The 72,089-nt window shown below is 45.0% G+C and overlaps 1 non-coding gene across 1 annotated transcript; it reads left to right on the forward strand.

Annotated features, from left to right (window-relative positions):
• Nucleotides 1–44,432: 44,432 nt before the first annotated feature.
• Nucleotides 44,433–44,515, forward strand: trnal-cag (transfer RNA leucine (anticodon CAG)). Its single transcript has one exon. It is a non-coding gene; the product is annotated as a tRNA-Leu (tRNA).
• The last annotated feature ends 27,574 nt before the right edge of the window (nt 44,516–72,089 follow it).

The raw sequence follows: 72,089 nt of genomic DNA on the forward strand, positions 1-72,089 counted from the left end.
TGTGGAAATTATTGAAAGGGTGCAGAGAAGATTTACAAGGATGTTGCCTGGATTGGTTGGCATGCCTTATCAGGACAGGTTGAGGGAGCTCGGTCTTTTCCCCTTGGAGAGACGAAGGATGAGAGGTGACCTGATAGAGGTGGACAAGATGTTGAGATGAAAAGATCAGGGGCATTCTCGGAGGCTTTTTCTCAGGGCTGAAATGGCTGCTACGAGAGGACACAGGTTTAAGGTGCTGGGGAGTAGGTACAGAAGAGATCATGGATCATAGAACACTACAGTGCAGAAAGAGGCCATTCGGCCCATCGAGTCTGCTCCAACCACAATCCCACCTCGGCCCTGCCCCCATATCCCTACATATTTTACCCGCTGATCCCTCTAACCAACGCATCTCAGGATACTAAGGGGTACTTTTAGCATGGCCAATCAACCTAACCCGCACATCTTTGGACTGTGGGAGGAAACCGGAGCACCCGGAGGAAACCCACGCACACACGAGGAGAATGTGCAAACTCCACACAGACAGTGTCCCGAGCCAGGAATCGAACCCAGGTCCCTGGAGCTGTGAAACAGCAGTGCTAACCACTTTCCTGCCGTGCCGCACCGTCAGGATAACTGTCAGGGGTCCCGCACCGTCAGGGGTAAGTTTTTGACTCAGAAGGTGGTGGGTGAGTGGAATCGGCTGCCGTCAGTAGTGGTGGAGGCAAACTCGATAGGGTCTTTTAAGAGACTTCTGGATCAGTACATGGAACGTAATAGCATTGAGGGTTATAGGTAAGCCTATATATAAGCCTCAGTAGGGACGGACATGACCGGTGCAAATTGTGGGCGGAAGGGCCTGTTTGTGCTGTATTTTTTCTATGTTCTATACTTTCCCCTGTCCCATGTGCTTTAATCTTGCAAGATAATCTCTCGTGCAGGACTTTGTCAAACGCTTACTGAAAGTCCAAATATACCACATCAACTGGTTCCCCTTTGTCATCTCTACTAGTTACGTCTTCAAAGAATGTCAGAAGATTGTCAAGCATGATTTCCCATTCATACCTTCATGCTGACTCTGTTTGATCCTGCCGCTGCTTTCTAAATGCTCTGCAATAAAGCCCTTGATAATGGATTCGAAATTTTTTCCCACATTTCGATGTTAAGCTTCCTGTTCCATAATTCCCTGTTTTCTCTCTACCTCCCTTTTTGAATATTGGAAAGGAATTCGCTTCCCGCCAATCAGCAGGGACTGTTCCAGAATCTACAGAATCCTGGAAGATGACCACCAATGCATCCATTATTTCGAGAGCCACTTCTTTAAGTACTCTGGGATGTAGATTATGAGGCCCTGGGGATTTATCCGCTTTTAATCCCTTCAATTTTCGCAGCACCATTTATCTACTGATATTAATCTCCCTCAGTTCTTCCCTCTCACTAAATCTGGCATTCTCCAACATTCCTGGCATTTGATTTATGTCTTCTTTTGTGAAGTCAGAACCAAAGTATGCATTCAGTTGCTCGGCCATTTCTTTTCCCCCAGTTATACATTCCCCATTTCTGTCTGCAGAGGATCTACATTTGTCTTCACCAACCTCTTTCTCCTCATGCATCTATAGAAACTCTAATCGTCATTCTTTATGTTTCGTGCAAGCGTACTTTCGTACTGTATTTTCCCCTTCTTAATCAATCCCTTGGTCCTTCTTTGCTAAATTCTGAACTGCTCCCAATCCTCAGACCTATTATTTGTCTTGGCCAATCTGTATGCTTCTTCTTTGGATTGGATACTGTCTCTAATTTCCTTTGTAGGACATGGATTGGCCCTCTTCGCCATTTTGCTTTTGTGCCGGACATGAACAATCAGTTGCTGCAGTTCCCCCATGTGTTCCTTAAATGTTTGTCATTGTCTTCCTTTCAATTAACTCTCCCCATTCTATCAAGGCCAACTCAAGCCTCATATTCTCATCGTGTCCTTTATTATGATTCAACACCATAGTCTCCGAACCAACAACCTCACTCTCCATCTTGATAAAAAATGCTCTCATGTTATGGTCACTCACCCCCAAGGGTCTTGTCCAGCTAGATTGGCAATGATTCCCTCCTCATTAAACAGTACTCAGTCTGAGATGACTTGCTCTCTCGTTGGTTCCTGGACATATTTTTCAAGAAAACCATCCAGTATGCGCTCCAGGAATTCTTCATCTTTTCCACTGCGGCTCATTTGATTTGTGCAATCCGTGTGCAGATTAGAATCACCCATGATCACCGATATCCCCTTATCACATGCATCTCTAATTTCGTGTTAAATGTCATTCCCATCATCACAACTGCAGGTTGGGAGTGTATATATGACACTCACGCATGCTTTTTGCCCCTTGGTATTTCGCAACTCTATGCATACACACTCCACGTTGCCAGAGCTAATATCCTTTCTCACTATTGTGTTAATTTCCTCTTTAACCGGCAGTGACACTCCACCACTTTTTTCCTTTATGTCTGTCCTTCCTAAACGTTGAATCCGCCGCGACATTCAATTCCCACCTGCAGCCGTATGGTAGCACAGTGCGCCAGGGACCCGGGTTTGATTCCCGTGCTTAGGTCACTCTCTGTGTGGATTTCGCACTTCTCCCCGTGTCTGCTTACATTTCCTGCCACAGTCTGAAGGACGTGTTGGTTCGGTGCATTGACGCGAAAAGGCGCCGGAGTGTGGCGACTGGTGGAATTTCACAGTGAATTCATTGCAGTGATAATTTAAGTCCTTCTTATGACTAATAAATTAATATCAACTTTAAGCCATTTCTCCACAGAGAATGAGTGTGCGAGAGGTCCCAGATTCAAATCCGGGACGAGCACTGACCTGTTGCCAGTTTTGGTCCCAACTGCCGATTGTTTATTTGAAAACAAATGTTACGTTTCAGACACGGGGTTTCCCTATTTCGAGATTACGTTTTGGAACCTGCAACGCATTGCAGCAACTTTCTCAAAACTGCACACGTGGAGAAAATGTGGGAAGGTTTTAAAGAATGTTTTCGCACGTAACCGCACTGCAAACCTATCTCAATAAACCAATCGGGGGGAGGGGGCGGGGGGGTGGAGTTTGGTTTTGAATTGATTATATTCTAACTGAGGTGTTTTACTGAGCAGGAAGTGAATTTTTTGATGTTGTTCGGCATTCCAGTCCAGAAGTAATTAACACAATTAGGTTTCAGAGGGGTTTTCTGCACTGACTTAGACACTGCGACTGGGGTGATCGGCATCCAAAGATGCAGAAGGAAATAGCAATTTTGACGTTTCTGGCCTCTACTATCTTCCCAGGCAGTACAATCCAGGCTCCCACCGTCCTCTGGATGAGAAAAATATTGTTCCCTCAAATCTGCTTTATACTTTCTGACCCTCACCTTAATATTGTGTCCCCTTGTTGTCGAGCCTGCAAGTAAGACGAACAATTGGTTTCTATCCACCCTGTCGATACGCCTCATAATCTTATACACCTCTTCCCGCAGCCGTCTCTGCTCTATAGAAAACAACCCGAGCCTATCCAATGTCTCTTTGTCGCTCATATTCTCCAAACAGGAAACATTCTGGTGAATAGACTCTGCACGCTCTCCAGTGCAATCACGTCCTTATTATAGCGATGTGACCAGAAATGCGCACAGTCCTCCAGCTGTGACCTCACCAAAGTATTGTCCAGCTCCAACTGAATCTTCCTGCTCTTAGAATCATACATTAATACTCCATCCCTTACGCTCCCTGTATCTTAACAACTCATAGATCAAACGGCTTTTTCCACATCGAAAAACATTATCCCCGGGAGCTGGAGCTTATCCTTGTATTTTCGAGGATCTAGGAATAACTGGGCGATCTAAGAATAGAACTAAAAAACATATATAATCACAATATTGATTGACATTGTGCTAACATCAGGTTAGCAGTCGATGCGTTGACCAGGTGCCCTGATGGATCAGGTGTCTCACTTCGATTTTTCTCGTCATGGTTTGTAGGTTCGAGTCCAGTCGCGGTCGCTTGTGTCAGGAATCTGGTGGAACTCCCATGGAACAGAGTTCTTTCCCGTCAGCTGAAACACACCTTTTCCTCCAAGCATTGCTGGGCTCGTTCTCAGAATGTATTTCCTTGTTATTTTGTAAATTTAGTTCTCAGAGATGTCGGTATTTCTCCACCTCCCCACCCACCGCCAACAATTCCGCAATATCTGTTTGGTCGGGATACATTATTGATTTTCCTATGCAGAGCATTTTTTTAATTCAATTGGTTGATTGAAGTTCTGTGGAGGGAATTATAATCTCCTTCGGAAGAGGTGTAACAATTAGCTGAATGAACTGTTTCTGTTTTCAGGGATGAAAGGTTATGTCACTTGGCTGGTCATCCAGAGGACCGCACAAATCTACGGGGACACGAAGTAAATCCCACCACGGCAGCTGATGAATTGTAATTCACTGATTTAATACATAGAAACATGGATATAAAATAGAATCAGGAGTATCCCATTCGGCCGAAATAAGTCTGCAATTTTAAGCTAGTTTCAAAAACGGCGGCATTGAAATTCCCGTCGAATGTTTTCCCATAGAAATCATCTTCACAGAACAACAGAGAACATTTGACACAACAGAAAACATCGTTACAGAGCTGAGAAAACTTCCACTCAAGACGGATCATATTTACATAACGGGGAACACATTAACACAACAGGGAAAAATTTGACACAATCACAGTGAAGACCTCTTAACGGCAGAGTCCTAGTTGCACAACAGAGAGAACATTACACCGCAGAGAGCACAGTTACACAGCAGAAAATGCATTTCAAAACAGGGCCTGCATTTGCGTAATAGAAAACATATTTTCACAAATAATCAGTTTTTTCCATCTCAGTATCTTGATGGTTTGCTCGGCACCTTTTCTGTCTGTCATTGTGTGTGTTTGTCCTGATAGTCTCTTACTGCTTTTCTGTGTGTCTTTCCCTGTCTGTTAGAGTCGGCGTGATGTTTATTGTCCAGCCAGGGTGAGTTTCCCAACACGGAGGTCTTGCTTGAAATAAAAAGAGACAGTGAATCGTTTCCTGGCTTCCCCACAACAGTGAAAGGGAGGAACAGCTGACCCCCCGGCGCTGAGTGGCGGAGCGGAAGCGTGCTAGGTCCTTCGCACATTCCTCCAAAGATGTGCGGGTTAGGTTGATTGGCCAGGTTAAAAATTGTCCCTGAGATGTGTAGTTAGAGGGATTAGCGGGTAAAATATGTGGGGGTAGGGCCTGGGTGGGATTGTGGTCGGTGCAGACTCGATGGGCCGAATGGCCTCCTTCTGCACTGTAGGGTTTCTATGATTCTATGATTCTATGATTCGCGAAGCGGTCGATGGATCGAATCCATCTTCTTGCTATCATATTCTCACTCACATCAAATGGAAACGTTCGGCTGCAGCCCAATGGGATATCTGTATTTTCCAGACAGTTCATTTGCTTCACCATCTTGATTTCCGTTACCGTGAACGCATTTGTGCAAGTTTAGCTCAGTTGACTGGACAGCTTATGAAACCAAACTCTCGTGATCAATTCCTGTATTTTCTAAGGACGTTCATGAAGGCCCCACCTTCTCAGCCTTGCTCCTCGCCTGAGGTGCGAAACCTCCAGTGAAATCACCACCAGTCAGCTCCCCCCTTTGATGCCCCGAGAAACATCTGGGATTGTGAATCTTACTTGAAATTTACAAGCAATGGACGAATCACATCCCTGACACATCGTTCAGATATAAAACTGTGCTAAAAAAACACACTGGACATGCGAACCGGAACCATCCCTGATATATCTTTTCCGTCTTAGTTTCGAAACTTGTCATTTCAGGAACAATCGGAAACAACCAACTTGCACCAGATACAAAATCCAAAGCCCGACGCAGAAAAGCTCCGTGAGTCTCATATGATTTGAACACGCAACCTTTTGATCTTGGAGTCAGACGCGCTACCGTTCCGCAAAAAACCTCACGATGCTTACTGTCTTTTACATCTGGGTTATGTTCAGTGAATTCAAAATCAAACAGGGACCAGAGAGGGGAACTGTCTTTCTCTTTACTTTCTGTGGATTTACATCGAATGGAAGAGTAACAGCGATAAACAGAGATCAACGAGATTGCAGAAACACAGCATTATCCTATTGGAGAAATTTGTTCGTTTTTACGGGTGTTAAAATAACAAAAAATGGCGGTTGATCCATGTGACGAGGTGGCCGAGTGGTGAAAACGATGGACTGCTGACCCATTGTCTTCTGCACAATCCCAACCTCATCGGTGGTGTATTTGCTTTGCCTCCTTATTGAGGGTGAACTGTTGGTTCGTTTAGTGTTTTGACGTTCACGGGACCAAGATGAAGTATGGGCACAGAGGCTTGAGAGATGAGTCGTCCAGCACAATTCCATGTCCCCATAATTCTAATCCTATGAGAAACTCGATCTGACAATCGATTGAAATCAGGGTACCAGCGTTGGGCAGGATTTTGTCACCATGAAAATATGTGGTTTCAGAAGCGCCAAAGCAGACACCAGCTTCATTTGTGGCAATAGTGGCAGTTTCTCTTTCCAGAATCGTCAGCCATGAGAATTGGTGCTGTATTAGCTGGATTGGCCAGGCTGAATTGGCACTTGGTGTCAGGGGGAGTAGCACGGTAAATATGTGAGGTTACAGGGATACGGACTGGGTCGGATTGTTGTCGGCGCAGCCTCGATGGGCCGAATGTTCTCCTTCCACACTGTGGTGATTCGATGAAGTTCGAGGCGGCAGTTTCACTTCTCCGAGATCACTGACACAGCAGTTCCTTATTTCCTCAAATTTTACCCGAAAACGTGACTCCGATGAGGTTCAGACCCACAACCTTTGAGCATCTCGCAAGACAATGATTAGCAGTCCAACATGTCAATCTTAGCGCCACAGAGACATAGCTGCAGCATCCATTCCCCATTCGCAGACGGGAATTTCTGACGTCGTCGAACAGACAGTTCAAAAGTTCAGCAATTGGACAGTGACTGCATTTCAAAAATACTTTATCGGCTTTAAAATAGTTTGGAACGTCCTGTGGTTGTGAAAAGTGCAGCAGAAATTCCAGTCGAACTCTGACAGGGCACAGACAGGTTGGTGGAATGGGAGGTCATGTGGGAGATGAAGAAGGAATGGATTCATTTTGGAGGGAAGAACACAAAGAGAGAACAAAAAATACAGGGTATCATTCCAAAAATGTGTGCAGGAATAGCGGGACATAGGTGGACATGTGTATAAATCATTGACGGCAATAAGAGCCTTGAATAAAAAAAACGTATCCTCGACTTTACAACCAAAAGTAAGAAGTTAATACAAATTTACTGCGAAGAAAATGCAGATGGGCACATTAGATATTCTCAGCCTGAGGTGTGGCAATCCTGAGGTTAAAGCAATACCAGTATGCTCTGCCTGTTGACATGGGGAACAGCCGATTGTCAAATGGGATTATGGTGACTTTACCTTTATGTCCGTAACATGTTCAGACTGTGTTTTGCATTATCTGCTGCTTTCTGAGAATTGGGATATTTCTGATTCCATGAGTGGAACTGTGCGTGTAGAAGGGATTTGTTCTGGCAGTCAGCTCCCGGAACTGTAAATTAGTTTGGAATTCATTCTTCATTTGCAATCTCTGGAACTGTAAACGAGTTGATGGATCTCCTCATTCTGAATCTCCGATGTATTCTTTTCAGCGTCGCTGACTGGGCCAGCAATTTTTTTCTAATGATTTCATGGGACGTGAAATGCGGCTGACCAGCATTTATTGACCAACTCTAGTTGCCGGCGAGCAGTTGAGAGTCAACCAAATTGCTGTGGCTCTGGAGTCAGATGTCGACCAGACCGGGGAAAAACGGCAGATTTCGGTCCCTGGCGGACCAGATAGATTCAGATGACAATTCACAAAGGTTTCATGGTCATCAGGAGATTCTTAATTCCAGATTTTATTTTTAATTGAATTCGAATTCCACAAGCTGCCGTGGTGGGATTCGAGTCAGGGTCTCCTGAACACGAGCTGAGTTTCAGATTTCGGCGATAATACCACAAGTCCAAGGCCTCGAAATTTCTTCTGAAATACGAGGGCAGCCACATTGCTTTTGGTCGGGAGTTACACGTAACTGAGGCCAGGTAAGAATTTCTTCCCTGAAGAACATTAGTGATTCAACTGTTTTTTTTACGAAAATCGATTCAAGGTCATTAATTCCAGATATTTTTATTGATTTCGAATTTCTCCATCTGCCGTGGCAGGATATGTGTGAGTGTTGGTCTGTGAGAGGTTGCATGTGTATGTGTGTGTGCGTGTGTGTGTGTGTGTGTGTGTGTGTGTGTACTTGTGTGTGTGTGTGTGTGGGGAGGGGGGGGGGGTTGGGTGACAGAGATTCACTCATTTATAGGCTGTGAGTGTGAAATAACACCTTGTATTCATACACTGACACAATGATCCCCTTGCCCTTGTGAATTCCTAAGAAATAATTATACGACCGAGACCCTGGTGGGCGGATGGAGGGTGGGCTGAGGATTGAAGGCAATGCCACAGGGTGCTGAGAGTGAAAGCATGTGTGTAGAAAAGTGAAGAGTGAACTTGTCTGCGAGAAGATCAAAGAAAATGAGATCCTGTCATGAAAGCACAAAATCAGAAAGAGGAAATGCTGGAAATAGTCAGCAGCTCCGAAAGCAGCTGTGGAGAGATATTCCTGTCGCGTCAATGTAACTCTCCAATTGGACACTTCGCGTTGCTCAGAATCTTACACTCTCAACATCTCGTGTAAGGAACAGGTAGGGCGGGAATTGGGTATTTGTTGATTTGAGCAAACAGAACAATACAGCAATGAGAAGCTCTTCACCCACCGGCGGTTTGGGGAAGGATGGGACTCAGATACAGGCATCTGGGTGGGATTGAAAAATGCAAAAGTACGTCGAAATTCAAACGTCATGAAGATCTAGCCGCTGGATTCAGGTAGCAGTTTCCTCTGGAGATGTGGGTTCAAAACCCACTCCTGACATCGATTCTTTTTGGTGCACCAGGTGCCATTCAAACCCATGAAATCTCTCACCGAGAAGCACAAGGGCAACAGATGCAGAGAAACAACGACCACATGCAGCTCCACTCCGAGCCACACACGATCCTGACCTGAAAATATATCGCCGTTTCTGTGGCTGGTTTACAATCCTGGAACTCCCTCCCTAACAAAAATGTGTGTGGACATAAACTGCAGTGATTCAAGAATGAATTCACCGCCAAATTCTCAAACATAATTAATTTTGGACAATAAATGCTTCCTGTGTCAGCGACAGGATATAATATAATTTCTAAAAAAAAAATCATCTCGTCTCACAGTCGGAACGCATCTGATTTCAGAGCAGAAACAGTATGTGTGAATCACATCCTGAACACGGCTACTTCTACACCAGATGTGTGTTTGAATACAGTAAGTGGAACCAGCTCACTATAAATCGCTCAGTGTTTAGCTGACCATTTTCACTGAGTGATGTGTGTGTTCCCTCCGATGTGTTTGTTTCATGTCGGGAAAGGCAGATTTGAAAGGTTTACAGGGAACTCGGTGCAGTCTCGATGGGCCACTGTAGAGATTCAACAATTTGTCTTTCATGAATGTATCCGAGATCCGGATCGATTGTTAAATTGACCCTAATGCCAGGGAGATTGGCAGGGTCAATATGTGGGGTTATGGGGATAGAGCCTGTTTGGGACTGTATACGGTGCAGACTCGATGGGCGGAATGCCCTCCTTCTGCACTGGAGGGATTCTATGATTCACTGACCCTGCCCCTCCCACCTTCCCACTTCCTCCCGACAGCATTGTGCATGTGCCTACTGACTGCAGCAGCTGAGGCAAACAACGCAGCACCACCTTTCCCAGGGCAATTATGGATGGGCAATAAATTCTGCCCTAGCCAGTGATGCCCAAATTCCATTAATGAACACAACAAAAATACTGAACAAAGAGGTTTCTTCTTATATCCGTCTGAAATGGGAGATGTTTATTTCTTTTGCGCTGTTCTCCTAGTCACATTGCCGGTGTAATTCTGAGCACAATCGAGATTGTTTGGTAAGTGCAGCCTCATTGCAGAGTTACATTGTGGAGGAATGCGCTGCCTGGTGGTGTAAATGGTGCGTTTCGTCCTCATGGTTCACTGCATCCACTTAAGTATGGGCTGCCCAGGGCACAGTCACTGTGGGAAACATTTCAAAAGTTTCTGCCTCTGGTACAATTCTGTATCTGAATTTGACTGGGGGTAATTCCGAGGGTTTCAATTATATAGATTTATCGGTCAGATGCAATTTTAAGTGCCCTGCTGCTGTTTGTGGTACTCAAAGTTCATTATGTGCCTGCCAGTGGTATTATTTCTCTGTGTAAGTCTATGATGCTGTTTGAAATTATAGGTTTAATTTGATACTTTTCAGTCATGTCTCACTATCTTATCTTCCATGAGTATGCTTTTCTCGCTGTGTTTCCTGGGCTCTTTCTAAATCTCTCAGTGACACTATTGATATGTCAGATTTATTCCCTATGACTCAGACTCAGCTCCTGTGAGTGAGGGCAGCAAACAGTCTGTATCTTTCAGCTCCTGACACTGAACTTGTTTTTGAGAATTAATCTCTCATCTGTCAGTCTCTAAATCTGCTCTATTGTGAGATTGACACGATGATTAACTGATAGTGGGTGAGAATCTGGACTCGGATTTAAGAACCCCCCAGTCCATGGTACTGATTTGGGGGTGACATGGTCACAACATCTGTCTCTCCTGCTCTGTTTGATTGAGGAATTGAAAAATTGTCGTCTGTGTAACTATTTCTGCTGTCTGAGAGTGTGGAATTGATGAGCCGTCTGTATCTCTGAGTTCTGTCAGTGACAATGCACGGACTGTGTGTGAGAAGGAGCAGCCGACACTCTTCCCTGCAACTTCTGGAGGAAGCGTCACATTTATTCTGATTCCGACAAATATTTGTCTGTTGAAACAAAAGATATTTTGTAACTCAAATACAGATTCCGTCAGCTTAATCTCTATTAATAATCATTGAGAGCGGTTTGTGAGGTTGCAGCAAAAGTCACACTCGGATTGGTGACTCTCATCTCAATCCCACTTTGAACCAATCGGAGAGTCAGAGAAGGAATTGGCAGTTTGATTGGTTGAAATTTTTTTAAAAATATGTCACTCTCACCTCCCACCGCTGGTGTCGCTGTCTCTCCCTCTCTCGCTCTGTCACACTGGACTCCCAGGGCAGAAGCCGCAGTCTCTCCCTCTCGGTCTGTCACTCTCTCCTCCCATCACTGGTGTCGCTGCAGCTTTCCCCCTCGCTCTCTCACTCTCTCCTCCCACCGCTGGTGTCGCTGTCTCACACTATCGCTCCGTCACTCTCTCTTCCCACCGCTGATGTCGCTGTCTCCACTCCCTCTCGTTGTCTCTGAGAGTATGTGTGTTTCTGAGTTTGTGCAGAATCACCACAGTGCAGAAGGAGGCCTATTCAGCCAATTCAATCGATACGCAGAATCCCAACCAGACCCTATCCCCATAAGCCCATCTACTTACCACACTAATCTCCACTTTGTTCCACTGGAGCAAGCTGAGAGGGAGTGATTGGAGGCAGGAGTGCTGGTGAGAGATTGATTGAATTGTTTATTTATTGAATTTATTGAATTTTTTGGGGCCTTTACTTTTGCAGTAGTATTTTAAGTTTAAAGTGAAAACTGGAAGTGGGCTGCTAAGGAGTCTGGGAAGGGTTTTTATTTTAACTTTAAAAGTCAGTTACCTTGGAGGTTCCCCCTCATTGTTCCAATGGAGCAAGCTGAGAGGGAGTGATTGGAGGCTGGAGTGCTGGTGAGAGATTGATTGAATTGTTTATTTATTTAATTAGTTAGCTAGTGTGTGTTTTGTTTTTGCCTTTACTTTTGTGGTAGTATTTTAAGTTTAAAGTGAAAACTGGAAGTGGGCTGCTAAGGAGTCTGGGAAGGGTTTTTTAAGCGCGCAAAGTATAAAGGGGAGGCTGCAGTATACAGCGGGCAGCGTCGGGAGCGAGCAGTGGACTGCGTGGAAAGCAGAGTGTGAGCTACAAGGCTTTGGCTCACAGGGCTTAGGCAGAAAGGGCGAGCAGGGGTGAGTTTAATTCATTTTTGCTGTTTCTACCTGGTACTGGCAAGGTATCTAGAGGGGATGGGTCTGCAGGCAGTGCTGTGTTCCTCTTGCACTATGTTTGAGGTGAGGGACGACGACAGTGTCCCTGCTGATTACATCTGTGGGAAGTGCACCCATCTGCAGCTCCTCCAAAACCGTGTTAGGGAACTGGAGCTGGAGTTGGATGAACTTAGGATCATTAGGGATGCAGAGGTGGCCATAGACAGAAGCTTTAGGAATACAGCTACTCCGAGGAATGAAAACAGATGGGTGACGTTGAGAGGGGCTGGGAGGAAGCAGTCCATGCAGGGATCCCCTGTGGCCGTTCCCCTTAGCAACATGTATTCCGCTTTGGATCCGGTTGAGGGGCATGACATACCAGTGGTGAGCCGCAGTGAGAGGATCTTCAGCACTGTGTCCGTCTCTGTGGCTCGGGAGGGTAAGGGGCAGAGCGGGAGGGCAATAGTTATTGGGGACTCGTTAGTTAGAGGGATAGATAGGAGGTTCTGTGGCAGCAAAAGAGGCTCACGGATGGTATGTTGCCTACCAGATGCCATGGTCCGTGACGTCTCAGACAGTGTTTTCCGGATTCTGAAGTGGGAGGTGAAACAGTCACAAGTCGTGGTACACATTGGTACCAATGACATAGGTAAGAGGAGGGACGGGGATTTAAAACAGGAATTTCGGGAGCTGGGCTGGAAGCTGAGAGCCAAGACAAAACATGTGGTCATCTCTCGACTGTGTTAGAAATTCTCTGTGGGGGAAAAAAATGGAAAGCTGTGTTTGTAGAACTTACGCCATTGGGTTTATTGCAAAGTAAATGTCTTTTTTATTGCAGCATGATGAAAGCACTTTGATCTTGTAAATAAACAGTCGGGATATTCGTGGGGAGTCTCGAAATATGCTTTTGTTTCATCTTTGTAGATATCCACTGTGAAGGGGAGATAATATTGCCGAGGAAGAAAACGGCATTGTGACTTGCACAATTGCAAATATCACGTAAAAGAAATCCAGGCTTAACTGGGATTTGAAGGCCAGACCACCTGTGTACGAGAAACGCGCTTTCAACAACTAAACTACACAGGCTCTCTGTAAGGTCAAATGCTGGAAAAACGTTCTCGATCTTGTGGTATTTGTGAAAAAAAGTGATACTAACAGTGCATATGCACACTGATTTGAAACCAGGATATGCCTGATACTACGCAGGCGCTTTAACCAACTTTGCCACAGAGCCTGACATTGCTACCCGTGGTACAGCGGAATGCTGGAAATATGTTCCAGATCTGGTGGTATTTGTGAAAAAAGAGATACGACCAGTACTGGAAAGGATCCGGGAAAATAGAGACAGTACACATTTCAGATGCAGACCTTACACGGGAACGGCCGTTTCTCTCTCCACAGATGCGATGTGATCTCGGAAAGACTATTAAAAGAAAAATAATTGGATCCCACAGTGGCCCATCGAAACTGCACCGATTTCCCTGCAAACCTTTCAAATCCGCCTTTCCCCGACATTGAACAAGCACATCAGCGGGAATCGCACACCTGACTCAGTGAAACTCTTCCGCTAAACATTGAGCGGTTTATCGTGAGCTGGTTCTATTTACTGTTTTCAGACACACATCTGGTATAAAAGTAGCCGTGTTCGGGGTGTGATTCATGCACACAGTTTTAAGACCATAAGACCATAAGACATAGGAGCGGAAGTAAGGCCATTCGGCCCATCGAGTCCACTCCACCATTCAATCATGGTTGATTTCAACTCCATTTACCCGCTCTCTCCCCATAGCCCTTAATTCCTCGAGAAATCAAGAATTTATCAATTTCTGTCTTGAAGACGCTCAACGTCTCGGCCTCCACAGCCCTCTGTGGCAATGAATTCCACAGACCCACCACTCTCTGGCTGAAGAAATTTCTCCTCATCTCTGTTCTAAAGTGACTCCCTTTTATTCTAAGGCTGTGCCCCCGCGTCCTAGTCTCCCCTGTTAATGGAAACAACTTCCCTACGTCCATCCTATCTAAGCCGTTCATTATCTTGTAAGTTTCTATCAGATCTCCCCTCAACCTCCTAAACTCCAATGAATATAATCCCACGATCCTCAGACGTTCATCGTATGTCAGGCCTACCATTCCTGGGATCATCCGTGTGAATCTCCGCTGGACCCGCTCCAGTGCCAGTATGTCCTTCCTGAGGTGTGGGGCCCAAAATTGCTCACAGTACTCCAAATGGGGCCTAACCAGTGCTTTATAAAGCCTCAGAAGTACATCCCTGCTTTTGTATTCCAAGCCTCTTGAGATAAATGACAACATTACATTTGCTTTCTTAATTACGGACTCAACCTGCAAGTTTACCTTTAGAGAATCCTGGACTAGGACTCCCAAGTCCCTTTGCACTTTAGCATTATGAATTTTGTCACCGTTTAGAAAATAGTCCATGCCTCTATTCTTTTTTCCAAAGTGTACGACCTCGCACTTGCCCACGTTGAATTTCATCAGCCACTTCTTGGACCACTCTCCTAAACTGTCTAAATCTTTCTGCAGCCTCCCCACCTCCTCAATACTACCTGCCCCTCCAGAGCAGTTTTCTGCTCTGAAGGCAGACAGGCCTCTTCTGTGGCGCGAGATGACTTTCATTCAATACTTCATTCATACGAGATATGTTTGTCGCCGACCCGGGAAGAATATATTCTCCAAATTAATTACCTTTGAGTAATTGGCGATGAATTCATTCTGGAGCCACTGCAGTTCATGTTGTGCGTGTGCGCACACACTGCTGTTCGGGAGGGATTTCTCGGATTGTGAACCATCGGAACGGCAATATGTTTCCAAGTCAGGATGATGTGCGTTTCGGAGTGGAACTTCGGGGTTGTCGTTGTTTCTCTGCATCTGCTGGCCTTGTGTTGCAAGGTGAGAGATTTCCCTGGGTTCGGATGGTGCCTCGCGAAGAAACAAATCGTGAACGCAGCGCCTTAGACCGCTCGGCCACCCAGACTCTCGGCCAAAGTGTAAAATCTCTGCACAAATCGATTTGAATTTCATCTTTATTGTTATGACATTTAAAACTCTGTCTCCCCATTGACTGATTGAGGGTAAACTGATCACTTATTTTAAGGTTCACGGACCAAGGTGAAGGTAAGACTCAGAGTTCTACAGGTTTAAGGGCTGAATAGTCCAGCACCATTCCATATTCTTCATACAAATGAGAAACTCGAGCTGGCAATCGATTCAAATCAGGACACTAGCTTTGGGTAGAGGTTTGCCACCATGAAAACATGTGGTTTCAGAGGCTCCAAAACAAACGTCAGCTTCATTTGCGGCATTAGTGGCAGATTTTGTCTTTCCAGAATCGGTCGTTCCCCCATGAAAATTAGTGCCGGGCTAGGTGGAATGGTCATGTTAAATTGTCCATTAGTATCAAGAGTATTAGTGTGTTAAATACGTGGGGTTACTAGGATAGGGCCTGCATGGGATTGTTGTTGGCACAGGCTCGATGGGTCGAATGGCCTTCTGTCCTGTAGATTTTCTGTGAAGTTCGGGGCCGCAGTTTCACTTCTCTGAGAATATTGATGACTGTTCTCTGATTGCATTACAAATTCTAACCAGTTAATGACTGTTTGAGAACTGGCCTTGAATAGGGCTGACATTGAAACGGTTCATATTGAATTAGTTACAGCAAATTGATTATTTAAAAGGTGTTAATACAATGCTTTTAGAGACTGTCATAGATTTGTTCAGTAATTTTATGAATCTATTTGGAGCGGGTGCAGTTGGTCAGTATATTGCTTGGCCAGCTCCGCGGCAACAGTAGCTCCATTCCTGTCCAGATGTCTTGACGCAAACAGTAAATCCAATTTATTATTCACTGCTGCCATCTGTGGCTGAACGCGAGTTGTGCAACAAGGGAGCGATTCATTCAGAACCCTTTTGGATTGGAGTGAAATCACATCAACATGGTTCTTACCGACTAAAACGACTGCAAAACACGATATTAATCAAATTCCATGTTCCAGAGATCTGCTTTCTGATTGGGCGATCCTGCTCACCCCGATCTATGGAAAATGTAAGACTCCCAGAAATGCAATGTCGGCTATTGGATTCCATAATCTCTGATTTCTATGCCACTTCGTTGCTTGTTTGTTCATTCCGTAAATACAGAGGGAGTGGCAGAGTCAGGTGAGCGATGGTGGTGCAGTGGTGACTGTGCGAGCATTTGACCGAGTGCCAGTTCCTGACCATCACAGTGGTGACTTATTTAATTCGCAATCGCATTCAGAACAGAAGCGGGTCACTCCTAAAACTAAATTCACTGAATATTCTTAGTATCAATGAGTTACGAAGGGAAAATCCAGCTTCAATTTGCTTCGATGTTTCAATGCAACAACAGGCCTCAATCCATGAGTTCTCAGTCAGAAACAACAGTAAAAAAGGTAAATTAAACAGTCCGGAAATACGATGCAAGCCAAGTTCAGTTTCCAAACTGTGCTATGGACACGCCTGGTGTGTGATGAAATCAGCAACTCAGGTAGTTCTGTAATTATATCTAATGAAAATGACGGGCCCTGAAGTAGAGCAAGTGATAGTGATATAGTGGTCAGCATAGCTCCCTTCCAAACAGTTGACCCGTGTTCGATCCCCGGCTTTTGCATTGATCATTTATTTAGAACTTTATCCACTGTCTCTTGCGTTTCAAAGCATGTGGGCACAAACAGTTCGAACGCAATATTTGCCGCTCATGAAATAAAATTGATTTAAATGTTTCAATTTTATTTTTTTTCGGACGTTAAATTCGGCTTCAATTTCTTTGCACTGAAAAAAAATATTGAAATAAACTAAAAGTCTCTCAACTAGTAAATGAATTCTCAATCAAAGAAATAGATACCAAAAAGAGGGAGACGAACAGATTTCAGCTCACACACTGCTCTGCATAATCTAGCTGCCTATTGAAGTTACTACAAATATTTCTGAGGTGGGTAAATCATTCTAACAGACAAACCTCTGTGGTGGCCGAGCAGTTAAGGTGTTGATCTCGAAACCCAGTACGGATTCCACGCGCAGGGCGGAAACGTGTTCGCAGCGGTTCTCTTTGAAATGTTTAATTAGCTCTTCCAGGGCAGCCCATGAGAATGAATCGTAATTTTCAGTGGTCTGTTTTCTATAAAGATCTGGCTGTGCTGTGGGCCGGGAGCAGGAAGTTGGTATTGCAATGGGCACCAGTGTGTTCTCACCTAGCATCTACAAGATGGGCCGAATGGCTTCTGTGCTGTAAATTCCATGAGAAAAATCATGGCGTTAGAGGAAAGAAATATAGCAGCAAAAGAGCAAAACATGGTCTCATGTCAGAGTAAGATTCTTATGTAATGGCACATAAAACATAAGAAAATAGAATACGTTGAATGAATGAGAATTTCAAAATGCTGCTTCGATTATATGACATCGTGTTCATTCAAACAAATTGCAACAAGCTGGGCGTCCGGTTTCCTGGTGAGAACAGTTTGGGAATGGAAGGAGCAGGTGAAACGTAGGGAGGAATAGTCATTGGAACGTTAGTGAAAGAGGTTTTTGGGAACAATAAGACATCAGTGGAAATTCCAAGTTAGAAATGATTTCAAAATTTCTGGATTAAGTGGCCACCTTGCCAAGGATTCTAAACACGAGCGATAAATTGGTGGAATATATTCAGAGATTAGAGAATTTTGCAAACAAATCGATTGTTCTTTAAAAAATCGTCCAATAATTGGGGCCAGCACTAATATTTGCGGACGTGGAGTGAATTCTACCATGGCAGTTGGTGAAATTTAAATTCACTGATTTGATCAATCTGGAATTGAAAAACTGGTCTCAGTAATGGCCGCCTTGAAACTACCGTCGATTGTTATAAAACCTCATCTGGTTCACCAGTGCACTTTGGCTAAAGAAGTCTGCCCGCCTTGCCTGGTCTGGCGTACATGTGTCTCCAGACACAGAGCAATGTGGGTGACTCTTACTTGCCCTCTGAAATGGCCGAGTAAGCCACTTTCAGTTGAAGGGCAATTAGGGAACGGCAACAAATGTTGGTCCTGCAGGTGACACCCATAGCCCATAAAAAGTAGTGTCATTGAGAACAAAGGAAAGACCTGGTAAAGTTTTGACTGCTTGCATCTTTCTTTTCTTGTAATGACAAGGCTGAGGGGTGGCCTGATGCTGGGCTTTAAATTAGTGGAAGATTTTGAAAAAAATCATTTCGATAAAATGGACCAGAGAAGGGCAGAGAATAATGTATCTTACCCTCTCATACGTGTCGTTGATAGTTGGTATATACCTGGACTGCGTGAGGACGGATAATGGAACACATCACACCAACAATTCTGATCTATTTCCCTATTTGCTCAACAGATGATCTGCTCGCACTCGTGTTGATGTGGAAGTGCCGGCATTGAAAAGGTGGACACAATAATAATTCTCACAACACCAGGTTAAAGCTGGAATCACGAGCTTTAGGAGAGCTGCTCTTTCATCAGATGAGTTGAGGGAGGTTGACAAACACGACATCGATAGACACAAACACAATAGTACGATAATTACAGATTGGAGTGTGAACAATGGTAAGAATGCGAGACTTTTCAGGTAATCAATTCGTTAAAGACATAGAGAGCAAGGGTGGAGAGAGGGATAATCACCGGTTAAAGGCGTGTGAATTCTCTCAGATGAGGAGAGTATGAAGGACTTTTCAAATTCAGAGATTATGGTGAGGGTTGTGTGTCCTGTGGCTTGAACCCAAGATCCCAGTTGAGGCTTTCCTCATGCATGTGGCACTTGCCTGTCGGTTTCTGCTCGGCGATTCTGCTTTGTCGTGTGTCCTGAAGACAACCGAAGATCGGAGGCTGAGTGCCCTTGACTGCGGAAGTGGTGCCCGATTGGAAGGCAATACTGCAGCTTGGTGAGGCCGTACGCACTTTCCGATTGTGTAGTGATAAGGATTCGGTACTTTCACCGCCGTGGCCTGTGTTCGATTCCCAGTCAGGCAAGCTACTTTCCATTCCCAAAACAAAGGAACTTCATTCCCAAAAGAAATTTGGCATGTCAGCTATGGCTCTCACCAACGTTCACAGATGCAACAATGAAGCATTCTTTCTGATTCTATCACAGTTTGGTACGGATCCTGCTCTGCCGAATGCCGCAAGGAACTACAACATGTAATAAATGTAGCCCAATCCATCACGCAAAACAGCCTCCCATCAATTGACTCTGTCGACACTTATCGCTGCCTCGGCAAAACAGCCAGCATAAGTGAGGACCCCCGCACCTCGGACATTCTTTCTTCCACCTTCTGCAGTCGCCAGAGGTCACGTACCAACCGGCTCAAGAACAGCTTCTTCCCTGCTGCTGTCAGAGTTCTGAGTGGACTTGCCTTGCATTAAGTTGATCTTTCTCCACACCCTATCTATGACTGTAACACTACATTCTGCACTCTCTCGTTTCCTTCCCTATGAACGGAATGTTTTGTCTGTAGAGCGCACAAGAAGCAATAATTTTCACTGTATGGCTGATACATGTGACAAAAATAAATCAAATCAAATCAATTCAAATGAAACAACTGATCAGATCACATCAGACGCTGGCGAAAGGCTTGCGTTTGCGCTGCAGGGATTACGTGGTTCTGGGTTGCAGACACTGCTTGGAAATCTGTTTTGTTTTCGAAGCCGTGGCCGAACCATGGACAGTAGAGCTTTATTTGAGCTTCTTAAAATTATCATCGGAGACACAGAATAATTAATTACAACTTCATGAGTTCAGAAACGGGTTGGAAACTTGATTCATTTTCCAGTGGCTCACAGAGATATGCCCTGATAAGATTTTAACTGAGGCAGCTTTGAACAAATGAATCTATATCAAACAACTGATGAGATGGTAAAAGCCACAGAAATAATCTGTCCACGATTATGTGAGATTGGGGATGATAATTTCCGTTTTTGCTCAATCCGCACCAACCTCGGGCAATACAAAAGACAATAGAATTAAAGAAAAGCATCTGGGCTGCAAAGCACTTTGGAACTTCCAGCGGGTTGGAGAAAAAAACGTTTTTATAGACAAGATAAAAGCAAAATACTTCCGATGCTGGAATCTGAAACAACAAATGAAAATGTTCGAACATCCCAGCATGTCTGACAGCATCTGTGGAGAGAAACCAGCTGAGATTTTCCAGCATGTTCCGATTTCAATACTAAAAACATGCAGTTTGAAATGAACGGCAAACGCGCCTTTCTGTCTCCACCTGATTCTTGTTTTTTTCATGCATCCATCTCATTCTCTTTCCTGGTAATCCAAAAGTCGGTTGGTTAAAACCGCTGTTTGCTGCATTAAATGGTCCTCCGAATTGCGGAAAAGAACTGATCTCGTCAGAACTCAGTTGTCGCTCTGAAAGTGTAAGTGGCAAGTGTACAATACGCAAATCATCATTTCCTCGTTAGTACAGTCGTTAGTATTCTCGCGGGCGACCGGGGTTCAATTCCCCGACGGCGAGCTGATCGCATTTTTGTTCTGTCAAGTTGTTGTTGAACACCCTGTGTTGCTCTCTGGCTTTGAAAATAGAAAATAATGACTGTCAAGGAAAGACGCACTCAAAAATGCAAATCCTTACATTTTTCACGGACACGTTTCGTGACCTGAGATCAACGTTCGTTCAATTCATCGGCATTTTGGCTCACATTTGATGTGGCGATGCCAATGTTTGGGTGGGGTCCTTGAAGGTGGCAGATCATCTTCAGGGAGCAGTTAATGAAGCAAATATTTTCCTAAGTTTTCTGAATAGTCGATTGGATACATGAGTATGGAGGTCATGTTCGATGTTGAGCTTTTAAATACCCCAGATAGGCCTCATCTTGAGTACTGCAACCGCTTCTGGGCACCACATTTGAAGAAGGCTGTGAAGGCATTGGAGAAGGTATTTGGACACAGCGTTTGATAACCTTGAGGGGTGAATAGTCCAGCACCATTCAATATACCCACCTTTCTAATCCCATGAGAAACTCGAGCTCGCAATTTCAGCAGTTGTTTGAAAAAAAGTTCCATCAACGAATGTAGACAGGCAGGAGGAGATACCTGTACCTCAATGGTCAGAAAACGTGGGAAAGGACTTTTGTGTTCCGATGGTCAGTGTGAAGCTGGGAGGGATTTGACTTTTCCAATTAATTTGTAACCCTTCAGTCAGTTCTTTATGGAGCTGTTTCAAGGGCCGTTTCCGAGTCAGGAATGTTGGAAATGATCTTTAGTTTTCTGAATGTTACAAACCAAAGTCTCATCTGCTTCTCAGGAGGAATGCTCAGTGAGCTGGGGCAGGTCGAACAATTTCCTGTCCTTTCTTTGATTATCTCCAGGCTTGTGGGTAAGGTGCTTGTTGACAGGTGCAGTATTGCAGTGAGGAAAATGAAAAAGAGAATGGGACAAGGTCACAAACTTGTTTGGCTGCAGGTTTTACTGAATGGAGTTTGTGTTTTTCACTTGGTGAAGGTCACTGACTGCATGTGATTGTGGAGTAGGCAGAGGATGGTGACACATGTCAGTGAACTGCCAAGTCTGAGGATAATAGCGAGAGTCATACAATACAGAAGAGGCGCCTCAACTCATCAAGTCTGTACCGAGAAACTTACATTAAATCTACACCAATCCTACCTTCCAATACGTGGCCCATAGTCCTGAAAATTATGACATTTCAAGTGTTCATCCACATACTTTGTAAACTTAGTGACATTTTCCTGCCTCTCCTACCTTCCCAGGCATTGCAATCCAGACTCTCACCAAGCTTTGGATTGAAAAAATGTGTCCCTCAAATCCCCTCTAAACCTCCTGTCCCTCAAGTTAAAATTCTACCCCTTGTTATCAAACCCTGAAATTGAGAGGAACAGCTGCTTCCTATCCACCTTGTCCATAACCCTCATAATCTGATACACCTCAATCAAGTCTCCCCTCAGCCTTCCCTGCTCTAAAGATAACAACCCGAGCCTAAATAGTTTCCCTTCCAGTCAACATCCAGGTGAATGGCCTCTTCACCCTCTCCAGTGCAATCATATCCTTCCTATAGTGATTTGACCAGAACTGCAATCAGTACTTCAATTGTGGCCTCACCAAATTTTTGTCCAGCTCCAACATTGCCTTGCTGCTCTTGTAATCATACACTCATGCTCCATTTCTCACGCTCCATGTATCTTCACGACTCACAGAGTAAAAGGCTACTTCGATGTCGAAAAATATTACGTACGTTGCTGGAGCATTCTCTTGTATTTTCGGGGACCTGGGAATCTGTGGATCATCTTCGAATCGAATGAAAAATAACATTGTCACTGTACTTACTCACATGATGCTAACGTCAGCGGCGGTACACGTCAGTTGACCGCGTAGTCTAATGTATAAGGTGTCTGACTTCGGTATTTCTCATGGTGGCATCAGAAGATTGCAGGTTCGAATCCTGTCGCGGTTGCTTTATATTGAAGTCTGGTGCACCTTCCTGGGAACCTCGTTCTTTCGTGTCAGATGAAGTCCACTTTTGCTTCCAAACATTGCAGCGCTCTTTCGCAGAATACATTCCCTTGTTATCTTGTCAATTAAATTCAGACTCATGCTAATAGTTTTACCTCCGAACAATTCCACAGTATCTGTTTGAATTGGATAAATTATTGATTTTCTCAACGAGAAGCAAATGCTTTGTTTCAATCGGTTTAATGAAATTCTGTGGAGGGAATTCTAATCTGCTCGGAAGAGGTTTAATAATGAGCTGAATGAACTGATTTTGTTTACAGGGATGAAAGATCATGCCACTGGGCTGGTAATCCAGAGGCCCGTACTAATCTTTGGGGACACGGAGTAAATCCCAACAAATTTAAATTCCCTGATTTAATACATAGAAACATGGATAGAAAACAGAAACAGGAGTCGGCCATTCAGCCAATCTAAGTCTGGAACTGAAAGCAAGTCTCTGTAATGGCGGCCTTGAAAGTCCCGACGGCTGTTTTCCCACAGAGAACATCTTCACAGAACAACAGAGAACATTTCACACAACAGGAAACCTTTACAGAAGAGAGAAAACTTATGCTCAATACGGATCGCATTTACACAACCGGGAACACGCCTACACAACAGGGAAGAATGTGATACAACCACAGTGAAGATCTGTCAACGGCAGATCCCAGTTCCACAACAGAGAGAACAGCTACACAGCAGAGAGCACAGTCACGCAAAAGGAAATGCATTTCAAAACAGGGCCTATCTTTGTGGAACAAAAAAACCCGTTTCATACATAATCAGTTTTTCCATCTCAGTAGCTTGCTGGTTTGCTCGGAATATTTTCTGTCTGTCATTGTGTGTGTGTCCTGACAGTCTCTTACTGAGTTTCTGTGTGTCTTTCTCTGTCTGCAACAGTCGGCGTGATGTTACGTCTTATTGTCCAGCCAGGGTGATCCTCCCAACACGTGAATCTTATTTGAAATAAAAATACAATGAATAGTTTCCTCTCTCCCACGCAGCAGGAATAGGCAGGACGCGGGTGACATTCCGGAGCAGACTGGCAAAGCGGAAGGGCGCTGGACCGATAACGCAGCGGTCGCTGGATTGAAACCATCCTCTTGCTGTCATATTCTCGCTCACATCAAATAAAAACATTCGGCTGCTGCCCAATTTCCTCAACCGCTTGGTCGAAAACAGATTGTGATAAATGAAATTCAGTCTCATTATCCTTACTCTTTGCCTCATGTGGGCGGTACGGTAGCACAGTGGTTAGCACTGCTGCTTCCCAGCTCCTGGGATCTGGGTTCAATTCGCGGCTTGGGTCACTGTCTGCGTGGAGTTTGCACATTCTTCTCGTGTCTGCGTGCGTTTCCTCCCACAGTCCAAAGATGTGCGGGTTAGGTTGATTGGCCATGCTAAAATTGCCCCTCAATGTCGCTTAGAGGGGTTTGCGGGTAAATAATTAGGGATATGGGGGTAGGGCCTGGGTGGGATTGTGGTCGGTGCAGACTCGATGGCCTCGAATGGCTTCTTTCTGCACTGTAGGGTTTCTTTCTTTCTATGTGGCTGGACAGCTTATTCAGCCAAAAGCTCGCTGCAATTCTTGTATCGATTGGGATTTTTCATGAAGGCCACGGCTTCTCAGCCTTGCTCCTCGCCTGAGGTGTGACTCCTTCGTTTAAATCACCACCAGTTAGCTATCCCCTTTCATGACACCGAGAAACATTTGGAACTGTGTACCTTGCCTTAACTTTACAAGCAATGTACGAATCAAATCCCTGACACGTTTTTCAAATGTAAAAGTGTGCAAACAAGTACTGAGCATGCGAACCGGAAGTATCCCTAAAATTTCATTCCTATCACAGTTTTGAGATTTTTCATTTCTGGAACAATCAACAAATGCAAAATCCAGAGACTGATGCAGAAAAGCTCCACGAGCCTGACGTGATTTGAACCCACAACCATTCTAATACCGAGTTAGTCGCGTTACCGTTGCACCACAAGCTCACAGCATTTGGCGGCATTTTACATCTGGTGAGTTCGGTGAGGGACAGGGACCAGAGAAGGGAACTGCCTCCCTCTATACTTTCTCGGGATTTACATCGAATGAAAGAGTAAGAGCGAACCAAAATTAACGGGAAAGTACAGAAACAACATTATCCTGCAGGAGAAATGTGTTCTTTGTCCCATGTGTTAAAATCACAAGAGATGATCAGAAAGGTTAGCATTGTATGATGAGATGGCCGAGTGGTTAAGGCGATGGACTGTTAATCTATTGTGCTCTGCACGCGTGGGTTCGAGTTCCTTCCTCGTTGATGATCCATTTTCTCTGCCCCTTTATTGAGGGTAAACTGATGTTTCGTTGTTATTTTGAGATTCACAGAACCAAGATGAAGTTTGGACACAAGATGAAGTTTGGACAGGCTTGAGGGGTGAATATTCGAACACAAATCCATATTCCAGATCCTAATCCATGATCTGGAGGTTGACTCCTCTCTTGGCTGAACCCACTCCCTGATTGCCGAGTAAAATGCTCGGCCCAGAATTCAAATAAACATTCTTACGCGTTCCCTTAAAGGTCACTGTCTAAACAGACTAAATGTGGAGATGCCGGCGTTGGACTGGGGTAAGCACAGTAAGAAGCCTCACAACACCAGGTTAAAGTCCAACAGGTTTATTTGGTAGCAAATACCATAAGCTTTCGGAGCGCTGCCCCTTCGTCAGATGTAGTGGTTATCTGTTCTCAAACAGTGCAAATAGACACAGAAATCAAATTACAGAATACGGATTAGAATGCAAATCTCTACAGCCAGCCAGGTCTTAAATGTATAGACAATGTGGGTGGAGGGAGCATTCAACACAGGTTAAAGAGAGGTGTATTGTCTCCAGACAGAACAGCCAGTGAAATTATGCATGCCAAGGAAGCAAGCTGTGGGGGTTACTGATAATGTGACATAAATCCAACATCCCGGTTTAGGCCGTCCTCATGTGTGCGGAACTTGGCTATCAGTTTCTGCTCAGCGACTCTGCGCTGTCGTGTGTCGTGAAGGCCGCCTTGGAGAACGCTTACCTGAAGATCCAAGGCTGAATGCCCGTGACTGCTGAAGTGCTCCCCCGCAGGAAGAGAACAGTCTTGCCTGGTGATTGTCGAGCGGAGTTCATTCATCCGTTGTCGTAGCGTCTGCATGGTTTCCCCAATGTACCATGCCTCAGGACATCCTTTCTTGCAGCGTATCAGGTAGACAACGTTGGCCGAGTTGCAAGAGTAGGTACCGTGTACCTGGTAGATGGTGTTCTCACGTGAGATGATGACATCCGTGTCGATGATCCGGCACGTCTTGCAGAGGTTGCTGTGGCAGGGTTGTGTGGTGTCGTGGTCACTGTTCTCCTGAAGGCTGGGTAGTTTGCTGCGGACAATGGTCTGTTTGAGGTTGCGCGGTTGTTTAAAGGCAAGAAGTGGGGGTGTGGGGATGGCCTTGGCGAGATGTTCGTCTTCATCAATGACATGTTGAAGGCTCCGGAGGAGATGCCGTAGCTTCTCCGCTCCGGGGAAGTACTGGACGACGAAGGGTGCTCTGTCCACCGTGTCCCGTGTTTGTTTCTGAGGAGGTCGGTGCGGTTTTTCGCTGTGGCGCGTCGGAACTGTTGATCGATGAGTCGAGCGCCATATCCTGTTCTTATGAGGGCATATCTCAGCGTCTGGAGGTGTCTGTACCGGTACCACAGTAGAAAACAGTACCACTGCGGGGAAGTCCATTGTCAACTTATCGGACTACACACTTCAGCCAGATGAAATCGAAGTTCTCAGCCGAGGGCTCAACTTTTGCCCCACTACCAAAATAGACCCCATCAGTCTCGCAGCGGACACAGAGGAATTCATCAGGCGAATGAGGCTGCGGGAGTTCTTCCACAAACCCCAAGAGGCCAACAGCGAACACAATGAGACAGCTAATGAACCGGAACAGCAGACAGAGAGATCCGCAGTGCAACCGAAGAGGAAAGAGTCGAATTGGACTCCTCCGGAAGGCCGCTGCCCTCGCCTTGACATGTATGCCCAAGCCATCAGGACGTGCGTCAACACCAAATTCATTAGCCGCACTCACAAGACAGCACCGAACATCACCCAAGCACAACGCAACGCCATCCACGCTCTCAAGACCAACCGCAACATTGTCATCAAACCAGCAGACAAAGGAGGGGCCATCGTCATCCTGAACAGAACGGATTATTGCAAAGAAGTGTACCGACAACTGAACAACGAGGAACACTACAGACAGTTACCCACAGATCCGACCAAAGAACACACCCGTCAACTCAACACTCTGATCAGAACCTTTGATCTGGACCTTCAGAGCACCCTCCGTGCTCTCATCCCACGTACTCCACGCGTTGGAGATCTCTACTGCCTCCCAAAAATACACAAGGCAAACACACCCGGCCGTCCCATCGTATCGGGCAATGGGACCCTGTGCGAGAACCTCTCCGGCTATGTCGAGGGCATCTTGAAACCCATTGTACAAAGAACCCCCAGCTTTTGTCGCGACACTACGGACTTCCTACAGAAACTCAACACACATGGAGCAGTTGAACCAGGAGCACTCCTCGTCACAAAGGATGTCTCGGCACTCTACACCAGCATCCCCCACGATGATGGCAGTGCTGCAACGGCCTCAGTACTCAATGCCGTCAACTGCCAGTTTCCAGATGCAATTTTACAACTCATCCGCTTCATCCTGGACCACAATATCTTCACCTTCAACAACCAGTTCTTCATCCAGACACACGGAACAGCCATGGGGACAAAATTCGCACCACAATATGCCAACATCTTCATGCACAGGTTCGAACAAGACTTCTTCACCGCACAGGACCTTCAACCGATGCTATACACTGGACACATCGATGACATTTTCTTCATTTGGAGTCATGGTGAGCAATCACTGAAACAACTATATGATGACATCAACAAGTTCCATCCCACCATCAGACTCACCATGGACTACTGTCTGGAATCGGTTGCATTCTTGGACACACGCATCTCCATTAAGGACGGTCACCTCAGCACCTCACTGTACCGCAAGCCAACGGATAACCTCATGATGCTCCACTTCTCCAGCTTCCACCCTAAACACGTAAAAGAAGCCATCCCCTACGGACAAGCCCTCCGAATACACTGGATCTGCTCGGATGAGGAGGATTGCAACAGACACCTCCAGACGCTGAAAGATGCCCTCATAAGAACAGGATATGGCGCTCGACTCATCGATCAACAGTTCCGACGCGCCACAGCGAAAAACCGCACCGACCTCCTCAGAAGACAAACACAGGACACGGTGGACAGAGTACCCTTCGTCGTCCAGTACTTCCCCGGAGCGGAGAAGCTACGGCATCTCCTCCGGAGCCTTCAACATGTCATTGATGAAGACGAACATCTCGCCAAGGCCATCCCCACACCCCCACTTCTTGCCTTTAAACAACCGCGCAACCTCAAACAGACCATTGTCCGCAGCAAACTACCCAGCCTTCAGGAGAACAGTGACCACGACACCACACAACCCTGCCACAGCAACCTCTGCAAGACGTGCCGGATCATCGACACGGATGTCATCATCTCACGTGAGAACACCATCTACCAGGTACACGGTACCTACTCTTGCAACTCGGCCAACGTTGTCTACCTGATACGCTGCAAGAAAGGATGTCCTGAGGCATGGTACATTGGGGAAACCATGCAGACGCTACGACAACGGATGAATGAACACCGCTCGACAATCACCAGGCAAGACTGTTCTCTTCCTGCGGGGGAGCACTTCAGCAGTCACGGGCATTCAGCCTTGGATCTTCAGGTAAGCGTTCTCCAAGGCGGCCTTCACGACACACGACAGCGCAGAGTCGTTGAGCAGAAACTGATAGCCAAGTTCCGCACACATGAGGACGGCCTAAACCGGGAGTTTGGATTTATGTCACATGATCAGTAACCCCCACAGCTTGCTTCCTTGGCTTGCAGAATTTCACTGGCTGTTCTGTCTGGAGACAATACACATCTCTTTAACCTGTGTTGAATGCTCCCTCCACCCACATTGTCTATACATTTAAGACCTGGCTGGCTGGAGAGATTTGCATTCTAATCAGTATTCTGTAATTTGATTTCTGTGTCTGTTTGCACTGTTTGAGAACAGATAACCACTCCATCTGACGAAGGGGCAGCGCTCCGAAAGCTTATGGTATTTGCTACCAAATAAACCTGTTGGACTTTAACCTGGTGTTTTGAGACTTCTTACGAAACAGACTAACTCATGGCACCATGGCTGGGCACCAGAACATCTCGTGGGGACAGCGAATTAGCCAGTCAAACCTGAAATATGATTAAGTGTTCGAAACGTTCCTTTCACCCGAAGCTTTAACTGATCACAAGGTTCAATTATTCCCTCGAAATATGGCTTCATCATTAGTCAGAGATAATAGTCTTTTGACCTTGGTGCCTCGCAGTAAACTGCTTTCAGCCAAAGTGAACGATAGTCCTTAAAAGCAATAATAATCCGTTCAAAATATCAGCATATGGGTTGAACAATCATAATCACTCGTTTGAATCAATTACTGAATCTCATATGTGTAACTTGCTCCTTGTTAGCTCATAAACGTAGTTTTTAAAACGTCATTTAACTGAATGCTGCTAGTTCTACCAGTGCCTTGATGTTGACGCTGATTCAATTCCGGCCTCGGATCACTGACTGTGTGGAGTTTGCACTTTCTCCCCATGCTTTGGTATCCTCCCACAGTGCAAAGGTCTGCGGGTTAGGTTGATTGGCCATGCTAAATTGACCCGAATGTCAGTGGGTTAATCGGGAGAATCTGTGGGTTACGGGATTAGGGCCTGGGTGGGATTGCGGTCGGTGCAGAGTCGATGGATCAAATGGCCTCCTCTGTATTCTAGGAATTCTTTGATTCAGAGGCCGCTGGCTGGACATTTGCTGCCGCTCAGCCCGGTGTCTTAGCGGTGCACGGTAATCCCCGCCTTCTCTATCGGCCTATTCTCTGATCAAAGTCACGTCCCTGTTATTCAAAGGACACTCGGCGCTGACTGAGTGACATCTGCTTTGTCCAATCAGGATTCCCGTTTGAAATGTGAGGGAACAATGAAAATGACGCTACATATTCTGACAAATAGCAGAGCGATTTGCTCAGCTCAACACACGCCCACCTTACAATTGACATCAACTTCAGCCAATTGAACAACATTGCTGCAAGGCTTATCCTTGATCCTTCATCATGCGGCGCTGTTCGACGACTCCCTCCGTGTCATCCCCAGCCGAGCGTCATTGCGTCATATAATTCGAACCGGGGCTGAAACCAATGAGAAATCAGAGAGCTGACGGCGGGTAAACAAATCTTAAAGCTCATTCGCGGTGCGAATTACAGGTGTACAACTATAACTCTTGATTGCACTTGATTTCACAGTAATTTCACAGTAACTTCATTGAAGTGTTCATCTCAGCTTCACTTGTGACTTATAAATAAACGTTCAACTTTAAAACGGAAACAGGACTGGAGAAAGTCAGAGTGTGAAAAAGATAAATCCCACGGGAAAAGGAGGAAGTCAATGAAGGGAAGGCAATAAAAGTGGAGGATGAAGGAAAAGAAGAAAGAGGCAGAGAGGGCATTCCAGACCCGAGGCCCTCAAGGCAGGCCCAACACTGGGGGAGCGAATCGAATCAGTGATGCTCAAAAGGTCTGAATTAGAGTAACTCAGATGTTTCGGAGGGTTGATGGGCTTGAGGTGATTACAGAAAGCGAGAGCTGAGGACATGGAGGGACTTGAAGACTCGGATGAGAATTTTAAGATTGAGACATTGCTTAACCACGAGTCAGTGTTTGTCAGTGAGTATTCAGTTGATGGTTCACGGTTTGTGGAGTGAATTCTGATATGTGAAATAGATTATTGGATGCGTTTTACTTTCTGGACACAGCAGCACAATGTATCAGATCAGGAGTAGACTTCCTCAGGTTCCTATTAAAGGTTTAAAGGAGTTGCACGAGGCAAGTGTTTTACACAGGGGTGGTGGGTGCCTGGAACTCGCTGCCGGGGAGGTCGTGGAAGCAGGTACGAAAGTGAGTTTTAAGGGGTGTCTGCACAAATACATGACGAGGATGGGAAAAGAGGGATATGTTCCCTGGAAGGGTAGGGGGTTTTAGATCAGTCGGTGCAGGCTTAGAGGGCCGAAGGGACTGTTCCTTTGTTCTTTGCTCTTTAGACCGTATTGCCCCTCAAGCCTGCTCCGCCATTCAATGAAACAATGTTTTAAATTCCCAAACCACTGAGTTTTTACGGTGTAGTAGGACTCCATTTGGCCCATCGAATCCATATTGGCTCATTTAAAGAGCATTTTACTTCATCCCACTCCCATGGTTTAGAGGGTGACGCAGTGGTTAGCATAGCTGTCTCACGGCACGAGGGACGTGGGTTCGATTTTGCCCTTGGGTGGGAGTCTGTGTGGAGTTCGAATTTCCCCCCCTTGTCTGTGTGGGTTTTCTCTGGATGCTCCAGTTTCCTCCCACAGGAGAGATTAAATGCAATTTTGGTGAAAGGCTACATAGAACATTCAAAGAACAACTGATGATACCAATGGCTCGAGGAGTGGTGCACTGAGCTTCTTTGGAACATGAGAAAAGAACATAAGAACATAAGAAATAGGAGCAGGAGTAGGCCATCTAGCCCCTCGAGCCTGCCCCACCATTCAATAAGATCATGGCTGATCTGACGTGGATCAGTACCACTTACCCGCCTGATCCCCATAACCCTTAATTCCCTTACCGATCAGGAATCCATCCATCCGCGCTTTAAACATATTCAGCGAGGTAGCCTCCACCACCTCAGTGGGCAGAGAATTCCAGAGATTCACCACCCTCTGGGAGAAGAAGTTCCTCCTCAACTCTGTCTTAAACCGACCCCCCTTTATTTTGAGGCTGTGTCCTCTAGTTTTATCTTCCTTACTAAGTGGAAAGAATCTCTCCGCCTCCACCCTATCCAGCCCCCGCATTATCTTATAAGTCTCCATAAGATCCCCCCTCATCCTTCTAAACTCCAACGAGTACAAACCCAATCTCCTCAGCCTCTCCTCATAATCCAAACCCCTCATCTCCGGTATCAACCTGGTGAACCTTCTCTGCACTCCCTCCAATGCCAATATATCCTTCCTCATATAAGGGGACCAATACTGCACACAGTATTCCAGCTGCGGCCTCACCAATGCCCTGTACAGATGCATCAAGACATCCCTGCTTTTATATTCTATCCCCTTCGCAATATAGGCCAACATCCCATTTGCCTTCTTGATCACCTGTTGTACCTGCAGACTGGGCTTTTGCGTCTCATGCACAAGGACCCCTAGGTCCCTTTGCACGGTAGCATGTTTTAATTTGTTTCCATTGAGATAATAATCCCATTTGTTATTATTTCCTCCAAAGTGTATAACCTCGCATTTCTCAACGTTATACTCCATTTGCCATATCCTCGCCCACTCACTCAGCCTGTCCAAATCTCTCTGCAGATCTTCTCCGTCCTCCACACGATTCACTTTTCCACTTATCTTTGTGTCGTCTGCAAACCTCGTTACCCTCCACTCCGTCCCCTCCTCCAGAACATCTATATAAATGGTAAACAGTTGCGGCCCGAGTACCGATCCCTGCGGCACGCCACTAGTTACCTTCCTCCAACCGGAAAAACACCCATTTATTCCGACTCTTTGCTTCCTGTCGGATAGCCAGTCCCCAATCCACTTTAACACACGACCCCCAACTCCGTGTGCCCTAATCTTCTTCAGCAGCCTTTTATGGGGCACCTTATCAAACGCCTTTTGGAAATCCAAAAACACCGCATCCACCGGTTCTCCTCCATCAACCGCCCTGAGACAGAGACAGAGACAGATAAACCATTGTGAAAACAAGCGGAGAATGAAAAAGGTAGCCGCCCAGAACTCAAATGTGGAGCAGCACTTTTGAAATGAATGGAGGGATCGCACACGGTGAGTATTCAATTTTTGTTTTGTCTTCACAATTCAGAACAGATAACGTTGTGAGCAGCAAAACCAGTTGCATAATTTGGAAGAGGAAAGGGACCCGGGATTAATTCCCCGCTTGGGTCACTGTATGTGTGGAGTCTGCACGTTCTTCCCGTGTCTGCGTGGGTTTCCTCTGGGTACTCTGGTTTCGTCCCACAGTCCAAAGCTGTGCGGGTTTGGTGGATTAGCAATGCTAAATTGTCTCTCATGTGTCAGACAGGCTAGTAGGGTAAATACATGGGGTTACAATTCTGGGGTGGGATTATGGTCAGCGAAGACTCGATGGACTGAATGGCCACTTTCGGCACTGTAGGGATTCTATGATTGTAATCGGCCTTTCATCTGGAAGGGATGTTAGAGGCCTTGGAACTCTTGAGGAGAGACAGGTAAATTTGTTTTCGTTGATGGGAAATGGGAAAAGCTGTACAGAGGGAAAGCTCAATTCAGAGTAAAGAAAGCACAGCGAAAGGGAAAGGGAGTGTGTTTGTGGTAGGAGCAAGCCAGAGTTGGCAGAAATGACAAAGGATTATGCATTGAATGAGAAGAATTGTGGGGAAGAAGATGAGAACAAGGGGAAACATTCACAGTACTGTAGGGGAAGGGACGAGATCAAACTGTAAGAAGTGGGACATAAATGTTTGAAATCCCTGTCAACACTATTGGGAGCCGATCGTTTGATGAGGAAACAAGAAAATGGGTTAGAATTGTTGGAGTAATAAATTGCATTATCCCTCCTCACTGTTCAGAGCACGAAACACAAATTCCAGGTGGAAGCTTGATTTCTATCAATATATTTATTTCAAACAGTTATTTTGCTTGTAAAGCTGTCTCTAAAATAGGCCAGATTAAGTGACATCTCTGTTGAGATGACAAACATCACTCGGATTTCACACTCTCCTGTCATTTTAATTCTTCACCTTGCTTTATGCCCATCTTTCCATCTCAGCCTCCTGCAATGTTCCAATGAAGCTCAATGTAATTTCCAGAAACAGAACCTCATATCTCATTGAAACATTGTACAGCCTTCCAGACTCAGCACCGAGTAAAATAAATGCAGGCGTTGAACTCAGCTCCATTTTGCCTCAAGTTTTCTTTGCAGGTTTTGATTTTACTCTTGTTTTTTTTTCATTTGGGCAGCAGCTGTTTATCCTTCTGCCAAACTCGCCACCTTTTTAGATACATATTTAGATTATTGGCTTGTTCCTTTATATTTATACCACCAACTCTTCTGTCGTTTAACCATTGCTGCGCTTCTCGTTGTTTAGAACCGACAAGAGAACAGTGCAAACTCGATTCAGTGATGAGTGACGAATGAGAATGTATTAATGTTCTGACAGAAAATGAACATCTCCGCCTTCTCCCTGTAATTCTGCACACTGTCCCTTTTTAACTAACAGTCAAATTCCTTATGGAATGCTTCGATTGAACCAGCCTCCATCACAATCTCCGGCAATGCATTCCACACATTAAGCATTTGCTGTGCGAAAAATGTTTTCCTCATGTTTCTATTCCTTCCTTTGTTAATGATGTTAAATCTGGTCTCTCTCATTCTTCATCATTCCACGAGTGGGAACAGTTTGTCCCTATCGACTTTGTCCAGACGTGTCAGGAAAATTAATACCTCTATCATATCCCCTTTCAACATTCAATTCCCCATGGAAAACAGTTCCAAAGTCTATAAACCTTTCTCATTAGTGAAGTTCCTCAGTTCTGCAAAATTTTCGTGAACCTTTCCTGTGCTCTCTCCAATGTCTTCACATCCTTCCTAAATCGTGGCTCCAGAACTGGACATACTCCAGCTGTGCTTGTTTTTGTGTTCTACACCATTTGAACATAACCTCCTTACTCTTGTACTCTGTGCCCCTACCAATAAAGGATAGAATTCAATATGCTTTATTAAACCATCTCTCCACCTGTCCTGACCCTGTCCAATAACATAAGCACAAACACAACCAGCTACGTCTGCTCCTGCGCCTCATTTGCAGCTGTTTCGTTTACTTTTTATTGCTTCGCTATTACCTTCCAACGAGAATGAATCACTTCACAATTCTCTGCTTTGAATTTAATCGGCAACACGTCCACTCATTCCGACAACTTGTCAAGCTCCTCTTTGAAGTTCACACTGTCCTTCTAACAGTTCACAAGGCTTCGAAGATTCACATTGTCCACAAATTCTGCCCTGCACCAAGGTCACGAATATGGACTGGTGGATGTTCACAGCCTTGGCAGCTTGTGTGCTTGTCAAAGTGATCTGCTGCAGTTTGAAGCATTGAACAGAAAAGGGAACTGACGCATGTCCCTGTCAGTAATCTCCACTCAAACACTGGAAAAGTTTCGCGATTGTCGTCAAGTGGTTTTGTTATCGTTGTGAATAGAAATAGCAGAGGATGGCTTCGATCCATCGACCTCTGGGTTATGGGCCCAGCACGCTTCCGCTGCACCACTCTGCTACGGCATGCCACCATTCTACTGCCTAGCAAAGTAGCCAGTCAAATATTCACTTCTACATTGTTTAACATCAGCCCCAGTGTCAGGAGGTTCAGTCTGGCGACGCAGTTCCACGACGTCACGTAAAGAACGCAATGAACAGAGAATGGCGCTGACAGAATCAGCAAGAGAGACTGTCTGGACATATGTAACGATAGACAAATCTGCTGGGAACCGGCAAGACACGGAACTGGAGAATTGGCCACTGATGTAAAGGAATTTTGTGTTGCATGAATATATTTGCAAATATATTTCGAACTGTGTAACTGTGCTCTTTGATGTTCAAAGATGTTCACTGTTGTTGTGTACAGTGTTTCACTGTTGTAAATATATTTTCCGCTGTGTAACTGCTCTCTCTGTTGTTGCGAGTTGCTTTCTGTTGTATAAGATGCTTCCCTGTTGCTGTAAATGTGTTTCCGGCTGTGTACATAGGATCCATTGCGTGTCAATATATTTTTCAGTTCTGTTGATATGTCACCAGTTCTGTGAACTTTTTTCCTGTTGTGTAAAAATATTCTACTTAAAGATGTTCTCTGTTCGGCAAAATAAAATCTTTCTGGTCTCTGATGTTAAGTGTTTGGTTAACATGTTGCATGTTGTGTTAAGATGTTCCCTGTTCTTGTGTAAAACTCTGGTTAAACTGAAAATGGTTAACTGAAGCCCAATATAGACTGCATGCTATCCTTTGTTCGTGAGAGTGATTGGCGAATTCATTTTGTATCCAACAGATGTATGTGACTGAGATTTGGTCTGTATCTGTTAGTCTCCGGTTGGGGTTGCGAGATTTTATTTGTTTTGTTTATTTACGTTATGTGTGGGCTCACTCGGTCGGCCAGCATTCATTCCCCATTTCTAATTGACCTTGACAATAAGCTGCTTTCTTGAACCACAACAGTCCCTGAGGTGCAGATACACCCACAGCACTGCTAGCCTAACGGTGTTAGGGAGAGAGTTCCAATATTTTGCCCCAGTGACAGGGAAGGAATGGCGATATATTTCCAAATCAGGAAGGGGAGTGGCTTAGAGTGAATCTTCGAGAAACTGGGGTCCCCATGTATGCGCTGCCGCTGTCCTTCTAGATGGTAGCGGTGGTGGGTTTTTGGGTGCTGTCTAAGGAGAGTAGATGAAGAAAAAACAGTCCCCATTGGCACAGCAGAGTAGGATATGTTTTGATGTGCTGAGAGTTTAGCGCTTGAAATGCACTGCCTGAGAGTGTGGCAGCGCCAGCATCAAATCAGGGTTGTCAAAGGGGAATGGGACGAGCGCCTGAGGAGAACTGCAGGGTTTAGAGGCAATGACTGGGAAAGGGACGAGATGAGTTATTCTTGTATAGAACAGCACAGAAAGGGCCGAATGGCCTCTCTCTTTCTTATATCCATTCTAAGATTCTATATGTATGAGTATTGGACTCATTCAATATTGCTCTGTCTCTGGGACGACATATGAGTGTGATATTCATTATAAATCTAGCTGTGTCTGAGACACTTTTCAAATCTGTACTCATTCTACCTGGAATATACCTAATTGAAACCGGGCCTTTTGGTCTGATTAGTACATGATTCCACACGATCCTCTATTCAAAATCTTCAATGCAACATTATCTGTTTATCTCTGAAATTCATTCTCCATCTTCTGATTATCTAGATTTCCTGTAAATACAGCAGTGCTAATCGGCTCAACTGCTCCAGACAATAACAAGTTCCAAATTATGCCGACTGCATGGGAAAGTACATTAATATTGAATTCTCTTTGGGATTTACTGCTGACATCCAATCATTAGTTCCAGTTGGATCTGCCTCTGCAACACCGACTGTTCATGTGAATTTCTTCCGTTCTGTCACTGGCCTGGGTTGCGGATGGTAGATGACAGCATACTCTGTTAGACTGAAGATTAGACATCAACAGAGGGACACAGCAGACCAGAATTGTTCACATTATATTGAACCTGGGACAGAGGAATTTCGAAACAGTAAATGTGTTGGCCATTTAATTTCGAAATCTACCAGTACGCTGCATTCCTCTGCAATCATAATTTGAATCCCCATAAATCAGCAAAACTGCTTTTTAAGTGAATGTATTAGTATTGGTGGGCATTTTATTTTGAACCATGTGGCATTTTGAGTCATTGTTGTTTAGCATAGTTAGAATTTCATTATGCCACAGTTTGATTATTAGTACAAACTTGTTAAAGCACATATTACAAAAAACTTTACTTATTTCTGATTGTGAATGGTATTGAGAGAGAAACTTGCTTTTCTTGATTTATGTTACTGACTTATATGTGGGCGTACAGATTGCAATCTCAAAATTTTCCAATGATGCAAAACTTGAAAATATTACGAAACTTCGTGAGGAAGATATTGATAGTTGTCATGAGGGTATCGAAAGGTTGGTGGAATCGGCAGACACGTGACAGATTCAATTTAATCAATGTAAGGACGTGTGAAGTAACACATTTTGGTCAGAAGATCGAGGAGCGGTGATATAAAATAGGGGTATGCCTTTACCCTTTCTAATCCCTATTGCACCTTTATCATGCCAGGATTCCAGTCTATTCACCCATCTCAGAACCCATTGAATATCCAGCCTTCTGTCTGCATTACACATTCGTTTTGTACAGTACTCATTAAACATTTAGCATTCCCACTTTCGCATGTACCTTCTCCCTGCCATGTATCCCTGCTCCGTTACACAACCCAGTCAACATTGCACATCTAATTTGTACTTCGTCTTATCCTGCCCAGTCCCATTGTGTTTTTCCATGCTCAGTTATGTTGCCCAAGTTGCCTACTGTTGTAGTTTTTCTATCCTCCGCGAATAGCAAATGAATAAATAGGCCCATCCTTTGATTTAACGCTGTCACTTTTCAATGTTTTGCGGGTGAGTTTCATGAAGTGCTGTGCGTGATTCCATCCTTTATGCTTCTGTTCAAATTTGGACTAAGGAAAATTATCCAAATATATCTCCAATTCTCCGTCTCATTCGCAAAGAACTGAGCGGATGGTAGATACAATTTTAATAATCCCTTTAAAAATAGAAAATTGATTTACAAATTTACAAATGCAACGGTGACAGCAATGCCGAGAGTGGTTTTCAGGCTGTGGCGACTAGAATAACAATTCATCTAAAAAAAATTAATTGTTCAAAATGATATATTGTACCATCCATTGTGCATGAAAAGAACGTTAAACTGTATAGCTGGGCTGTGCTTCGGGAACTTGTTTAGCATTAAGAAAGATGTTGCTTCACCTGCTGAGCATTTCCAACGTTGTCTGTTTGTGTTTCCTATTTCCAGCATCCAAAATATTTCGCTTTCTGTTCTGTGCAGAAGTTTAACTGGACAGGAAACATGTTCTGCTCAGCTCCGTGACACACAGATTGGAATGTCCATCCCGAAAATCATGCCTGCGAGATCAGACCCCAAGCTGTATAGGGGAATGAGGAAAAGAGAGAGTGGATTATTCTGACGTCAATGAATCTGTGATGGACAGATTTACTTTAAAAATGATCCAAAATGTTTATTTCCAGAGCTGTTTAAAAAAAAACATGAGACGGCCCTCCGCGCCTTGCATTCAATTAGGTTTCTCTCAAGCGCTTTCGGCGTGTGAACTCGAAGATTATTGAATTACCAACATTTTGTACATTGAAAAAAATCCATATGTGTACCTGTAAATGCAATTACATGCGTGTGGCTCTGTGGCACAATGGGTAGCGCGTTGAAGTTCTAATCAATGGCAAGTTCGCCATTGAAAGTTTGTGGGTTGGAGTCCCACCAGAGTCCAACTTTGGATCAGGTTAATAACAAACCAATTGCTGCTTCATTGATGTTACTCAGCTGCGGCACCGACATTTCCTGCTCTACCATCTCTCCATGCTGTTTCTCTTCACTCGGCTCCCAGGGAAACCACTGACTCGAGAATAAAACGCAAATCCCGGGGTTATTCCTAAAGTTTGACAAAGTATTCGCTGCCTCGCTTGGAAAGAGTAGCATCGTGTTGAATTAGACATTTAGCTTTCTTTAAAACTAAGCAAAGCACAAAGAAGATTAAGAAACACGCACACACACAGACACACGTCAACAATTGATAAATAAATATAAACAATAAATAAGTAATAGTGCCCGCATCTTGGCAGTGTTATTCCTATGTTTCTACTGCCTTCGGCCTTCGAGGCTGCAGTGATCTTGGGTTTAAAAGGTATTGACAAAGGAGCCTTGGTGAGTACATGCAGTGCATCTTGTAGATTGTGCACACTGCTGCCACTGTTCTTCGGCGTTGGAGGGAGTGAATGCTTCTGGATGGGAAGCGAATTAAGTGGGATGCATTGTCGTGGATGGTGTAACACTTCTGTTGTTCCAGCTGTATTCACCAAGGCAAGTTATCTCAGGAAATCAGGTGCTCCGGTTCCCTCCCACAATACGAAGATGTGCAGGGTGGTTGGATTAGCCTTGCTAGATTGCCCCTCGGTGTCCCAAGGTGAGTGGTTTATGTCAATTAGCGGGGTGGATGCGTGACGCTATGCGGATAGGGCATGGGTGGAATGTACTGTGGGAGATTTCGTACAAAATCGACTGACAAAATGGTCTCATTCAGTACTATCGGGATTCTATGTTTCTCAGACAGTTAGAAATTTCCTGAGAAAAGGGGGAAAACTGTTTTTGTCGCATTTACAGCAGTGAGTTTGTTGCAGATTAAATTCGTTACAGCAAGCTGACAAAAAAACATTGTATCCTGCAAATAAATAGCTGAGATATTTGTGGGGGCTCTCGAAATGTTTTTTTTTCTGTCGATCATCTACCATAAAGGGAAAGATAACAAAAACTTGCAATAAAGGAACCTTTCGCATTGTGCAACTGCATCGATCACTGGAAAGGGAGTAATGATCTGCTGGGATTGGAACCCAGGCTTTAAGCAACAAAACCGCAGAGAAGTTCTCAGAGAAGTGAAACTGCCGTCTCGAACTTCATAGAATCCACATAGTGCAGAAGGAGGACATTAGGCCCATCGACCCTGCACCGACAACAATTCCAACCAGGGCGTGTGCACGTAACCTCCCATATTTACCGTGCTAATCGCCCTGACACGAAGGGGCAATTTAGCACGGCCAAACCAGCCAACACGGCACTTATTTCCAAGGCTGACCTGCCGATTCTGGAAAGTTAAAAACGTGCAAATGAAGCTGACGTCTCCTTTGGAGCTTCTGAAACCACATATTTTCATGGAGGCAATCTCCTGTCCAAAGCTGGTGTCCTGATTTGAATCGATTGTCAGCTCGAATTTCTCATTGGATTAGGAAGATAGGAACATGGCATGGTGCTGGACTATTCGCCCCTCAAGCCTGTCGAAGTCTGTTTCGTTACTTTATCTTGGTTCCGTGAACCGCAAAACACGAAACGAATCATCGGTTCAACTTCCATAAATGGTTCAAAATGGAGACATAGAAAACGCATCAACGATGAGAATGGGATTTGAACCCAAGCGTGCAAAACACAACGCATTAATAGTCCACCGCCTTAACCATGCGGCAACCTTCTCAAACATAGGCTTTTGCCCACTCTATCTCGTGTGTTGTTAACACCCGTAATAAAAAACATTTTCCTCCCGCAGAATAATGCGGTGTTTCTGCTCTCTCGTTTATCTTGGTTCGTTGTTGCTCCTCGATTCAATGTTTATCCACAGAAAATGAAGAGGGGGGCAATTAGCCTCTCAGTATCCGAGATGCTTTAGAATTCACCGAACATAAAACAGATGTAAAAATCATGGAAGTATATGTGCCGGTGGCGCAACGGTTGCGCGTCTGATTCCAGATCAGAGGGATGCGTGTTCAAATCCCGTCAGGCTCACAGTTTCTGTTTGTATTTTGGTGAAGTTGATTGTTTGCGAATGTCCCCGATATGATGAATTTCAAAACTGCGGTCGACAGAAATGAAGTTGTTGGCGATTCCTCTGGTTCACATGCTCAGTTTGTGTATTTTTTTTTGCGCAGGTTTATATCTGAACAAATGGCCGCATAAATGCGATGCTGCCATTGCTTATAAAATTACAGTAACGGTCACAGTCCCAGATGTTTCATCAAAGGGGGAACTTTTTGCTGGTGATTTAACCGAATAATTCATACCTCAGGCGAGGAGCAAAGCGAAGAGGGCAGGGCCTACATGAATAATCTCAATCGAAATAGGAATTGAACCAGAGATATTGGCTGCATAAATTGTCCAGGCAACTCAGCGAAACTGGGACAAATGAACTGTGCCAAGGTGATATTCTCACGAACGTCGAGCAAGATAATGAAGCAAACTTGCTGCAGGGAAAACCCAGATATCCCTTTCTTCTGAACGTGAGCGAAAACACAACAGCAGAGAATGGTTGAGATCCATAAACCACTGGGTTTTGGGGCCAGCACGCTTCCGCTGCGCCACTCTGCTTCGTAAGCCCATTGTTTCCTGAAAATTACCGTTGCGCGGAAGCCAGGAATCTATTCACTGTCTCTTTTTATTTCAAACAAGAAATGCTGCCCAGCAAACCAGAAAGAGACTGATGTGGAAAAATTGATTATTCATGATAAGTTATTTTTTGTTAAACAAAGAAATCCCTGTTTTGAATTGTATTCCCTGCTGTGTAACTGTTCCTTGTTGTGGAACTGGGACTCTGCCTTTGACAGATCTTCACTGCGGTTGTGTCAATTTCTTCCCTGTTGTGCAAATATGTTCCCGGTTGTGTAACAAAGAATAAAGAACAAAGAACAATACAGCGCAGGAACAGGCCCTTTGGCCCTCCAAGCCCACGCCGCTCCCTGGACCAAACTAGATCATTCTTTTGTATCCCTCCATTCCCACTCCGTTCATGTGGTTATCTAGATAAGTCTTAAACGTTCCCAGTGTGTCCGCCTCCACCATCCTCTGTGTAAAATACGTCCTTCTGATATCCGTGTTAAACCTCCCCACCGCCCACCACCCCCCCCCCCCCGCCCTCACCTTGAACCTATGGCCCCTCGTGATCGTCACTTCCGACCTGGGAAAAAGCTTCCCACCGTTCACCCTATCTATGCCTTTCATAATTTTATACACCTCTATGAGGTCACCCCTCATCCTCCGTCTTTCCAGTGAGAACAACCCCAGTTTACCCAATCTCTCCTCATAACTAAGCCCTTCCATACCAGACAACATCCTGGTAAACCTCCTCTGCACTCGCTCTAATGCCTCCACGTACTTCTGGTCGTGTGCGAATGCTTTTTCTGCTGCAGAACGAATGCTTTTTCTGCTGCATCTGTCTGTATTCAGATTGTGCTTTGCCTTATCTGGTGCTCAATGAGGGATCTTTCTGATTCTGAAGACGGGAATGGGTTAATGAGCTTTGTCACACTTCAGCATTAAGACCCGAACTCTGTGATTTTGTTGAGAACACTGCAGAGTTCATGTTTTCGTCAGAGTTCGGTGTTTTTCATGTCTGTGCCAGATAAGAGGAACAGCTATTCTTGCTGTCTCCACTTGTTATTAAGAAATGCGATTAACGCAGCTCGAAATAAGCTAAACAATCTCCATTTTTATGTAACTTTGTTTAACACGATGGAGTTGACATGTATGCCTTCTGTGATCGTATAACCATAGATTCATATAGATATATTCATCATACTTTATTCCTCTTATCCTGATATAAAGTATGATACAAACCTGTATGTATATTAGTTAACTTGTTTGTGCAAAACCTGTGATGTTGTTTCAAGGATATAAATGACGAACAATCGTGGCCTTGGAGATCGAACAAACTACGCAGAGGAAGATACTGCTGATGCAACAAGAATCTCACCACGAACAATGACAGACATCTCAGAGAATTGCAATGTAATGAGGGCAGGGCCCGGGACATATATAAACTCTGTTCTTACTTGTGTTCGAAGAGAAGGCTGGAGGTCCACTGTTAGGAACCTCACTTCTCCCATAATTGTGAAAATAAACCTGCACTTTGATCCACTAATAGTGTCAGATTTTTTTTTACCTACAACAGATTCTATCTGTTGAACTGTGCCTGTACAAGTGACTTGTTCTGACTGTCAGCTTCCAGAACTGAAAGATAGTTTCTAAATTAATTCAGTATCTGTCAATCTTTGATACTGCAACTGACTTTATGTATCGCTTCAGTTTGAATCAGCTATTTATTTTGTTTATTCATTCCTTGGATATGGGCATCGTTGACTGGGCCCGCAATTGTTGCCCATCCCAAATTGCCCTTGACCTGAGCGGCTTGGTAGGTCGCCTCAGAGGACAGCTTCAAGTCACCAAAGTTGCTGAGCGTCGGGGGCCACATGGAGGTGCAGACCAGGAAAAAAATGCATTCCTTCAAGGACATGAATGAACCAGTTGTGTTATTTTAAGGCAATCGATTGATTGTCGTTAGACTTTTAATACCAGATGTTTTTATTGATGTCAAATTTCACCATCTGCTGTGGCTGTGTGTGTGTGTGAGTGTGGATTAATCCTTTATATTCCCTCACAAACACTGCGATCACCTTGCTTTTGTGAATTCCTAAGACGCACGAGTGTGAAAAGAGTCGACTTTAAAGCATGTATGCAGGAAAGTGAAGAGTGAACTTAGAAATCATAGAAACCCTACAGTGCAGAAGGAGGCCATTCGGCCCATCGAGTCTGCACCGATCACCATCCCACCCAGGCCCTACCCCCACATATTTACCCGCTAATCCCTCTAACTACGCATCTCAGGGACAATTTTTAACCTGGCCAATCAACCTAACCCGCACATCTTTGGACTGTGGGAGGAAACCGGAGCACCCGGAGGAAACCCACGCAGACACGAGGAGAATGTGCAAACTCCACACAGACAGTGCGAAGATCACAGAAAAGCTGTGTCTGGAGCTGCGCCCAAGAGTCAGGATTGTGTTGTCAGTGAATGAACTGAAGGAACAACCGACATGCTGGAAATATTCAGCAGCTCCGAAAGTAGCTGTGGAGAGATATTCCTGTCGCCAGGATGTGACTCTCCAATTGGATACTTCACGTTGCTCAGATCTGACACTCTCAACACCTTCGTGCAAGGAACAGATAGGGCGGGAATTGGGTTTTGGTTGATTTGAGAAAACAGCGCAATGCAGCAATGAGAAACTCCTCACCTCCCGGCAGCTTGGGGAAGGATGGGACGCAGATACAGGCCTCTGTCTGGGGTTCGAAAATGGAAAAACGCATCGCGTTTTAAAAGTAATAACAATAAAGGTGGAATTCAATTCGATTTGTGCAGAGATTTTACACTTGGGCAGATGTCGTCAGGATGGCCGAGCGGTCTAAGGCGCTGCGTTCAGGTCGCAGTCTTTTCTGGAGGCGTGGGTTCAAATCCCACTCCTGACAGCTAATTTTACTTCGCGAGGCACCATCCAAAACCAAGAAATCTCTCACCGGGCAGCAGATGCGGAGAAACAACGACCACTCAGAGACCCACACCACACTGACTTGGAAACATATCGCCGTTCCTCTGGCTGGTTCACAATCCAGGAACTCCCTCCCGAACAGCAGTGTTTGTGCACACGCACTGCAGTGGCTCCAGAGGAAATTCGTCACCAATTACACAAAGATAATTAATTTGGAGAATAACTGATTCCCGTGCCAGCGACACACATAGCCCTCATGAATGAAGTATGTTTTTAAAAAATCACCTTGCGCCACAGAAGGAGAACGTCTGCCGTCAGAGCAGAAAGCTGTGTTTGTGAATGACATCCTGAACACGGCTACTTTTATACTAGATGTGTGTCTGAAAACAATAAATCGAACCAGCTCACGATAAATCACTCAATATTTAGCGGAAGATTTGCACTGAGTGATGTGTGTGATTCCCTCTGATGTGATTGTTCAATGTCGGGAAAGGTGGGTTTCAAAGGCTTTCAGGCAGTCTCGATGGGCCACTGTGGGATTCAATTATTTTTCTTTCATGAATCTATCCGAGATCCCATTGCATCTGTGGAGGGAGAAGCGGCCGTTCCCGTGAAAGGTCTGCATCTGAAATGTGAACTATCTCTATTTGCAGAGATATGTTCCAGATCTGGTAGTGTCCCTTTTTGCACAAATACCGCCAGATCAGGAACGCATTTCCAGTTTCCGCTGTACAAGCCGAAGCATCAAGCTCGTTTAGTTGGTTAAGGCGCTTGTATGATAAGATCCTGAGTTCAAATGCCAGCAGAGCTTTGACTTCTTTTAGGCGGTATTTGTAAGTCATAGCACGCATTTCTTGCTCGCCAATGTTGTCCTTCCCTTTACAGTGGATGATCTACAAAGATGAAACAAAAACATATTTCGAGATCCCCACAAATATCTCTAATATTTATTTACACGACCCAGGTATTTTCATAATATTGCAGTAAAACACTTTTAATCTACAATAAACCCAATGCTGTCAGTTCTTCAAACACAGCTTTCCATTTTTTTTTTCTCAGGGAATTTCTAACACAGTCCAATGACCTTAGAATCATACAATCCTAACAGTGCTGAAGGAGACCATTCTGCCCATCGAGTCTGTACCGACTCCCCGACAGAGAATCGCACACAGGATCTATCCCCACGGCGCCACACATCCACCCCACTAATCTGCCTATACAAACACCTTGGGAACCAAGGGAAAACTATCATGGCCAAACAACCCAAGCTGCTCATCTTTAGGCTGGGGAAGGTAACCGGAGCACCTGGTTTCCTGAGAAACTTGCCTGGATAAATGCAGCTTGAACAACACTACAGAGGTTTGGCACCATCCAGGACAAAGCAGCCCACTTCATTTGCTTCGCATGAATAAAAAATCACTCCCTCCACTACCGACACACAAGACAGCAGTATGCACCATCTGTGCTCAAGGTGCATTGCAGCAACACAGCAAGGCTCCTTTGCCAGCACCTTCCAAACCCACGACAACTACAGCCTGGAAGGATAAGCGCAGCAGACACATCAGGATAACACCACCACGTTGCAGGGCATTGATATCTATTCATTGATTGTAGCTATTTATAAGTTGTTGTTGTTGTTGTTGTTGCCTGTATGCGTTCTTTAACATCGTTCTCTTCCAAAAGAAGCGAAATATCTAACTGAAAATGTATGTTACTATTTTTAACGCAATCAGCGAACGTTGTGTCAAATCTTATGAAAGCCACTGGGGTTTGCATTTTCTTCCCAAGTCAGTGGTTTCCCTGAAAGCCGAGTAAACAGAAACAGCATGGAGAGATGGCAGAGCAGGAAATGTCGGTGCCAAAGCTGAATCACATCAATGAAGCAGCAAACCGTTTGCGAACAATCTGGTCCAAAATTCGACTCTGATGGGATTTAAACCCACAACCTCTGAGTAGTTAACTTACCATTATTTAGAAGTCTTACGCGCTATCCATTGCGCCACAGAGCCACAGGGCGCATGTTGGAAGTTTATTTTACAGGTCCATATATGGATTCTTGACAATGCAGAAACTCTGGTAAGTTCAACAATCTCATCGTTAAAACATCGGGAACAGTTAAGAGGAACTTCATTGATTGCAAGTCATGTTGGGACATCTTATGTCTGTTAAAACATCTGTGGAAATACAGATCTTTGTGCCCTTTATACAGGAAATCTGTCCATCACAGAATGATCCTCCCTATCTCTCTTCCTCATTCTCTTGTACAGCTTGGAGTCGGATCTCGCAGGCTTGATAGTCACGATACACATTCTACTCCATCTGTCACAGGGCGGATCAGAACATGTTCCCAATTGCAGTAAAACACCTGCACAGAACACAACGCAAAGCTGGAAGCTAGAAATCTGAAACAAACACAGAAAATGCTGAAAATGCTCAGCAGGCGAGGCAACACTTTTGATTCATGGAGATTTCTGTAAAACCAGCTCCTGAAGCACAGCACGGCTGCACAGTTTAAAGTTTCCTTTCATCCACAATGGATGTACCATTCTATTGTTTTCAACAACTCAAATTGATAATGTGCATTGTAATTCTAATCGCCACATCCTGAAAATCTCTTCAGGCAGTGTTGTCACCCTTTGATTTTAAATTTGTATATCCATTCTCTATCTTTTAAAGCGACTATTGAAACTGTATCCATCACCCGCTCAGTTCTTTGTCAATGAGAATGAAAATTGCAGATATGTTTGGATAACTTTCAGCGCTTCATTAAACTCACCCGCTAAACACTGAAAGGTGACAGTGTTTAATCAAAGGATGGTTGTATTCATTCAGTTCTTATTAATGGAGAATAGGAAAGTTGGAACATAATGCAATCTGGGCAATATAACTGAGCAGAGTGAAACACAATTGGGACTGGGCAGGATAAGCCGACCATGGGCAGTTCTCAAAGTGAAGGTGCGACGTTGACTGAGCTGTCAGACGGAGCAGGGGTCGTTGCAGTGTAAAGGTGCGGAGGAAAGTGGGAGTGCTAAATGTTTAACCATTGCTGCACAAGTGGACGGTGAAATGCAGACTTCAGGCTGGATATTCAATGTGTTCTGAGATGGGTGAATAGACTGTGGAATCTTGGCATGGTAAAAGTGCCATAGGGATTAGGAAGGCTAAAGGTGTACCCTTTATTTCATATCACCTCTCCTCGATCTTCGGACCCAAATGCATCACTTCACACTTCCTTACATTAATTAAATTGCATCTGTCACGTCTGTGCCCATTCCACCAGCCTCCCTATATCTTCTTGAAGATTATCAATATCCTTCTCACTTAAGGTCATAATATTTTCAAGTTTTGTACCACTGGCCAATTTTGAGATTGAAACCTGTGCAGCCAGATATAGGTCAGTAATATATCTCAAGAAAAGCAAGTTTCTCTCGATATACCATCCCCAATCGGAAATAGAGAACAGTTTGTGTAATACATGCTTTACTAGGTTTGTACTAATAAGTAGACGGTTGCATAATGAAATTCTAACTATGCTAAGTAACAATGATTCAAAATGCCACTTTGTTCAAAAGAAAATACATACCAGTGCGAATACTTTCACTTAAAAACCATAACCTTGCTGATTTATCGGTATTGAAATGATGAATGCCGAGGAAAGCAGCGTACTGGTAGATTTCGAATTGATATGGCCAACACATTCAGTATTTCGAAATTCCTCCGTCCCAATTCAATATAATGTGAACAATTCTTGTATGTTGTGTCCCTCTCTGATGCAGCACATTTCCACTCCATCTGACGAAGGAGCAGCGCTCCGAAAGCTCATGATATTTGCTACCAAATAAACCTATTGGACTTTGACCTGGTGTTGTTAAAACTGTTACAAAAATCAGTCTACCAGAGTATGCTGACATCTACTGGCCGCAATACAGAACTGCAGCAGAGCGGAAAAAAAATCACATCAACTGTCGATGTTGCAGAGACAGATCAAACAGGAATTAATGATTGGATGTCAGCATTTCCCATGCAGTCAGGATAACTTGGAATGTGCTAATACCTGGAGCAGTTGAGCCGACTAGCATCGATGTACTAAAGAGAAATCTCGGGAATGGAGAATGAATTTTAGAGATAAGCAGATGATATTACATTGAAGATTTTGAGTAGAGGATCGTGTGTAATCATGTACTAATTAGAACAAATTTCCCGGTTTCAATTAGGGATCTTCCGGGTCGAATGTGTACAGATTTGCAAAGTCTATCAGATAGATTCATTATGAATGTCACACACATATGTCGCACCAGAGACAGAGCGGTACAGAATGAGTCCAACACTCATACAGCAAGAATCTCTGAGTGGATACTAACAAAGAAAGGGAGACCATTCGGTTTTTTGTCTGTGCGCTGGTCTACACAAGAACAACTAGGCACATCCCTTTCTCAGCCCTTGTCTCATAACCCTGCAAATACTTTCATTTCAGATGCTGATCCCATTCCCCTTTGACAGCCCTGATTTGATGCTGCCTCTGCCACCCTCTCAGGCAGTGCATTCCAGGTCCTAAACATTCAGCACATTAAAATCTACCCTTCTCTCCTCTGGCAATGGGAACAATATTTTTTCATCTATTCTTCTTAGAATGCACCGACAAACCCACCACCTCCACCATCTCGAAAGATAGCGGCAGCAGATCCATGAGAGCACCAGCGCTGCAAGCTCCCCACCAAGCCACTCACCGACCTGACTTGGAAATACGTCACGGCTCCTTCATTTTCTCACCAGCAAATCCTGAAAGACTGTTAAGCTAACAGCACTGTGGCTAAACCGATATCTCAGCGACTGCAACAGTTCAGGAAAGCAGCAAACCATCACCTTCTTAAGGTCAGTTACGGATTGGCAACAACTGCTGACCTCGTCAGTGATACCCACCTCTCGAAATGAATAAAACAAATAAAAACTCGCAATTACAACCGGAAACGGACAGATACAGATCAAATCTCACTCACATGCATGTGTTGGATACATTTTGAATCCCCCAATCACATTCACTTACAGAGGGTAAAATACAGTCAAAATATGGCGATCGTTATCCAGTTGCAGTGGAACCAGAGTTTTTCAACAACAGAGAACATCTAAACACAACATGCAACATTTTAACATAATATGGAACATCATGTGACCAGATAATTAACTTTCTGCCGATCAGAAAACATCTTCACGGAGAATATTTTGACACAACAGGGAACACGTTTACAGAGCAGGGCACATATTAACAGAACATTAAAAACATACACAAGGTGGATCATATTTACACAGCCGGAAAGACATTTACACCATCAGGGAAGCATTTTTCACAACAGCAGAAAACACCTCTCAACAACAGAGCACAGTTGCACAGCACGAAATACATTCACAAATATGTATTTGCAACAGAAAATTCCTTTAAATATCAGTGATCGATTCTCCAATTCCGTGTCTTGCCAGTTTCCCAGCACCTTTGTCTGTCGTTAGATATGTCCAGACAATCTCTATTACTGCTATTGTTTGCTTTTCTCTGTCTGTTGTTTTCTCGGTGTGACGCAGTGGCTGAGCCTCCTGACACTGGTGCTCGTGTGAAAGGATACAGGGGCGAAAATCTGCCTGGCGACATTGATAGTCAGCAGAGATCATTTTTACCGTAGCAGAGTGGCGCAGCGGAAGCGTGCTGGGCCCTTAACCCAGAGATTGATGGATCGAAACCATTCTCTGCTACTCCTACTTGCACTGAAAATGAAACAACTTGACAACAACCGCAAAACATTTATGACTTCTCCGTGGAATATGCAGACAGGTATTTACATCGATTTTCCTTTCCCCCAAAACCCTCGATCTGCAGTAAATCACTTTTATCTGCAACCAGAGTTCTAAACAAGTACAAGGAACATGTAAACACAATATGCAACAATTTACTGACAGAAACATCTTCACGGAGAATCGTCTTACACAACAGGGAACACGTTTGCAGAGCAGGATATATATTAATAGAACAGAAGAAAAAAAAACATTTACAAAGCCGGAAACACATTTACAACAACTGGGAAGCATTTCACACAACAGCAGAAAACAACTCTGAACAAAAATTGAGACAGTTACATGGGTACGATTGGTCTGGAGGAATATGAGACAAACACGGGCAATGAGCAACAGCCCGTTGGTAAAAAACTGGGCGGCATGGACAAGTTGGGCCGATTGGCCTGTTTCCATGCTGGAAACCTCCATATCACAGAGCACAACAGGAAGTATATTTACAAACAGTGAAACACTTTGCACAACAACAGTGAATATCTTTGAAGAGCAAAGAGCACCGTTACACAGCAGGGAATATATTTACAAATATATTTACACTAGAAAACTTCGTTAAAACATCAGTGATCAATTCCGTAACTTGCCGGTTTCCCGGCACCTTTGTCTGTCGTTACACGTGTACAAACAGTTTATTTTGCTGTTCTTGTGCGTGTCTTTCTCTGTCCATTTTATTCTTGGTGTTCTGCAGTGGAATTGTCTGGCCAGACTGAGCATCTTGATACTGGTGCTGGTGTTAAACAACAATGTAGAAGTCAATATCTGATCAGCGACATTGATAGGCAGCAGTTGGGGCTGCGTTTACTGGAGCAGAGTGCCGCAGGGGAAGTGTGCCATTAACTGAGAAATCGCTGGGTCGAAACCACTCTCTGCTATTTCCTATGAACAACGGTAACAAAACCAGTTGACTGCAATTCTGCAACATTTACGTGTAATATGTAGAGATTTGCATTGATTCCTCTTTTCTGTTATAAGCCTCAAACTGCAGTACATCAATTTGATGTGCACACAAACTGTAGAGACTGTGAACATACACCAGGATATACTAGTGTCCGAGGTAATGTTGCACGGGGCACAATTTCAGAATTTGTCGATAACGTGAAACGTGGAAGAATTGTGAACTGTGAGGAGGATGGTGTAAAACTTCAAAAATGAAATGGACAAGTTACAGATTAAATTCAAAGCTGAGAATGGTGAAGTGATTCATTCTGGTCGGACGATTATAGAGAGACAATGAAAAATAAAAGGAAAACAGTTCCAAAGTATATAATCCATTTCGTTAGTGAAGTTTCACAGTCCTACAAATCTAAATGAGGTGCAACATTGCAACTCTTAAAGAAAAGCAAATAATTACTGCGGATGCAGTCATCTGAAACGAAAAGAGAAAATGCTGGAAAATCTCTGCATGTCTGGCAGCATCTATAAGGAGCGAAATGAGCTGATGTTTCGAGGGGTCATCTGGACTGGTTTACTGCTAACTGGTAACTTCTTTAAAGTCAATAATAATCCATTCAAAATATCAGCATATGTATTTTACAATCATAATTACTCATTTGAATCAATTACTGCATCTCATATTGGTTCTTGTTAGCTCAAAAACGCATTTCGAAGTCATTTCACTGAATGCTGCTAATTTTATGAGTGCCTTAATGTCGACTGGTTTAAAAATCTTACCACCGCATCAGGGGTTCCACTTAGAGGCATTAAATGTTATGAGACGCCTGGACAGAATGGATAGGGACAAACTGCTCCCACTCGTGGAATGAAGAAGAATGAGAGAGAACAGTTTGAACATCATGAGCAAAGGAAGGGATAAGAACAAGAGGAAAACATTTTTCACACAACGAATGCTTAATGTGTGGAATGCATTGCCGGGGAGTGTGGTGGATACAGATTCAATTAAAACGTTCTGAAGGGATTCGACTGTTGTCTGAAAAGGAAGAATGTGCAGGATTACAGGGAGAAGGCGGAAATAAAAACAGAAAATAATAGAAACCCCAGCAGGTCTGGCAGCATCTATGGAGAGAGAAACAAAGTGAATGCTTCGAGTCTGTATGACTCTTCTTCAGAGCTAAAGAGAGGTTGAAATGTGACGGATTTTAAAATGTTGAAGAGAATTCGGAGCACAATCGAGATTGTACATTCAAGCAATTAGAAAAGGAAATTGCACGTTTGTTTTTATTGTAAGTGGTTTGGAGAAGATGAAGAAAGGTGTCCTGCTGCGATTGTACAGGAATTTATTGAGACCACATCTGCAAGACTGTTTACAGCTGTTGTCTCCACATTTGAGAAATGATAGAGTTGCATTGGAGGCGGTTCACTAGATTGCCACGGGGAATGAGGAGGTTATTCTGTGAGGAGACGCTGAGTGAATTCGGCTGAGAGACACAGGAGCTCAGAACAATCTGTAGATGCTGACTGAACGCTTCCATGACTGTCCTCTGGGCAGACGAGTCGCAGATAAAGTTCAAGTAAAGTAAAGCAAAGTAAAGTTTATTTATTAGTCACAAGTAAGGCTTGCACTGCCACTGCAATGAAGTTACTATGAAATTCTCCGAGTCACCACACTCTGTCACACTCTCTCTGTGTGATGCTCTCTGTGTGACTCTCTCTGACTCTCTCTCACACACACAATCTCTCTCTCTCTGACTCGCAGCTTTTCACTCTCTCTCTCGTTGACAACTGCAGACGTTTTGGTTTTGTTTGACAGAGGCTGTGCAGGAGGCTCACCAGTTGCAGTGACTCCTGGGCCGGGCTAATGGGGCCCTACTGCTGGAGCAGCCCATCAGGATTGACACCCATCTGGGCATCGTCTCCTCACTCACTCACAGCTCGGCTGTGCCAAACCACGCGGCAACTTCGGCCTCTAGGCCAAGAGAGGTTCCAGCAGCCGGCCTCACCCTCTGAACTGTCCCTGTCCCCAACTGAGACACAACACATCCCACAATAAACTCACCCAGCATTAACAACATGGCTCTGCTATTTACTGTCTGAGAGAGAGAGAGGGGCTGCAGAGAGAGAGAGGGGGGGGAGCAGAGAGAGGGGCATGCCGAGCGAGAGGGGGGAATGCAGAAAAAGGAGGCATAGAGAGAAATAGGGGGCATAGAGAGAGACAGGGGGACATGCAGAGAGAGGCCGGCAGAGAGGGAGGCAAAAGGGGGCAGAGAGAGAGGGGGGGCTGCGAGAGAGAGGGGGCAGAGAGAGAGGGGGACAGAGAGAGCGATGGGGCAGAAAGAGAAAGAGGGAAACAGAGATAAGGACGCAGAAAGTGAGAGGGAGCAGAGAGAGAGAGAGCGGGGGCTGAGAGACAGAAAGGGGCAGAGAGTTAGAGAGTGAGGCAGGGAGAGAGACAGGGACTGTGAGGTTCTTCAGCAAATTGACAAAGGAAGGGATAAGGTTTAGGAGATGTTGGAAGGCTTGCGTAGACAAGTCTCCAGGTCTGGATGATTGTGTCCCAAGATGCTGTGGGAGGCAAGGGTGTAGATTGCAGAGTCTCTGACGCAAAGTTTTAATTCCTGTCTGACCACGGGGGAGCTGCCAAAGAACTGGAGAACAGGAAATGCACACACATACTCTCTCTCACACTCACACACATGCTCTCACACACATACTGTGGCACAATGGTTAACACTGCTGCCCCACAGCATCAGAGGGCCTGGTTCAATTCCAACCTTGGGTCACTATCTGTGTGGAGTTTGGACGTTCTCCCCGGGTGCTCCAGTTTCCTCCCACACTCAAAATCTGTGCAGGTGAGTTGGATTGACCATGCTAAATTGTCCCGAACTGTCCATAGGCGTGTAGGTTAAGGAGATTAGAGTGGTAAGTAGATGGGTTTATGGGGATAGGGCCGGGGTGGGATTCTGGGTGCAGACTGAATTGGTTGCATGGCCTCCTTCTGCACTGTGGTGATTCTGCACACACTCAGAAACACACGTACTCTCCGAGACAGCGAGAGGGAGTGGAGCAGCGACATCGGCGGTGGGAAGGGAGACTGACGGAGCGAGAGGGTGAGACAGCGACACCGGCGGTGGGAGGAGAGAGCGAGAGAGCAAGAGGGAAAGCTGCAGCGACACCAGCGGTGGGAGGAGAGAGTAACGGAGCGAGAGGCAGAGAGGCAGCGACACCAGCGGCGGGAGGAGAGAGTGAGGGAGCGAGAGGGAAAGCTGCAGCTACCCCAGCGGCGGGAGGAGAGAGTGACAGATCGAGAGGGAGAGACTGCGGCTTCTGCCCTGGGAGGCGAGAGTGACGGAGCGAGAGAGGGAGAGACAGCGACACTAGTGGTGGGAGGTGAGAGTGACATCTTGCTTTAAAGGTATAAGCCAATCAAACATCCAATTCCTTCTCTCTGGCTCTCCGATTGCTTCAAAGTGGGATTGACATGAGAGGTGACTAATCCGAGCCTGACTTTAGCTGTAGCCTCACAAACCGCTCACAATGATTATTAACAGAGATTAAGCTGACGGAATCTGTATTTGACTTACAAAATTTATTTTGTTTCAACAGACAAATATTTGTCGGAATCAGAATAAATGTGACGCTTCCTCCAGAAGGTGCAGGGAAGAGTGTCGCCTGCTCTTTCTTAAACACAGTCCGTGCATTGTCACTGACAGAGTTCAGACAGTAAGAGGTTTAACAACACCAGGTTAAAGTCCAACAGGTTTATTTGGTAGCCAAAGCCACACAAGCTTTCGAGGCTCGAAGCCCCTTCTTCAGGTGAGTGGGAATTCTGTTCACAAACAGAATTTATAAAGACACAGACTCAATTTACATGAATAATGGTTGGAATGCGAATACTTACAACTAATCCAGTCTTTAAGAAACAAAACAATGGGAGTGGAGAGAGCATCAAGACAGGCTAAAAAGATGTGTATTGTCTCCAGACAAGACAGCCAGTGAAACTCTGCAGGTCCACGCAACTGTGGGAGTTACAAATATTGTGACATGAACCCAATATCCCGGTTGAGGCCGTCCTTGTGTGTGCGGAACTTGGCTATCAGTTTCTGCTCAGCGACTCTGCGCTGTCGTGTGTCGCGAAGGCCGCCTTGGAGAACGCTTACCCGAATATCAGAGGCCGAATGCCCGTGACCGCTGAAGTGCTCCCCAACAGGAAGAGAACAGTCTTGCCTGGTGATTGTCGAGCGGTGTTCATTCATCCGTTGTCGCAGCGTCTGTTCAGACACACAGACGGCTCATCAGTTCCACAGTCTCAGACAGCCGAAATAGTTCCAAAGTCGACAATTTTCAATCCATCAATCAAACAGAGCAGGAGAGACAGATGTTGGGGCCATGTCACCCCCAAATCAGTGCCATTGACAGGGGCATTCATAAATCCCACTCCAGATTCTCACCCACTATCAGATAATCACAGTGTCAATCCCACAATAGAACAGACTGAGAGACTGAAAGATGAGAGAATAATTCTCAAAAACAAGTTCAGTGTCAGGAGCTGAAAAATACAGACTGTCTGCTGCACTCACACACAGGAGCTGAGTCTGAGTGATAGAGAATAAATCTGTCGCATCAGTTGTCACTGAGGGATTTAGAGAGAGCTCAAAGACACACACAGAGGGAAGCATACTAATCGAAGTTAAGAGTGTGAGACTTGACTGACAAGTATCAAATGAAACCGATAATTTCAAACAGCATCATAGACTTACACAGAGAATTAATTCCACTGACAGGTACAGAATGAACTTTGAGTTCCGCAAACAGCAGAAGGGCACTTAAAATTGCATCTGACCGATAAATTTATATCATTGCCACACTCGGAATTACCCCCAGTCAAATTGAGACACAGAATTGTACCAGAGACAGAAACATTTGAAATGATTCCCACAATGACTGCGTCCTGGGCAGCCCCTACATAAAGGGATGCAGTGCACCATGAGGACAAAACCCACCATGTACACTAGCAGGCAGCTCATTCCTCCACAATGTAATTCTGCAACGAGGCTGCACTGACCAAACAATCTCGATTGTGCTCAGAATTACACCGGCAATGTGACGAGAAGAACAGAGCATAAAAAATAAACATGTCCCATTTCAGACGGAGATGAGAAGGAATCTCTGCTCAGTACTTTTGTTGTGTTCATTCATGGGATTTGGGCATCACTGGCTCGGGCAGAATTTATTGCCCATCCATAATTGCCCTGGGAAAGGTGGTGCTGTGCTGTTTGCCTCAGCTGCTGCAGTCAGTAGGTACATGCACAGTGCTGTCGGGAGGGAGGGGGAAAGTGTGAGGGGCAGGGTCAGAGAATAATAGAATCCCAATAGTGCAGAAGGAGGGCCTTCGGCCCATCGAGTCTGCACCGACTACAGTCCCATCCAGGCTCTATCCCCACAACCCCACATACTTACCCTGCCAATCCCCCTGACATTAGGGTCAATTTAGCACTCCATCCGGATCTCGGATATATTCATGAAAGAGAAATAATTGAATCCCTACAGTGGCCAATCGACACTGCACCGAGTTCCCTGTAAACCTTTCAAATCTGCCTTTACCGACATTGAACAAACAGATCAGCGGGAATCGCACACAACACTCAGTGAACATCGTCAGCTTAACATTGAGCGGTTTATAGTGAGCTGGTTCCACTTACTGTATTCAAACACATACATCTGGTATAAGAAGTAGCCGTGTTCAGGATGTGATTCACAAACACTGTTTCTGCTCTGATATCAGATGCGTTCCTACTGGGACACGAGGTGTTTTTCTTTAGAATTAAAATTACAAGGGACGTGCCTGTCACTGACCCAGGAAGCATTTATTCTCCAAAATTAATTATCTTTGAGAAATTGACGGTGAATTCATTCTTGAGTCACTGCAGTTTATGTACACACACAGTTTTGTTCTGGAGGGAGCTCTAGGATTGTAAACCAGCCACAGAAACGGCGCGAGATTATCAGGTCTGGATAGTGTGTGTCTCGGAGTGGAGTTTGCAGGATGTCGTTATTTCTCTGCATCTGTTGCCCTTATGCTTCCAGGTGAGTGATTTCATGGGTTTGAATGGTGCCTGGTGCACCAAAAAGAATCGATGTCAGGAGTGGGATTTGAACCCACATCTCCAGAGAAGACTGCGACCTGAACCCAGCGGCTTGATCTTCATGACATTTGAATCGCGATGTCCTTTTGCATTTTTCAACCCCAGCCAGATGCCTGTCTCTGAGTCCCATCCTTCCCCAAACCGCCGGTGAGTGAAGCGCTTCTCAGTGCTGCATTGTTCTGTTTGCTCAAATCAACAAAGACCCAATTCCAGCCCGACCTGTTCCTTACACGAAGATGTTGAGTTTGTAAGATCTGAGCAACGTGAAGTATCCAATTGGAGAGTTACATTGACACGACAGCAATATCTCTCCACAGCTGCTTTCGGAGCTGCTGACTATTTCCACAATTTCCTCTTTCTGATTTTGTGCTTTCAGGATAGGATCTCATTTACTGACAACACAAAATTGTCTCTCGTGCACAGCACCAGACACAGCTTTTCTGTGATCTTCTCGCAGAAAAGTTCACTCTTCACTTTCCTACACACATGCTTTAACTCTCAGCACCTTATAGCATTGCCTTCAACTCTTAGCCCACCCTCCATCCGCCCACCAGGCTCTCAGTGGTATAATTATTTCTTAGGAATTCACAAGGGCAAGGGGATCATAGTGTCAGTGTATGAACACAGGGGGTTTATTCACAGTCACAGGATAAAATTGAGTGAATCTTTATCACACACACACATCCCACAAACGCAGACACACACACACATACACACACACACACATGCACATGCAACCGCTCACAGACCAACACTCACACATCTCCTGCCACGGCAGATGGCGAAATTCGAAATCAATAAATATATCTGGAATTAATGACCTCGAATCGATTTTCGTCAAAAAAACAGTTGCAACACTAATGTTCTTCAGGGAAGAAATTCTTACCTGGCCTGAGTTACATGTAACTCCCGAACAACAGCAACGTGGCTCCCCCGGTTGGTAGCCTACCAAGCCACTCAATTCGGAAGAAATTTGGAGGCCTTGTGGTATTATTGCTGAAATCTGGGGGCCCTGATTCGAATCCCACCACGGCAGCTTGTGGAATTCGAATTCAATTTAAAAAAAAATCTGGAATTAAGAATCGCCTGATGACCATGAAACCTTTGTCGATTGCTGTCCGAATCTATCTGGTCCGCCAGGAACCGAAATCTGCCGTTTTTCCCGGACTGGTCTACATCTGACTCCAGAGCCACAGCAATTTGGTTGACTCTCAATTTCCCGCGGACAACTAGAGTTGGTCAATAAATGCTGGTCAGCCGCATTTCACGTCCCATGAAATAATGAGAAAAAAATTGCTGGCCCAGTCAGCGACGCTGAAAAAAATACATCGGAGATTCAGAATGAGGAGATCCATCAACTCGTTTACAATCCCAGAGATTGCAAATGCAGAATGAATTTCAAACTAATTTACAGTTCCGGGAGCTGACTGCCAGAACAAATCATTTGTACACGCCCAGTTCCTCCGATAGAATCGGAAATATCCCAATTCTCAGACAGCAGCAGAAAATGCAAAACACAGCCTGAACCTGATACGGACATAAAGATAAAGTCACCATAATCCCATCTGACAATCGGCTGTTCCCCATGTCAACAGGCAGATCTTACTGGTGTTGATTTAGCCTCAGGATTGCCACACCTCAGGCTGAGATTATCTGATGTGCTATCTAATAGCCCATCTGTATTTTCTTTGCAGTAAATTTGTATTAACTTCTTGCTTTCGGTTATAAAGCCGAGGATACTGTGTCTTTTATTAAAGGCTCTTATTATCGTCAATGATTTATACACATGTTCACCCATTTCCCGCTGTTGCTGCACACATGTTTGCAATGATATCCTTGATTTTATATTGTCCCTTTGTGTTCTTCCCTCCAAAATGAATCAATTCATTCTTCATCTGCCACATGACCTCCCATTCCACCAACCTGCCTGTGTCCTGTCAGAGTTCTACTGGAATTTCTGTATCTCTTTTCACAACGACAGGTCGTTCCAAACTATTTTAATGCCGATAAAGTATTTTTGAAATGCAGTCACTGTCCAATTGCTGAACTTTTGACCTACCTGTTCGACGAAGTCAGAAATTCCCATTTGGGAATGGGGAATGAATGCTGCAGCTATGTCTCTGCGGCGCTAAGATTGACATGTTGGACTGCTAGTCATTGTCTTGTGAGATGTTCAAAGGTTATGGGTCCGTACCTTATCGCAGTCAAGTTTTCGGGTAAAATTTGAAGAAATAAGGAACTGCTGTGTCAGTGTTCTCAGAGAAGTGAAACTGCCGCCTCGAACTTCATAGAATCCCCACAGTGTGGAAGGAGAACACTCGGCCCCACGTGCCGGCACCGAGAACAATCCCACCCAGGCCGTATCCCGGTAACCTCACATATTTACCGTGCTAATCCACCTGACACTACGTGCCAATTTAGCATGGCCAATCCAGCTAATATAGCAGTAATTTGCATGGCTGACGATTCTGGAAAGAGAACGTCTGCCACTATTGCCGGAAATGAAGCTGGTGTCTACTTTGGAGCTTCTGAAACCACATGTGTTCATGGTGGCAAAATCCTGCCCAAAGCTGGTACCCTGATCTCAATTGATTGCCAGATCGAGTTTCTCATAGGATTAGAATTATGGGAATATGGAATTGTGCTGGACGACTCATCTCTCAAGCCTCTGTGTCCATATTTCATCTTGGTACCGTGAACTTCAAAACACTAAACGAACCAACAGTTCACCCTCAATAAGGAGGCAAAGCAAATACACCACCGATGAGGTTGGGATTGTGCAGAAGACAATGGGTTAGCAGTCCATCGTTTTAACCACTCGGCCACCTCGTCACATTCACCAACCGCCATCTTTTGTGATTTTAACACCCGTAAAAAAGAACAAATTTCTCCAATAGGATAATGCTGTGTTTCTGCAATCTCGTTAATCTCTGTTGATCGCTGTTACTCTTCCATTCGATGTAAATCCACAGAAAGTAAAGAGAAAGACAGTTCCCCTCTCTGGTCCCTGTTTGATTTTGAATTCACTGAATATAACCCAGATGTAAAAGACAGTAAGTATCGTGAGGTTTTGGCGGAACGGTAGAGCGTCTGACTCCAAGATCAAAAGGTTGCGTGTTCAAGCCATATTAGACTCACGGAGCTTTTCTGTGTCGGGCTTTGGATTTTGTATCTGGTGAAAGTTGGTTGTTTCCGATTGTTCCTGAAATGACAAGTTTCGAAACTAAGTCGGAAAATATATATCAGGGATGGTTCCGGTTCGCGTGCCCAGTGTTTTCTTTTAGCTTTTTTTATATCTGAACGATGTGTCAGGGATGTGATTCGTCCATTGTTTGTAAATTTCAAGCAAGATCCACAGGCCCAGATGTTTCTCGGGGCATCAAAGGGGGGAGCTGACTGGTGGTGATTTCACTGGAGGATTCACACCTCAGGCGAGGAGCAAGCCTGAGAAGGTGGGGCCTTCATGAACGTCCTTAAAAAATACAGGAGTTGATCCCTAGCGTTTGGTTTCATAAGCTGTCCAGTCAACTGAGCTAAACTTGCACAAATACGTTCACGGTAATGGAGATCAAGATGATGAAGCAAATGAACTGTCTGTAAAATACAGATATTCCATTGGGCAGCAGCCGAACGTTTCCATTTGATGTGAGTGAGAATATGATAGCAAGAGGATGGTTTCGATCCATCGACCGCTTCGCTAAGGACCTAGCACGCTTCCGCTGCGCTACCCAGCGCCGGGGGTCAGCTTTTCCTCCCTTTTACTGTTGTGGGGAAGCCAGGAAACTATTCACTGTCTCTTTTTATTTCAAGCAAGACCTCCGTGTTGGGAAACTCACCCTGGCTGGACAATAACAGGTAACATCACGCCGACTCTAACAGACAGAGAAAGACACACAGAAAAGCAGTAAGAGACTATCAGGACACACACACAATGACAGACAGAAAAGGTGCCGAGCAAACCATCAAGATACTAAGGTGGAAAAAACTGATTATTTGTGAAAAGATGTTTTCTATTACGCAAATACAGGCCCTGTTTTGAAATGTATTTACTGCTGTGTAACTGTGCTCTCTGCGGTGTAATGTTCTCTCTGTTGTGGAACTGGGACTCTGCCGTTAAGAGATCTTCACTGTGATTGTGTCAAATTCTTCCCTGTTGTGTTAATGTGTTCCCCGTTTTGTAAATATGATCCGTCTTGAGTGGAAGTTTTCTCTGCTCTGTAACGATGTTTTCTGTTGTGTCAAATGTTCTCTGTTGTTCTGTGAAGATGATTTCTGTGGGAAAACGTTCGACGGGAATTTCAATGGCGCCGTTTTAGAAACTAGCTTAAAATTGCAGACTTATTTCGGTCGAATGGGATACTCCTGTTTCTATTTTATATCCATGTTTCTATGTATTAAATCAGTGAATTTAAATTCATCAGCTGCCGTGGTGGGATTTACTTCGTGTCCCCGTAGATTTGTGCGGTCCTCTGGATTACCAGCCCAGTGACATAACCTTTCATCCCTGAAAACAGAAACAGTTCATTCAGCTAATTGTTACACCACTTCCGAAGGAGATTATAATTCCCTCCACAGAATTTCAATCAACCAATTGAATAAAAAAATGTGCTACATAGGAACACCAATAATGTATCCCGATCAAACAGATATTGCGGAATTGTTGGCGGGGGGGTGGTGGGGGGCGGGGGGTGGTGTTTGGGGAGGAGGAGAAATACCGACATCTCTGAGAACTAAATTTACAAAATAACAAGGAAATGCATTCTGAGAACGAGCCCAGCAATGCTTGGAGGAAAAGGTGTGTTTCAGCTGACGGGAAAGAACTCTGTTCCCTGGGAGTTCCACCAGATTCCGAACACAAGCGACCGCGATTGGACTCGAACCTGCAAACCATCACGAGAAAAATCGAAGTGAGACGCCTGATCCATCAGGGCACGTGGTCAACGCATCGATTGCTAACCTGATGTTAGCACAATGTCAATCAATATTGTGGTTATATATGTTTTTTAGTTCTATTCTTAGATCGTCCAGTTATTCCTAGATCCTCGAAAATACAAGGATAAGCTCCAGCTCCCGGGGATAATGTTTTTCGATGTATAAAAAGCCGTTTGATCTGTGAGTTGTTAAGATACAGGGAGCGTAAGGGATGGAGCATTAATGTATGATTCTAAGAGCAGGAAGATTCAGTTGAAGCTGGACAATACTTTGGTGAGGTCACAGCTGGAGGACTGTGTGCATTTCTGGTCACATCGCTATAATAAGGACGTGATTGCACTGGAGAGCGTGCAGAGTCTATTCACCAGGATGTTTCCTGTTTGGAGAATCTGAGCTACAAAGAGACATTGGATAGGCTCGGGTTGTTTTCTTTAGAGCAGATACGGCTGCGGGAAGACCTGACTGACGTGTATGAGATTATGAGGCGTATCGACAGGGTGGATAGGAACCAATTATTCATCTTACTTGCAGGCTCGACAACAAGGGAACAGAATATTAAGGTGAGGGTCAGAAAATATGAAGCAGATTTGAGGGAACAATATTTTTTCATCCAGAGGACGGTGGGAGCCTGGATTGTACTGCCTGGGAAGATGGTAGAGGCCAGAAACATCAAAACTGCCATTTCCTTCTGTATCTTTGAATGCCGATCACCCCAGTCGCAGTGTCTAATTCAGTGCAGAAAACCTCTCTGAAACCTAATTGTGTGAATTACTTCTGGACTGGAATGCCGAACAACATCAAAAAGATTCACTTCCTGCTCAGTAAAACACCTCAGTTAGAATATAATCAATTCAAAACCAAACTCCAACCCCCGCCCCTCCTGCGCCCCCCCCCCCCCCCGCCCCCGCCGATTGGTTTATTGAGAAGGGTTTGCAGTCCGTTACGTGGGAAAACATTCTTTAAAACTTTTCCACATTTTCTCCACGTGTGCAGTTTTGAGAAAGTTGCTGCAATGCGTTGCAGGTTCCAAAACCGAATCTCGAAATAGAGAAACCCCGTGTCTGAAACGTAACATTTGTTCTCAAATAAACAATCGGCAGTTGGGACCAAAACTGGCAACAGGTCAGTGCTCGTCCCGGATTTGAATCCGGGACCTCTCGCACACTCATTCTCTGTGGAGAAATGGCTTAAAGTTGATTTTAATTTATTAGTCATAAGAAGGACTTAAATTATCACTGCAATGAAGTTACGTTGAAATTCCACCAGTCGCCACACTCCGGCGCCTTTCCGGGTCAATGCACCTAACCAACACGTCCTTCAGACTGTGGCAGGAAATGTAAGCAGACACGGGAAGAACGTGCGAAATCCACACAGATAGTGACCTAAGCACGGGAATCAAACCCGAGTCCCTGGCGTTGTGAGGCAGCAGTGCGAACCACTGTGTTACCATACGGCTGCAGGTGGGAATTGAATGTCCCGGCGGATTCAAGGTTTAGGAAGGACAGATATAAAGGAAAAAAGTGGTGGAGTGTCACTGCTGGTTAAAGAGGAAATTAACACAATAGTGAGAAAGGATATTAGCTCTGGCAACGTGGAGTGTGTATGCATAGAGTTGAGAAATACCAAGGAGCAAAAAGCATGAGTGAGTGTCATATATACACTCCCAAACTGCAGTGGTGATGATGGGAATGACATTTAACACGAAATTAGAGATGCATGTGATAAGGGGATATCGGTGATCATGGGTGATTCTAATCTGCAACTGGATTGCACAAGTCAAATGAGCCGCAGTGAAAAAGATGAAGAATTCCTGGAGCACATACTGGATGGTTTTCTTGAAACCTATGTCGAGGAACCAACGAGAGAGCAAGTCATCTCAGACTGAGTACTGTTTAATGAGAAGGGAATCATTGCCAATCTAGCTGGACAAGACCCTTGGGGATGAGTAACCCCGTGACTTCTTACTGTGCTTACCCCAGTCCAACGCCGGCATCTCCACATGATGAGTGACCATAACAGGATAGCATTTTTTATTAAGATGGAGAGTCAAGTTGTTGGTTCGGAGACTATGGTGTTGAATCATAATAACGGGCACTATGAGGATATGAGGCTTGAGTTGGCCTTGATAGATTGGGGAGAGTTAAATGAAAGGAAGACAATGACAAACATTCAAGGAACACATGTGGGAACTGCAGCAACTGATTGATCATGACCGGCACAGAAGCAAAATGGCGAAGAGGGCCATTCCATGTCCTACAAAGGAAATTAGAGAGAGTATCCAATCCAAAAAAGAAGCATACAGATTGGCCAAGAAAAAAAGTAGGTCTGAGGATTGGGAGCAGTTTAGAATTCAGCAAAGAAGGACCAAGGGATTGATTAAAAAGGGGAAAATACAGTACGAAAGTAAGCTTGCAGGAAACATAAAGACTGACGCTTAGAGTTTCTATAGATGCGTGAGGAGAAAGAGGTTGGTGAAGACAAATGTAGATCCTCTGCAGACAGAAATTGGGAATGTATAATTGGGGGAAAAGAAATGGCCGAGCAACTGAATGCATACTTTGGTTCTGACTTCACAAAAGAAGACAGAAATCAAATGCCAGGAATGTTGGAGAATGCCAGATTTAGTGAGAGGGAAGAACTGAGGGAGATTAATATCAATAGATAAATGGTGCTGGGAAAATTGGAGGGATTAAAAGCGGATAAATCCCCAGGGCCTCATAATCTACATCCCAGAGTACTTAAAGAAGTGGCTCTCGAAATAATGGATGCATTGGTGGTCATCTTCCAGGATTCTATAGATTCTGGAACAGTCCCTCCTGATTGGAGGGAAGCGAATGCCATTCCAATATTCAAAAAGGGAGGTAGAGAGAAAACAGGGAATTATGGAACAGGAAGCTTAACATCGAAATGTCGGAAAAATTTTCGAATCCATTATCAAGGGCTTTATAGCAGAGCATTTAGAAAGCAGCGGCAGGATCAGACAGAGTCAGCATGAAGTTATGAATGGGAAATCATGCTTGACAAATCTGCTGACATTCTTTGAAGACGTAACTAATAGAGTTGACAAAGGGGAACCAGTTGATGTGGGATATTTGGACTTTCAGTAAGCATTTGACAAAGTCCTGCACGAGAGATTATCGTGCAAGATTAAAGCACATGGGACTGGGGGAAGTATAGAACATAGAAAAAATACAGCACAAACAGGCCCTTCGGCCCACAAGTTGCGCCGGTCATGTCCCTACCGACCTCGGCTTGTATATAGGCTTACCTATAACCCTCAATGCTATTAAGTTCCATGTACTGATCCAGAAGTCTGTTAAAAGACCCAATCGAGTGTGCCTCCACCACTACTGACGGCAGCGGATTCCACTCACCCACCACCCTCTGAGTCAAAAACTTACCCCTGATAGTGCGGGACCACTGGCAGTAATCCTGACGGAGCGGCACGGCAGGAAATTGGTTAGCACTGCTGTCTCACAGCTCCAGGGACCTGGATTCGATTCTTGGCTCGGGACACTGTCTGTGTGGAGTTTGCACATTCTCCTCGTGTGTGCGTGGGTTTCCTCCGGGTGTTCCGGTTTCCTCCCACAGTCCAAAGATGTGCGGGTTTGGCTGATTGGCCATGCTAAAAGTGCCCCTTAGTATCCTGAGATGCGTTGGTGAGAGGGATCAGCGGGTAAAATATGTAGGGGTATGGGGGCAGGGCCGAGGTGGGATTGTGGTTGGTGCAGACTCGATGGGCCGAATGGCCTCTTTCTGCACTGTCGGGTTCGATGATCTATGATCTCTTCTGTACCTCCTCCCCAGCATCTTAAACCTGTGTCCTCTCGTAGCAGCCATTTCGGCCCTGGGAAAAAGCCTCCGAGAATCCCCCTGATCAAAACATCGAATAGAATCCCTACAGTGCAGAAGGAGGCCATTCGGCCCATCGAGTCCGCACCGACCACAATCCCACCCAGGCCCTACCTCCACACACATTTTACCCGCTAATCCCTCTCACCTACGCATCTCAGGACTCTAAGGGGCAATTTTTTTTTTAACCTGGCCAATCAACCTAACCCGCACATCTTTGGACTGTGGGAGGAAACCGGAGCACCCGGAGGAAACCCACGCAGACACGAGGAGAATGTACAAACTCCACACAGACAGCGATCCGAGCCGGGAATCGAACCCAGGACCCTGGAGCTGTGAAGCAGCAGTGCTAACCACTGTGCTACCGTGCCGCCCTGCTAACCACTGTGCTACCGTACCGCCCTTCATCCCATTTGACCAGCCAACATCTCAACATCTTGTCCACCTCTATCAGGTTACCTCTCATCCTTCGTCTCTCCAAGGGGAAAAGACCGAGCTCCCTAAACCTGTACTCATAAGGCATGCCAACCAATCCAGGCAACATCCTTGTAAATCTTCTCTGCACCCTTTCAATAATTTCCACATCCCTCCTGTAATGAGGCGACCAGAACTGAGCACGGTACTCTTAGTGGCGTCTGACGAGTGTCTCATAAAGCTGGATCATTATCTCCCGACTGCTAAACTCAATCCCTCGATTGATGAAGGCCAGCACACCATACGCCTTCTTAACCACCTCCTCTACCTGCGAGGCCGATTTAAGAGTCCTATGGACACGGACCCCAAGGTCCTTCTGATCCTCTACACTGCTAAGAATCTTACCCTTAATATCATACTCCTTCATCCCATTTGACCAGCCAAAATGGACCACTACATATTTATCCGGGTTGACGTCCATCGGCCACTTCTCTGCCCAGTCTTGCATCCTATCTATGTCACGCTGCAGCTTCTGACATCCCTCCAAACCATCCACAACATCACCACCCTTCGTGTCGTCGGCAAACTTACCAATCCATCCCTCCACTTCCTCATCCAGGTCATTTATGAAAATGACAAACATCAAGGGTCCCAGAACAGAGCCCTGGGGCACTCCATTCAGAAAAAGACCCATCTACAATCACTCTCTGCCTTCTGCAGGCAAGCCAGTTCTGGATCCACAAGGCATCAGCCCCTTGGATCGCATGCCCTCTCACTTTCTCGAGAAAACTTGCATGGGGGACCTTATCGAACGCTTTGCTGAAGTCCATGTAAACCACTTCTACTGCTTTTCCTTCGTCAATGTGTTTAGTCACATTTTCAAAGTACTCCACCAGGCTCGTAAGGCACGATTTGCCTTTGACAAAGCCGTGCTGACTACTTTTGAGCATACTAAACTTCTCTAAATGTTCATTAATCCTGTCTCTCAGGATCTTCTCCATCAACTTACCAACCACTGAGGTTAGACTCACCGGTCAGTAATTTCCTGGGCTATCCCTATTCCCTTTCTTGAATGGAGGAACCACATCCGCAATCCTCCAATCCTCCGGAACCTCTCCCGTCTCCATCGGCGACACAAAGGTCATCGCTAGAGGCTCTGCAATCTCTTCCCTCGCCTCCCACTGTGCCCTGGGATACATCCCATCCGGTCCGGCGACTGATCTATCGTGATGCTACTCAAAATTTCCAACACATCCTCTTTCTTAATTTCCACATTCTCAATCTTTTCAGTCCACCGCAATCCTGTAGTACAACCACCCAGGTCTTTTACCACCGTGAATACCGAGCTAAAGTATTCATTAAGCACCTCTGCTATTTCTTCTGGTTCTGTACATACTTTCTCACCTTCACATTTCATCGGTCCTATTTCTTCACATCGCATCCATTTCCTTAGGGTTCTCCTGAATCTTACCTGCCAAGGCCTTCTCGTGACCCCTGCTGGCTCTCCTAATTTCTTTCTTAAGTCCGTTCCTACAAGCCGTACACTCATCTAGATCCCTATCATCGCCGAGCTCTCTGAACCTTTTGTACGCTTTCCTTTTCTTTTTGACTCGGTTCAGCGCAGCTTTCATGCACCACGGTTCCCGTAACCGACCAAAACCTCCCTGTCTCATCGGAACGTTGTCATGCAGAACTCCAGACAAACATTCCTTTTAAATCTGCCACCTTACTTCGGTACTTTTCCTCGAGAATACCTCCTTCCAATTTACGCCTCTAATTTCCTGCCTGATGGCTTCATATTTCCCCTTACTCCAGATAAACACTTTCCTTGCTTGCCTGATCTTATCTCTTTCTAATGTTAGCGTAAGGGCGATAGAGTTATGATCACTGTCCCCAAGATGCTCCCCCACTGAGAGATCTGACACCTGTCCAGGCTCATTAGCCAGTACCAGATCGAGTACAGCCTCTCCTCTTGTAGGCTTATCCACATGCTGTGTCAGCAAACCATCCTGAACACACCTAACAAACTCCTTCCCATCCAAACCCCTTACCTTCGGGATATTCCAATCGATGTTTGGGAAATTAAAGTCTCCCATCACGACAACCCTGTTATCACTACATCTCTCCAGGATCTGTTTCCCTATCTGCTCCTCAACATCCCTGTTACTATTGGGCGGCCTGTAGAAAACACCCAGCAAAGTTATCGACCCCTTCCCGCTCCGGACTTCCACCCACAGAGACTCCATAAACAATCCCTCCACGGCTTGCACCTTCTCTACAGCTGTGACACTATCCCTGATCGGCAGTGCCACTCCCCACCCCCCTCTTTTGCTTCCCTCTTGTCCTTTCTGAAACATCTGAAACCTGGCACCTGAAGTATCCAGTCCTATCCCTGTCCCCAAGTTTCCGTAATTGCCGCCACATCACACTTCCAAGCACCAATCCACACTCTAAGCTCATCCACTTTATTCACTACACTCCTGGCGATAAAATAGACACATCTCAAATCTTCGGTCTGAGCTCTCCCCTTCTCCATCACCCGTCTATTCTCCCTCTTACAATGTTTACAATCCTTCTCTATTTGTGGGCTAATCTCCTCGCTCTCAGTCACCTCATCACGATTCCCTGCCCCCAACCTTTCTAGTTTAAAGTCTCCCCAGTAGCCTTAGCCAACCTTCCTGCCAGGATATTGGTCCCCCTGGGATTCAAGTGCCACCCGTCCTTTTTGTAAATGTCACATTTTCCCCTAAAGAGGTCCCAATGATCCAGGAACCTAAATCCCTGCCCCCTACTCCAGTCGCTCAGCCACGCATTCATCCTCCACCTCACTCCGTTACTACTCTCACTTTCCTTTGGCACAGGCAGAAATCCTGAGATTACTACATTTGCGTTCCTCCTTCCCAACTCTCTACCTAACTCTCTATGTTCTCTTCTCATGACCCCTTCCCTCTTCCTACCTATGTCAGCGGTACCAATATGTACCACGACCTCTGGCACCTCTCCCTCCCACCTCAGGATTTCTCAATATTTCCATCTTGAGATGGATCGAAAACTGGTTGGCAGAGAGGAGACAAGGGGTAGGAACGAATGGGTGCTTTCCAAATTGACAGGCAGTAGCTAATAGGGTGCCACAGGGATCGGTGCTGGGACCCCAGCTATTCACAATAAATATCAATGGTTTGGATGAGGGAACAAATTGTAACACCTCAAAGTTTGCAGATGACACCAAGTTGAGTGGGAGGGTGAATTGTGACGAGGATGCAGAGATCCTTCAGAATGATCTGGACAGGTTGGGCGAGTGGGCGAATCCATGGCAGATGCAGTAAGATTTGGATATGTGTGAGGTTATTCATTTTGGAAGTAAAACAAGAAGGCAGATTACGAACTGCACGACTGTAAATTAGGAAAGGGGAGTGTGTGGTGGGAGCTGAAGGTAAGCATGCAGGTGCAGCAGGCGGCAAAGAAGGCAAATTGTATGTTGGCATTCATTGCCAGAGGTTTCCAGTACAGAAGCAGGGATATGTTGTTGCAATTATACAGGGCCTTGGTGAGCCCACACCTAGAATATTGTGTGCAGTTTTGGTCTCCTTTTCTGAGGAAGGATATTCTTGGACTCGAGGGAGTGCAGTGAAGGCTTACCAGGTTGATTCCAGGGATGGCAGGACAGATGTATGAGGGGAGAGAGACTAGGTTAGGATTGCTTTTGCCGGAGTTCAGACGAATGAGTGGGATCTCATAGAGACTTATAAAATTCGAAAAGGGCTGGACGGGATAGATGCAGGTCGAATTTCCCCGCTGGTTGGGGAGTCCAGAAACAGGGGTCACAGTCTGAGGATTCAGGGTAGACCATTTAGGACGGAGGTGAGGAGACATTCCTTCACCCAAAGTGTAGTGCGCCTGTGGAATTCATTACCACAGGAAGTAGTTGATGCCAAAATATTGAATGCATTCAAGAGGCGGCTCGATATAGCACTTGGGCGAATGGGATCAGAAGTTATGGGAAAAAGCGGGATTAGGCTATTGATTTGGAGGATTAGCCATGATCGTAATGAATGGCAAAGCAGGTTCGAAGGGCCAAATGGCTTCCTCCTGCTCCTTTCTTCTATGTTTCTCTGAAGCCCCCAAAGCGAGAATCACACCACGAGACCAACGAGCCGGTCACATGCAAGGAGCTGAGCCAATCAATATATGTTCCGCTCAAAGCAGACGAGCTGTCTTTGCAGACCATGAGAGAGTAATAGAAAATTGAAGACAACACAGAATATTCACAGGGAAATGTGATTCTCTTTGTCTTACACCCTGAGTATTGAACAAAAATTTCAATGTTGGGATTGTAGTTCCTCTCCGCGAAAGGGACTCCAATCACATCAGTTCAGAGATTGTCGTGAAGAACCGACAAGAAACAAAATGTGGAAAAACACAGCTACGTGTGTTCAAATGCAGAGAAGCAATGTATGAAACGTTCCATAGATTGATGATGAGAGGGCATTATGCACCACCCGTGCAGAATACAATCGATAAACAGACCATTCGACCATCTCGTCAACGACACAGAATCTTGTCAACCGTCTCCTTCCATTTGATTTTCTGTCCATGAAGAGCTGGGGAAGAAGGTCTCCCTCACCAGCGCTCCTGGATGATCAGACAGATGGAACATGCTGGAAATGTAGCTGCTGCAAATAGAAGAAATTTCCATTCCATCAGGTCAGGGAATTATGAGAATGGAGCAGTGTGAAACATTCCCAGACCATGTCCCACATGTTTCTCCTCAGCATGAAAACTCACGGCGGAAAGACTGAAACAGACACTCATTTGATCACATCATGATTCGCATTCACTCATACTTTAACCATGAGGCCACTGATGAAGTCAGGATGACTTCGAATTTCTACGAAAACTCACTGACTGGCAGAATGATATTACACACAGGACTGGCGATTCACAACCACAGGCCGACTTGGCGAGTGGTGAAAACAGATATCACTGCTTCTGACCTTCACCAGAACAGACAGTGAAATGAAACATTGTTCATTAACATCTCTGATGTGTTGAGAAAAGATAGTTGATAAACAATTGCGTTGTGCAAAGATCGTTGCTAAACTTTGGGATACATTGAAAAGTTGTTTTCAGTGCTTAGATTACTGTGGGTGGCTCGTTGGTCTAGGGGTATGATTCTCGCTTTGGGACGCAGCATGAAGATGTGAGAGATTTCGGGTTCCAATCCCGGACGATCCCCGAAAAGTTTTTTTTTAAGACAATTCTTTGCAATGAAGACGGCGACAATGAGCGAAAGCCGAAGCAATGTTGAGCTCCCGAGAACTCATTGCAGAGAAAATATTTCTGAAGACTCGATAAACAACCATACAGTCTGACAGATCTGGGAATCCCACCGTCTGATTTTATTTTTTCCATGTATTAGTTTAATGCCGGTGCTCTGAGTGAACCGCGAATATGTTTGCGTTTCAGCAGTCCTGTTGAGGG

Source organism: Mustelus asterias, unplaced genomic scaffold, assembly GCF_964213995.1.
Source record: "Mustelus asterias unplaced genomic scaffold, sMusAst1.hap1.1 HAP1_SCAFFOLD_35, whole genome shotgun sequence".
In the NCBI taxonomy this organism is placed as follows: domain Eukaryota; kingdom Metazoa; phylum Chordata; class Chondrichthyes; order Carcharhiniformes; family Triakidae; genus Mustelus; species Mustelus asterias.